At 45.7% G+C, this 60,104-nt stretch overlaps 2 protein-coding genes across 9 annotated transcripts; one reads left to right on the plus strand and one right to left on the minus strand.

The window, feature by feature from the left end:
• Positions 1 to 1,251: 1,251 nt before the first annotated feature.
• ZMYM4 (zinc finger MYM-type containing 4) lies at positions 1,252 to 46,457 on the plus strand. 8 transcript variants are annotated; one of them, XM_084300805.1, is made up of 30 exons: positions 1,252 to 1,506; positions 12,739 to 12,781; positions 13,175 to 13,708; positions 15,283 to 15,350; positions 15,948 to 16,118; positions 19,010 to 19,088; positions 19,537 to 19,789; positions 21,674 to 21,848; positions 21,964 to 22,176; positions 24,100 to 24,250; positions 24,933 to 25,048; positions 25,175 to 25,447; positions 25,939 to 26,089; positions 26,345 to 26,517; positions 26,905 to 27,055; positions 27,851 to 27,991; positions 28,290 to 28,327; positions 29,470 to 29,614; positions 31,058 to 31,179; positions 31,524 to 31,695; positions 32,705 to 32,758; positions 32,875 to 33,054; positions 33,563 to 33,657; positions 34,228 to 34,399; positions 35,663 to 35,758; positions 36,079 to 36,230; positions 37,561 to 37,672; positions 39,068 to 39,316; positions 40,086 to 40,215; positions 41,336 to 46,457. In XM_084300805.1, exons 1-30 carry the CDS (start codon positions 1,465 to 1,467, stop codon positions 41,541 to 41,543), a joined length of 4,659 nt encoding a protein of 1,552 aa, XP_084156931.1. In that variant the 5' UTR covers positions 1,252 to 1,464; the 3' UTR covers positions 41,544 to 46,457. The 8 variants fall into 8 exon arrangements, with proteins under 8 accessions (XP_084156931.1, XP_084156924.1, XP_084156925.1 ...); XM_084300798.1 differs by lacking the exon at positions 35,663 to 35,758; XM_084300799.1 differs by lacking the exon at positions 35,663 to 35,758 and having other exon boundaries at positions 24,103 to 24,250.
• A 4,423-nt stretch (positions 46,458 to 50,880) lies between these two features.
• Positions 50,881 to 52,161, minus strand: LOC311218252 (interferon alpha-inducible protein 27-like protein 2A). The gene is made up of 3 exons (XM_084300877.1): positions 52,012 to 52,161; positions 51,546 to 51,707; positions 50,881 to 51,098 (listed from the first exon to the last, which is right to left on the minus strand). The coding sequence occupies exons 1-3, from the start codon at positions 52,058 to 52,060 to the stop codon at positions 51,010 to 51,012; spliced, it is 300 nt and encodes a 99-aa protein (XP_084157003.1). The 5' UTR covers positions 52,061 to 52,161; the 3' UTR covers positions 50,881 to 51,009.
• Positions 52,162 to 60,104: the final 7,943 nt, after the last annotated feature.

The following is a 60,104-nucleotide window of genomic DNA, read 5'->3' on the forward strand; positions in this document are numbered from 1 at the left end:
CACAGGAAGGAAGAGCTCTAGACTCCACAGCAGTACAAAATTAAGAGTGAGCCGACGTGGGCTCAGAGGCACGTTACATCCTCACTGCAGTTGGCTTGTGATGCGCTACCGTTGTAAAATGACACTTTGTAGTGTGTGGAGCATCCCGCCCAGCGAATAAATAGAATCAGTAAGGTTGGAAAACACTTCCAAGCTCATCTGGTCCAACCATCACCCTACTACCAGTGTCACCCACTGACCGTGTCCCCCAGCACCACGTCCAACCTCTCCCTGAACACCCCCAGGGACGGGGACTCCACCACCTCCCTGGGCAACCCGTCCCAACGCCTGAGCGCTCTTGCTGAGGAGAAATGTCTCCTCATTTCCAGCCTGAACCTCCCCTGGCACAACTCGAGGCCATTCCCTCTGGTCCTATCACTACTTATTTGCAATAATAGATAAAATATATGCTCTCTCCAACAGGTCCAAACCGCCAGCCTCTGGAGTGCTCCATAACGGGAGGTGTGGGGATCCTGCTTCACCCTGCACCACGGGACCGATCCCCACAGCCTCATAGTGCCCAGGGGTGGGTGGCGGGTGGCGGGTGGGTGCTGGGTGCTGCTCTGAGGTGGGATGGACATGGTGTGATGGGAAATATGGGGGAGCTCGACCTCTGGCGGGGTGAGAGGTGAGGCGGGTTGAGGTGAGGTGAGGCTGTGTGAGGGGAGGCCATGTGTGGTGAGGTGATTCCGGGTGACATGAGCCCAGGTGAAGTGACACCAGAGTGATTCCAAGTGACACGAGGCTGGGTGCAGTGACACTCAGTGTGGTGAGGCAAATCTCAGTGACACGAGGCCAGGCGACACCAGGCGGCCATACCACAACCTCATGGGCCACTTGGCCACCATACTACCACTCGAAGCCCTCCAACACTTGCCCAACTGCCCAGCCACCACCTCACTCCCCATCCCCATCCCCACCTCAGGTCCTCCATGCCCCCCCCCCCCTCCCCCCCCATTCCCCCCTCATCCCCCCTCATCCCTGAGGCGCCCTCACCGCGCATGCGCGGGGCTGCCCCGGGGAGGCGGGCCCGGGCGGGGGCGCGCAGGCGCGCGGCGCATGCGCGCTGTGGCCCCGCGCTGGGCTGGGCGGCGCAGCTGGCAGCGGGCTCGCGGCCTGGCGGCTCCGACCCCCCCCCCCCCTCCCCTTCCCCTCCTCCTCCTCATCTTCCTCCTCCTCCTCCTCCTCTTCCTCAGCCCTGAGGGAGCCGCCGGGACCCTCCCCCGCCTCCAGCCCACGGCAACAGCTCGGGGCTGGCCCCGGCACCTCGCGGAGCCTCCCCCCCGTAGGAGAAGGAAGGGAGGAGGAGGAGGAGGAGGAGGAGGAAGAGGAGGAAGAGGAGGAGGGGGGGGGGACGCACACACGCGAGGTTGAAAGGGAGCGAGGAGCCCCCCCGGGCCCGGACAGCTGAGGGGGGGGCGCGACATGGCGGAGGCCAAGGAGGAGGGGCCCGGCCCCTGCGCCAGGGTGAGTGGGGGGCGTCAAGGGGGGGGGCTGAGGGTGGGTGGGGGGGGGGTGAGGGGTGCACCCCCTCTGGGCACCCTGCTGCTGTCCAGAGCCATGAAGGGAGGGCTGGGCAGGTGGGGGGCGGTGGGTTTGGGGTCCTCCCGGCTTGGGGATGGGCTGCCGTGGTGGGTGCATGGAGGGGTGTCGTCCCTCCGGGCCTCCCATCCGGCTGTCCCCAAGGTTTGTGTAGTTTTCTCGCAGTTGCCCCCCCCCCCAGGAGATGCGTGTAGGCATCGTTTCGATCGGCGTCGTGGCGTCGCTGAGCTAATAAACTTAACGGCTAACGAGGATCTGGCAAAAGTTGACGGCTAACGAGGATCTGTCACCGCCGGCCGGCCGGCCAACTCGGTCAAACCACAATGTTCTTGGTGCTTTTTGTTGATGTATTTCACCCATCCACGTCAAACCGTAGCTCGCCGTCAAGGTGGCACTTCCATCCCGTGGTTAGGTGCGTGGACGGCAAGCATCGTGGACTGCAAGCATCTCAGCACCATTATTAGTGCTGGTCCTGAGCCTTGGCCCTTTGTTGCCGCGGTTTGGTCTGTAAGTATAGCGGGCATCTGACCCTGCTTGAAGAAATACTTCATCCTTTAACCAAGTAGAAGGTTCGTTATTGCCCGTGTCTTGTAGCCCGTGAAGCAACCGAGGGAAAATAACTTTCTAAGCAGTGCTCACGGTAGTCTTGCAACACGCGAAGGCCAACTTCATGCACGCATTGTAATTTTTGATTGAAAACTTTATGATAGAAATGAGGTTAGTTCACTGCTAGCGGGCATTTCAGTTTGTATGGAAGGGTCTTTAGGTTACTACAAGTCTCTGAGCCATCCAGATCCCTTTTCCCAAAGATGAGGAAGTTTTCCCATTCTCTAGCCTTGCAAAAGCAAGAACGCTATCTAACGTTTCCCATTCCTATGCTTGAGATGAGTTGCTTAGTGAATTTATTGCAGGGAACATGAAACTTGTGATCGCAGTGAAACTACTTGCTGCTAAGCAGAACGGGTGACCTTCCAGGGTACAATTGAAGGAGTTGCACAGGCGTTTGGCTACACTGCAGTCATGGAAGTGAACTTCACAGCTGAACTGTCTTAAGCCGTGTCTTTCACCAGTTGCACTCGTTCATGAGCAAACTCAAAGAATTTTGTGGATTGCTCACAAGAACCACGTATCGCTGGAGGATCAAGATTTTGGCTGTCTGCAAGAAGTTTAAAGGGAAGTAGGTGGATGTAAGACAGTAACTTAAGAAATCTTAAATAAAACTTCATTCCTAGTCGTTGAGATGTTAGTGGACTAAAGAGAAACTTCTATGCCATGACGACAGCCAAGCATTGGAACAGGTTGCTCGGAGATGTTGTGCAGTCTTCATCTTAGCATCTTATGGTCTCAGCATGCCCATTGCCTTGATACTCTCGTCTTACCTGTTGACAAGTCACCTGGCATTGCCCAATGGAAAAAAAAAAACAACCTTTATTCTTCTTAAGGTTGCCAACTGTCAGCTAAGAAATACCAAAGAAAAGCACCTTTGAGTCAGTATCGTCTTCATTGGTCTCAGGAAAAACTGGTTTTGTGTTGGTTAGATAATCATTTGCTAAATAGTAAGTCCCAAAGTCTCCATCCATTATTACTCCACGTGTCCTTTGGGGGCATTACGGAAAACCTCTTACGTGCTGTTGGCACTGCCAACATTCTGGGTTCCTGCAGAAGCAGAGACTGCGTGGTAAAATTTACAGATGATCGAGGAAAGTGGCACTTTTTGCAAGCAATAAGCAAGGAACAGTTTGCCAATCTAGCCTGAAGGAAAAGACCTTTCTGGTCCCAAGTTTGACAGCAAGGTTGGTCTGAACTATACCAGAAAGGCTTCTGTGAGATTTTAAAGTAAATAGTGGCATCAATGCACCACATCCTGTCAATGTGTAATCTTCAGAGTCTGAGAGGTGAATTTCTTCATCTCTCCCCATCTCAAAACCAGCTTATGCACTAAGATGTTCTTGAGGAACATGGGGAGAAGTGAATTCTTCCAGGCTGCTCAAATGACTGATGGAAACGGCGAAGAATTAGATGAGTGTGCTGTACACGCAGTGCGCTTACATGGCTTCCATTAAAACAGTAAGTGATGAGGGCTTGGAAAAGCTGCATATCCATTTCTCTTCCCAAGTGGTTCAGTTCCCATGCTACAGGAAATTAAGGTGGCAGACTCTTTCAAATGCTGTGCCCAAGGAATAACGAGCATTTCTTAAATAATGTTCCTTTGTAGGGGAAAAAAAGATTGATGTAATAATTTCTTCAGAGAGGAACTTAGCCAGTGCTGGTGTCCTTTTCAATATTAAAATCTTTTGCAAAGGTTATTATTCCGTAAGTGCATGCACCGAGACTGGCATTTTGCAGAATGCATCAACAAGCAGGTGCCATCCTTTAGCTCAAGCCAAAGCATGGAGCAACAAACTGAAAAATGAGGCTTTTGCCAGTGTAAGATAGCGTCCTTAAAGTTCTTGTGGCTAAGCTGTAGTTTTAGAGGTTAATTTCTACTTTAACCTAATTTCTAATCTTTAATTTCTAAATAAATTCCATATATAGATAAATACATACTTTATATAACATATTCTAAAGAAAATATATCAACATATTCAACTTTTTGAATAATACCAAGATTAATTTTATATATTTTTTTAATTAAAACATTTGTGGCACTTCAACTATAATTAGTATATAATCTCGCTGTCTTGAACAGTTTGCATTCTGAGTAGAATGATCGTTTATTTACAACAATACTTGGTCAATGCATTGAACGAGACAGGACAATTTGTGATGTACAGTACACGCTGCTGAATTTGACCCCTGGGCTCTTGGAAGTCAACTTGGTGCGAATAGGTGGGCACCTGCATGTCGACGTCTTGCAAAAGATTTTAAGTTTCGCATGGCTTTATTCAAAGATTGGAGGAGGTCATCTCATTCAGAAGGTTTTGCTACTAGACTCCTCTTAAATGGGACAAAGACGATGGAAATGGATTTGTGCAGCTCTCAAAGGATGCCTTGAATTTGCCACGTCAAAGAAGCATAAATGATCTCAGTGTTTTACGTTAGGGCTCTTCACATGGTATAAAATAAGGAAAAATAAAGTAAGCCGTTTATGCCCACTTGAAGGCCACTTGCATGGTTAGGACACTGGAAATTAATTTTGAAATCACCCCCAACATTCTTCAAGCAGTTAGCTCAACTTTTTTTTAATCTACCGTCGTTGGATCCCATCATTTCTTCCAGACATTCCCGTTCATGTCTGCTTTTCCATAAATGCCCTGCAGCAAATTTCACGTAGTGAATTCTCTTCAAGGCTTTCTGTCAGTGACTAACTCTGTTCAGGTGACTTCCATCATCCATTTTCTAACGGCGTGGTAACTGCATGAAAGCAGCACTTGCTCCTGCTTTTGCTCATAACATTTATTCTCTGTGATCAGCCAAATTCCTCAAAACAAGGTTTCTCCAGCAGAGCGTATTTCATCAAGGGCATGTCGGCAGCATTGTGTGCTCTCCGTGTCTATCATCTTAGCCTGCATTCTGCCTTGCATGCTTTAATAGAAAAAAAAGTGTTTCCACTGGGACAGAAGAGGGAGATAGCTACAGTACACCCCCAAGGTTGTTTTTTTTAATTAGTTGTCCAGTGAGAAAAGAAAAACAAGAGTGAGTAAGACTCAATCTGGGAAAATAAGTAAGGGATATAAAGAACTCTGTTACGGAAAGGTCATGAAAGAAGCTTCATGAACTCTGTAGGTGTGAGGCCGTGATAAAGTAATCCTTGCATGCTGCTGATTGCCGGAGCAGTTACATTATTTGTAGAAGCTCGTGCCAAGCTGAAGCAAAAGTCACATCACAGCTGAGTCTGAAATAAGTTGAAATCTGCTAGCATGAGCTGTGGTTTAGCCATATCAGGAAAAAGGAGACGGATTTAAGTGCTAAGCAGGCTGCAGATCGGTAACCTCTAGACCTGGAGTGGATGACCTTTGCTGCCACACTCTTTTCTCATAACTCTGGCTCTCTGGAAGTGCTACTCAGAAATTCATGGGAAGTAAAAATGTTAGGCTGTACTTTCCTAGACTAAATTTTACTTTCCCAAACTAGTATTGACCCAAGTATATTCTATATATCCAACTGTACGTTATTCTGGCCTTTCTGTAAAGACTAATTGAAGAACAATGCTATGTATCTCGTTTTGGTTACCATATTTGCTATTTACTTTAGATGCATGTGTATAATTTTGGAAGTAGTTTGAAGTTCTGGGAGGATTTCTCTATAAATTATCTGTAGTGTTCTTATAAAAAAGAGAAACCAAATCGTACTTGGTGGGTATTGGAATGGTTTAAATTGTTGAACAGTCCTAGACAGAAGATGAAGAGATCTACTTGTGAGTCTTTTCTGTCCTCTGACAATACTGGCATTAACTTATGCTTCGGTAGAAAAGTGTGTTTGAAATCTCTAGATTGTAGAAATAAGTATATTTTCCACTGGCAATCATTGTTTGTAAGCTGTATCCGTACAATAGTTAGCTGCGTAGCCTTGCCAAGGTTCTCTGGACTCTTTCTGCCATCAGTGAACGAGATGGGGATCTCTCAAAGTCCCAGCACAGGAGGAATTGCTTCTGGATTGCGTCTTCATTTCCACTGGAAAGAGAGAAAACCTGAAGCAGTAGCCTGATAAACTAATGTTTAGTTGTCTAAATTTAGGTGAGAAGGACCTGAGGCAGAATTAGGATAACTGGACTTAGTTATTCCTACAGGAGAAATTTTGGAGTACTTACTTTATTTCATTAATTTTTGATGGCTTCCTCCTCTTCTGTACATTGATTTAAAAAATATCAGTCTGAAAAGTAAACAGATTTCAGCTTCATTCAAAGAGATGCTATGTGCTCAAGAATTCAGACTTCTCTTCAGTAGGTTCAATGTTGCCTGCTAGGAGTTGTCGTTGAAATAAATAATGAAGTAGGGGAAAACTGCACACACTTAGAGGCTCTCCAGTTCACCACCACTTGTTGTCATTGGCACCAAGCTCTTACAAGAAGGGAAAAGACTTGTGGTACCTAATGGTAGATGAGATGATTCACCAGTGTGGGCCCATTAAGATACAAACCATCCTGGGAAGGAGGGCTGATAATCCCCGCTGTGTTTATCAACAAGCAGAAGCTGCTACATTTCTACATTGGCCTGGTTTGCATGCAAAGCCAGCTTGTGGGCTTCATATTTGAGGGCAGATAATAATGAAAAGCAGATGACTTGGGTTTTATATCACTTTATTTGATTTACGGAGGGTTTTTTTTATTACTACCATAACCAGTAGCAAATAATTCCTAACGTATTAATTGTCCTCTTGGGGGAGACATTGAGTAGAGGGAATTTTACTGGGTTGTAGTGCTGGTCCTCATGCCCCAGGTGTTATCCTTGTTGTTTCTTCCTTGTAGAACAAGGACTGGCTTTCCCTTAAAAGATGTGGTGATGGCTCGCGATCAATGAGATATTGGCTTCTAGGCTAAGTGGAATAAAGGGGGCTGTGTGCTTTGCAGAACTTCATCTTCCAAATAGCTATGTGCTTTTGAAAGATGTGGCCAAACTATGTAAGTAAACACTTGTCGTCTGGGAAGTGCTGTCTTGTGGGATGCTAAAATACACGGCTGAAGTGAAATATTTGGTTTGGAGTAATTGCTCGCCTAGCACCACAGCGCAGAAACGGGTGTTGTTATAATGGATACCCAGGTCTGGTTTTGGAGATTTTTACATCCATGTAACGTTTTGAATATTTCAGTTTTTCTGGCGTATGCTGTGAGAAGTAGGAGTTGTCCTAATTTAGTGTCACGGAGAGATTGAGGTTAACCCAAATGGCAGCGCCACCGGTTGGTCGTAGAGCGTCTTCACCTGCGGTAGGAAAGCTCAGCACGTAGCTGGGGCGAGGGTTTGAGGAGAGAAATTCTCTGTTTTTAAAAGAAAGCCTTTCTTGTGGATGCCTCGGTTTGATTGCTTGATTTGTGGTGTGTGTGTTTCTTAATTTTCAAAGCCCGAGCATCCAGCGGGCTGTAGATCAGCACGTCGTGTCTGGTGCCTCTGCAAAAACAGTTGCAAGGTGAAGGCTTCCTGCAGGGAGCTGTGGGGTTTTCGAGGAAGGGAGTGGGACAAAGACTCAAATCTCCCTCTGTTCTGTACAGGTGTAGATAAAAACTTTGATCATTGGGAAAAGATAAGGCATTATCAGGTAACCTTCTGTTACTTGGCAGGCTCATCTGCTTGGCCCCGGATAGGCTGGGAACAGTTTGCAGCTCGTTTGTGTGTGTTTGGGGGAGATGCAGACCATAAGGTCGACAGAGGCTTTGTGTAGAGTCGGCCCATGAATATTCAGGACTCTCAGGAATCTCAGCAAAGTCTGGGGATAGAAAGGGCTGATGCACTTTTGTGCCCAGCGGCTCCCCATGAGTCCTGGTGATTCATTCCCAATTCTGAAAAACTTGAGCCAGAAACGCCTGCAGCACACGCCTGAGTGCTGTGTGCTGAAACTTTCTTGTTTAGATGCATAAAACTTCAGTCGCAAAAATTTCAGATGCATCAGGAGGTGGGATGCAAAGCAAAACTGCAGCTCTTGACCAGGAAGGTAAGGAGCCAGAAGACACAGAAACATGTCTGCCTTTGTCTTTTTGCGTGTACAGATGCTGCTTTGAATTTTGCCTTTAAAATACCTCTCGTAGCATCCATCTCCTGACTCTTAGATCGTTTTTAGTCACTGATTTAAGTCTTTTGAAGTCTCGAGCTTGGCTCAAATGCCTGCTCAAGCCTGAGCACAAACCTTGCAGAATCTGCAAAGTTCACATCCTCCTGGCTCCGCTCCCGAACTGCGGGCTCTGAGCTGCGCTCTCGCAGCAAAACCCGCGCCGAGCCTCCCGGCACCCCAATGCGGGGCTGCTTTTGGGGTGCTGGAGCCCCGATACCTTGGGTGGTGGCCGGCGAGTGTCCAGCGTGGAGCCGGGGCGGCTAGGGGGCTCTGCAGGCCCGCGCCGAGCGCCCAGCTCTATGGCTCGCCTGACCCCGCCGGGTTCTCTTCCTGCCGCAGCCGTTCTTTTCCTGTAGCAGGTATCTGCAGCAGCCTGGCTCTTTGTTACCCTCTGCTCTTCCCTCCCTAGGTGCCGTGAAGGTATGGCTCGCTTGGTCTGTCTGCGTTTCGGCAAAAAGCAGCTCCGGGAAAGACCTGCTGCTGAATTCTGCTCTCGTGCCGCAGGGTTTTTTTTTTTTCCCTCCCGCAGGAGAGGTGCAGCGCGGCTGGCTGCCTGCCTGCTCGGCATCCCTTCCTAGGGGTGTCATGTGGAAAAGGTCAGGGGATGCTTCCTGGGTTCCCCGCAGCCGGTTCAAGAAGAGCAATTCAATTTTTAAATCATCTTCTTTGAAAAACCTGCACCTTCCTTATCAGTTTGTTGAATTGTGAAGCTGGGGGGGGGGCGTTGCTGCAGTGTGTAGTGCAGGGCAGCTGGAAGGGCAAGGAATTGAAAGACCTCTGACTATTTTTAATTGCACTTTCCTTAACGTCTGCTTCCTTTCCACAGTGTGCTTATGGATGCAGTGAAACCTAAGCTCAAACTTCAGCAGGCTTGTTAGAAAGATGTGTGCTAGGTCTGTAAAGTTGCCGTGGGGGTTGGGTTGTTGTTTATATACATTATTTTGCATACAAAACAAGGTTGGAGCCATAGGCAGCTTCTCTCTTTACATTGCACACAAAAAACATCTATTAATTGTCTGATTTATGGATGCTATGGCAACTTCGAATGCTGTTAAAGAATTGAGCAGGTTTTTAGTTATTTCAGACGAGCACTTTGTATGAAACTGTAAGCAGTGCCCTTCTGCCACCCGCTCAAAGCAAGGAGGGGTTAATGCTGAGCCTGGTGTACAATTAAAAAGGATTAGAAAGACATACCTAGTGGAACATCTCTTTGTAAAAGCAGTGCGTTTTCTGGCCGTGAAGAATAGTTAATTTAACAAAAACACACAGCTTCCAGGAATACCTAATTGTTTTGTCATCCTTTTGTGTATTATTTATTTATTCCAGCCTGCCTAGGCAGAGCATGGCTTTGTGTACAATGGTAGCTAGTGAGGCAGAGTCACTAAGAAGAATATATCTTAAAACATTTAATTTTCCTTCTAGCATGCTTGAGCTGTTCAGTTTTACACTCTTAGGGAACGCTGACTACCTTAAAAGCACTAAGTATCACTGAGCTATTCCCTGGCAAAATCTTATCCGCGGTGATTAAATGAAGGTGTTCTGAAGTACGACAGTCTTGAGTTTAGTTTTAAAGCTGGAAACGCGTCGTGAGGGCTGTGTTGGGAACCTGAAGCCTGGCGTGTAGGAACCGAAACCTTTCCTTTCTGGATACTTTCCCTTCTGCAGCTATCGAAGACTTAATGCAGGAAATCGAGGTGCCTCTTCCTAGGCCTGCCTCAGATGACCCGTAGGAAATGCCATCGGATGAATCAGTTTTGTGTTTACCTCGGGAGTCCTTTTGTTCCGTTTCAAGCAGTGAATCTTAAAAAAATCTGAGCAGAAGAAATGAAGGGAACTGGGAGTGAATGGCAGCCATCGAAGGAGGTGTGAGGAGTGGAGAGGGGAGTTGTCTGGCAGAGATGTAGTGGAATAACGTGGTAGTGGTAAGTTGGGCATTATTACGTGGATTTCTGTGTAATGCAAGAGCATAATCCAATGAAAGGCAACTCATTTAAAGCTGATACAAGGTGCTATATGTATTTTAGGTACCTCTTTGTTGATACACAAAATTTCCTTCTGATAGGGCATTAAACAAGATTGTAAGAGGATTCAGGATTGGAAATGGAGTCAATATAATTGGGAGAATTGAGAGAATACCCAACAGTAATTCAGAAAAACACATGAGCCCATTGCAGGGCATAGTCCAGTTATGGAATAAGTCATTTATTGTGGATATAAATATATTTATGTGTGTGTAGATACATAAGTGTCCACACACAGGTGTACAAAAGCTTGCCCTGCTTGCTGGTCTTGGGATTTACACCTTGTGAGAGTGACGGTGCTGTTACCATCAGATGGTGGCTTAGATAAGACTGCTGAAATTCAGTTTTATAAATATTTCTAATGTAAGCTTCTGACACAAACCTTCCTCTGCATCCCAAAGCATCTTAAAGAAGATGATCTTCGAGGTGACCTCTTCCTTTGAGAGCCCCACTACAGGAAGAGGAAGGACATCCAACGCAGCGCGGGTTTTTTGTAGGATGACCTCATGGTTGGGAAATGTCTCGGACTCTTTCCAAATAGATTGCGAATGTTGTCAAACTTGTTCAAAATATTTATGGTAGCACCTTGCGCTTGCAGGTGGCCCACATGTGCCAAGTTGTACCTCGTCGTTTCTTGGAATGAAATCGTTAATTAGGGAGGCCTGGACTGTTGCTCGTAAAGCGAATGAGATGGTGGTAGAGCTTGGAATGCTTCCCCACAGGTACATGGGATCTCAAAAGAGGCAAGGAGCTGCTTTGATATAAATCTGCTTCAAGAACAGAACGATTTAGTGCTTCATCTCAACTGAGAACTTTTCTCATCCTACCAGCAAATTGGCTGAGACTTTTCTGAAGAAATAACGGCGTTGCTGCTGGGAAGCAAGAAGGGGATCGAGGAGGATCAGCGAGGAGAAAAGGACCTGCGCTAAACGGTTTTGTGTCCCAAGGCTTCATGCTCTGATGTTATTACCGAATGGCAACAAGTTCCCTTCTCTGTTCTGTAAACACAATGCACCGCTGCTCTCTTTGTCCTCAGCATCTGGTATTAGAACTGAGTATATCCAGTATTTATGGGGATTAATTTTCCACTGGTGTAAACTTAGGTGACTACAAGTGGACTCACGGATCAGTGCTAAACCTCCACCTCCTTGTGGGATCATTTTAGCAGTAACTCAGGCCTTGCAAACCTTCCTGGAAGGTGTTTGCTCCCTTTTTTATTCTTCTAGGTAATTGCAATGAACAGACTTGAATCAGTCTCAAGGAATATAACATTAATTTCTCTTTTGTTTCCATATTTCACTTTTCCAGCCTCAACTCTCACTGCTCAGAGAAGCTGAAAAGTTTTGGCGCAGTCTCAAATGCTCTTGGTATTCCAAGACAATTTGGACACATCCTTGCTATTCCCTGTGTGTCAACTGAGCTGGAAGAGCTAACTCCTCTTTGTAGACCTGCAGGCGATATCAGGAGGCTGATGGACCCCTTGCCACCCGTGACAATGTGTTGTCATCCTTTCCTGGAGCTGATTTTTGCCAAGCTGGTAGTTTCCCATCAGAGCCCTGTGGAATCTCCAGTTTATCGACTCGAGTTCAGTGAAATTAGAGCTCATCCCTCTGTTATCAAATCCCATTACTCTCCTTAAGGTGGCTTAAGGATTGAAGTGTGAGTGGGATCTACCAGGAAAGAAAGCGCAGAGCCGGAGATGCAGGGAAAGGAGAGCTGACTAAATCGCTGTTATCTCATAGGCAGAAATGAGGAACGCTAGTAAGAGTTGGACATCCAAAAGAGAACTTTAATTATTCTCAGTGCTCACGCTTCCCCAGACATGCTGTCAACTTTAACATCTGTCAGAGAATGTTTAATGAAAGCAGATATTGTGTGCAGTGCTCAGTCATCATCTGGGTATTCGTCAGTCGCTCCTACTGATACTCGTTGTCTCATTACTGTTAGGAAATAAGAGTTCTGCTTCCCAGTTCCTGGAAAGGAGACAGTCCCTGTTAAAAGGACTGAGCCTCTGGATCTGTGTACTCCCATTAGTGAAAGCTGTAAATGCTGCTATTGATTTGTTAACAACATTTATTTGAAATGAAGGCTTGTAGAGCGTCAGTACATCATCCATAGTCTTGTCCTGATACAAATATCTCATGTAGGAGTGAAAATTCTGACCTTCCCTTCCCTCCTGTCTCTCCTGCATCTCCTCAGTTGAGCAAAGCTCATTCTCAGTTTTTCCTCTGTCATTTTTTGTGTGTGCTTCTGAACTTCTGGTAACCGTGACTTCTTGGTAATGCAACAGTTTTAAATCGAACTTTGCTTGGGGCAGGAAAGGAAGGGGAAGGAGTTGTGATTCTTTGTGTCGCTTTGGTTTTTGGTTGGGTACGTTTTAGCAAAGTGCATCCGGGTTGACCGAGATAATGATATAGTGCTTTCCTTTTTACAGTTTGAAGATAAATCTGATGCGGTATTTGATATTACAGAAAAATGTAAGTATTTTTATTTATTTACATAAGGCCGTAGTTCAACAAAATGCTTCTTAGAAGTGTTGCTGCTGCCAAAAAAAAAACTCTCTTGCCCTTCTCTTAGCCCTTGCTACTTGTTCCCTCCCTGCACTGCCTTCTGCACAAATGCTACAAATTATATGAATTAATGTTTTTTCTTTCTTTGATGAGTTTTACTCAGTTCAGCTAGTATTTCACTATCTAGTGAGTGGGACAGAACTGTTCCTTTGTCAGCAGTGTTTTATCAGTAATGTTGGTCCAAGAATACTTAATGGCTTCAAGAAATTGCAACATTAGATTAGCAAAGGGCACTTAGAGTTGTCCTTCGTTACATGTAAAGTTGGTGAATTTTCTGACTGTTTATTTTCTTCTCCCTAGGTGGTGAAATCCTGGATGCAGAAATGTCTGAGGACACTGACCACAACTTAACAACCGCCCTCGACAGCGTATCGTATGGAATACAGAATCGAACAGGATCTGAAAACTCACTGCTGGATGATGATGATGATGATGATTATTTTCTGAACTCGGGGGATCTGGCAGGCATACCTGTTGTTGGGAGTGACAACGAAGATGATCAAAGCTTCACTCCAAAAGACACTCTCCCTTCCACAATTCATGCTGAAGACCATCTAGAAGAGGGCAAGAGGGTTACAGAGCATGAGCTGGACAGTGAAAAAGATATTCAGATTCAAAATGCAATCCAAAAGGATCTCACTTCACCCTTCGAGCAGGGCCCTGTATTTAAATCAATGCGAAAAGATTTTAGCATAACGAGAGATAATGGCAAAGAGACTTTTTCAACAAAGGACAAGAATAGAGAAGGACATTTTCAAGAACGTGAAAAACGGTTGGAAAAAATCCCTAAAGATATGGATTCTAGATTGAAAAGCAGTTTTCTTGACAAAGCAGGTAACTGTTGGCATCGTAGACCTGGCTACCCAGCAAGGAGGAAGAAAGAACTAGACAGAGATTAGCACTAGGGCTAGTTACTAAAAACATCATCTTGGTGAAGATAACATACCTAGCTATATGGAGGGAAGCATATTATAAAGAACCCTGAAATACAATAAACTCTGTGGTAGGACTAGGGGCCTGGCAGCATTAGGGGGCATCTCATCATCCACAGCTTGTTTTGGAGCCTCATCATATCCTTTGTTGTTACGGTTTACTAAACCAAGCTGGGTGACACCTTAAGCTTCCTCTTGTTTTACTGTCATCTCTAGCCCTTGGAACTCCTTTACAGAATAGATGATGAAATTTAGGTTAAGCTGGAAAGATATTTTTGTGCAAAGTGCCAATTCTTCATTAGTGCATATGCTTAAAGCAGCATGCTTTTCATAGTAACATCACAGAAAGGCTTGCTAGAAATACATTAGTGCCTGCAGGAAGTCAGCCAGGGAGTAACTTGAGATCTGCTTTTCCTGGGAGACTGCTCTCCTTTTCCTTCAGATACTTATGTCTTGGACTTGGTCCAGCCAACATGGAGAGAACCAAAGATGTCTGTAATGTCTGTAATCCATTTCTCATTTGAGGGAGCCTGAAAGTCACCAGTAGTCTTGCTGCCCGCACACCTGGCTTTGATTTCCCAAGCTCTGAAAGTTACGTTAGAACAGTGAATGAAGGAGTTAAGAATAACCAGGCTGGAACACGGGGTTTAATTTCATTCAGAAGACTGTGTGGAGAGAGGGTTGGCCAACAAGTGAGAGCCTCCTGACTACTCGTTGAGATTTACAGCTTACAATTCTGATATTTAAGCTTTGTACACATAATAACAGCGTCTTAAAATCAGTGCTTCCAGGTTCCACAAATGATAGAGAAACAATACATTTTTTTTTAAATAAAGAAGAGTTAAAGTTGTCTTTTTACTCTTGCCTTCAGGTAGAAATCAAGTAAAGAATATTTCTGTGCAAAAGACGTATTTCAGAAAATTGTAAATACCTACCGTTACAAGATTGTGGCTGAAAGCCGTGCAGCCTCAGGTAGAGTAGCCAGTAATTGGAACAGCTTTAGTAAATGCTCAAAGGCAGCACCCAGTATCCAGGCAAATTCAGTATCTTTAAAAAGATACGTGCTAAAAATGTATACGCTGCTGTTTCCTGAGAAAAGGGGAAGAGGCAAAAGACCTGCAAAGAAAAAGATGGAAGTTGTTGCTCTGAAAAAAGTATTTTTCTGATTTAAAAGTAGAAATGTGACAGAATTCAGAAGTCACTGGGGTGTAGAAGATCTGAATGAACAACTCTGCCTCAGAATTTTCCAACTATTCTGCTGGAATGGGAAAATAATGACCCAGTAGAATAATAAAAAATGTCAATTCTCTTTAAGGATCACCGTCTTATTTGCAGGGAAGAACGAGGGAGTAGTTTAATACTTCTGAGGTGCTGTCAGACTACGGGGTTGGGGATCAGTATGAGACTCTAGATAGTTTTAAAGGAAATGCATTGGAATCTGTATTCATTTATATTTAATGTATATGTTTTCCTCAGTTCATAATCAAGTAGAAGAAACATTACGGACGCAGTTAGCGCCACAAACTCCAGAAACTAACTTCAGGGTAAGCTATAGATCTTTCAAACACTTTTGCAAGTGCAGCAATATACTGGAATAATTCGAAGTACTTATTTTATATTTGAGTGTAAATTTGAGTGTCAAGAAAACTGACCTTCTGACTCGTAGACATCTTTGCTACTTAAAAAAGTCTGCGTATAATTTTGTAAAATTTTGCTGACCCTCTCTTTGAAGTGAGGCTTCTTTTGATAGCCATTTTGATGATCAGCATGGTCTGACTGTGACTGGTGAGCCGATTCTAGACCTGGATGCATCCATCTGACCTGCTGCCTTTTTTCCAGATGAGACAGGGAACAGCTCTATCAACACGAGACACTGCCCAAACAACGAAATGCCCTTACTGACAACCAACTTAGAGAGCTGGGTGGCTTCTGCTTTGTCCAGAGGAGTGAAAAGAATTGGGGGTGGGATGACAGAGGGTGCTGCAGGGAGGTAGAGGCAGCAGCTGCTGCCTTTCATTTCTCCCACCTTCCAGTGGCAGGACCCATTTCTCTTGGTCTGCAACAGAAACTCCCCTTGGCAGCAGCCCAACTCCTCATGGCAGATGCAGGAGGGTGAATTCTTTTTCATATTATTGTTTCAGGAGTCTAGCTACCTATTTTCTAGTAAGGAATCTATTGGACAAGAGCTGGGGAATTCCTTTGCACCAAATATTAGAATTAAGGAGGAGCCTTTGGATGACGAATATGATAAAGCTATGGCCCCACAGCAGGGACTATTAGACAAAATTAAAGATGAACCTGATAATTCTGAGGTAAGTTTCCCATTGCATTTCTCATTTTGGTCTGACAACTGACCGCATAAGCTGGACATAAGTTCAGCAGTTTATTTGGTTTGTTGACCGAAATTTAACTTGAAGAACATAGTTTAGTAGAAGGATTTTTCCCTCTTATAGCACCATGAAACCCAACCCCCCCCCAACTCTTTGATGTCATGTTACCATGTCGCTGAAAATGTGATGCTTGTCGGTTAGAGACGAAGCAAAGTGCTGTAAAACTTGCGTGATGAAATCTGTGGCAATATAGACGCTTCAGCTCAACTTGATCTCCCTAGAAAATAAATGACAGATCGTGCTTTTATTGAATATTTTGTGAATTGTCAGAGTTAGAGCTGTGTAGTTTAAATAGTGCTATTCCTGCTACTTCCCTCTTAACAGTTGTCTTTGCGAGCACAATGGTTCTGTGTTTGTTGTTGTTCAATTAATACTTAGAGGTCTTACCTTACAAAAATATTTGAATACATACAGGTCAGTGAAGTCAAGTGATTTTCTCGTTTGAGACTGACATCTTTTATGATGATATAGGTAAGAGTTCAATAATTGCAAAATGGAGAAAAGGCTGACCTATGGATTGTACGGTGCTGGGGCAAGGATTGCTGAGCTCTCACCTGTCTCTTTGCCACTGGTTTGCAATGCGACACCAAGGAAATGATCCATGTTGCAATTCTTGTCTCCTCACTGCTGATATTTGGGTTACATGCCAAACATTACATGCATTAAAGGTGCGCAGAACTTCCCAGGGTAATTCATCCCCCTTGCATTGACGGTAGCTCTGGTGTTCTTGTTCAGGCATTAGTTTTTCTAGTATCATTCTGTGTACTCCTGCTATACCTCATCTTTTTTCTGGGCCTGTCTTCCCAATGTTTTTTCTTCTCTTCCCATGCTACTCTTGGCTAAATAAAGTAAAGAAGTAAACTGTACTCGAACCTCTTCAGATTTCCCTGCCCTTCTGATTTGTTCAGTGTCTATGAGATTGTTCATTTTTATTTTCCCTTAAGCATAACCAACGTCAAGCCATGTGTAGATTAGTTAAATCTGTCTGTTCCTTTGTCCTCCCAAGATGGCAGCTGCTGTGTGGATTTGTGTGGAATGTAGTGCAAGATGTCCGTGGTTATCAAAGGTCAAATTAACGAGTAAAAGTGAAGATGTGAAGAATTTGAACTATCTTATTGATCAAAATACTAATTCATGGAGTAAAATCCTTTGCCTCATACTGGAAAAATATGAGAACTGATGACAGTTTTTTGTTTTCCTTTAGATAAAAAGTAATATGTTTTAATTTTTTTTTTCCCATGCATCCTGAAAGAGAAGAGTGTTTCTTGCTGTAACCGATAGTTGGAGCTGAAGGTTTTTGGCTTCCAACAGTTAAACTGCTGTGAAACTATTCTTGATCATGCACAGTTGATGCTAGTTGGTGCTTCTGTTTCTCTTACTAGTATTGACTCAGGATAAAACTGCAGTTAAAATGCTTTAAAAAATTGCATTCCTATAAATAACTACTTTTAAAATTGTAATATTGAAAAAAAAAACAAAACACTCATGGTGTGGATTTGAATGTTTCAGTCTGATAGATAAACTGATCTGATAAACTAATGCTGCTGAATATTCTCCTGGGAAACTGGTGAGAAATAGTTTGGTCGTCTTAGTCTAGAAACAATTTTCCCACGAGTAAGAGAAGTGTTAAGTTTTAACGTACATCATGTGGATGCCAGGGTGTGATTTTTAGGAGGTGGATGAAGCTGAGGGAGCGGTTCAGTGCCACTGAAAATTGAGAGCTTATTTTTGCCCAGTGATTTCGGATTGGCTTACCTTGCAGTCAGACAGCAACTGTTAATTTAGCTCAGTCATAATATGACATCACGGCCTCGCTATTCTCAAATGACTGTAAGTAGGCTAAATCTTATCATCTCTGTAGTTCCAAGAGATTATTCTTTTCAGCCTATTAAGATTTACATGCAGAGCGTTACAAGCTGCTTTACGGTTCAAATTTCTAGTTAGAGCACGGGCAGGAGACGTGGTGACAAAGTATGAATAGCTGCTGTGAGGTAAGCTAGGCATTTACACTATGTCAGCTACTCCACGAGCAACTGTCTGCAGGGATTTTCTCATCCTGGAGAAAATGGGAGGTTATTCCCTTTTCGCCAAAAAGCCAGTCTAAGTAGGGATTGTGATGGTCTGCCTGTAGTGCTGCCAGCTTCACACAGCTGGTTTGTGGAGCTAAGCTGACAAAAAAAAAGAAAAAAAATAAGTTTTTACTATAATTAGTAGTTAATTTTTGACTCAGCATCTCTCAGTCCTGGTCCAGGATGGGAGGTGGGGCCGAACGAGGTTGTCCCAGTTTAAAATTTCATTAATGTGCTGTGAAGCTTCACCTTGGGCTCCTCCTAGGTCCTCGACCTCCCAGTGAAATGCAGAATGCTTCTCGCCATCTAGGTCTCAGTCTGTGCTCTGTTATTGTTATCTGTGAATTTGAAAATCGAGCTTGTTTCCAAGAGCGAGGACTGCAGAACGCTTCTAGATGGAAAGTCTGTGTAACTGGAAAGTGGAGACTTCTCTTAAGCTTTGTCAATGCTAAATTCTAAGGTGTCTGAGAATACAGCTGGAAAAGGGAAGGCACCAAGCAGTCACTTTCCCATTTCTACGTGATGCTTTTGTTGTACACTTTACTGTGAACCTCTGAGCAGGTTTCTGCGTGTGCTGCTTGTACAGCACTGTCTGTGAGCCTAGCCTTTGGAACAGGCTTAGGAGATTCTCTCTTTCCTTCCTGGGCCTTATGATTCAATACAGCGTTATGAAAGAATGGAAGTCTTGTAACCTGTTATCACATGTGTGTATTTGTTCTCCTTTTCCTTTCCCTTTTGTTTTAGGAGTACGGCCAACAGCCAAAAACTCAGGAAGGGGAGCTGAAAATCAGTGCTGTATTTTCAGTCAGTGGCAGTCCTCTTGGTAAGGAATAGGCAAGACTAACTTTATGTAAATCTATACAATACATCCCCTTCCCAAATGGTGTTGCAGTTTATGCTGCATTTCAATTGCTAGGTCTTACCCCAGTAAGATAAAAAAAAAAAAAAGCTGGTTTTGTTTTAAAGACGATCAAAATCAGAGATTTTGGAAAATAATTGTATTTTTGAGGCAAAGGACAATTGAATGTGAAAGGGATGTTAAAAGTGCACTCTCGATCTTAAGAGCAGTTGAAACAATCTGCTCTGCAGAAAACCAGTGCAGGGCATGTATTTTTAGAGTTCATCTGCGATTTAATTCTCCCTTAGACCTTGACAATCCCAGTGAAGTCATAAGCTTTGCTCTTGCCCCCTGCACAAAAGTGAATTACGTGTAATACATCTAGAACAGTTACTCTATGTTTTCTCTGTCGTGTTTTTTTTTTTTTTTTTAGCTCCACAGCTGTCATCAGGTTTCCAGCCTGCTGTGGCATCCTCTGGCATGAGTAAAATGCTTCCTTCAGTTCCAACCACAGCTGTTCGGGTTTCCTGTTCTGGCTGTAAAAAAATCCTGCAGAAGGGGCAAACCGCATACCAGAGGAAAGGCTCTACCCAGCTCTTCTGCTCCACACTGTGCCTCACTGGATACACTGTTCCAGCTTCTCGCCCACCAGCTTCTACCAAGAAAACCTGCTCAAGCTGCTCAAAGTAGGACAGCGTTTTAATTTGTTTGAGTAATAATTGATATTCAAGCAGATAATGAAAAGGCTTCAGTTCACTTCTTACACGACATGCTGTTTCTCTAATGCCCACTTCTGTTATGTTTCCCTTCAATAAATCGTGGCTGATCCTGTTATTTGTTAATTGGTCTGTCTGCTTTCAATTCCATTTAGTTAGTTGTGTTTTGCATACAGATAGATTTAAAAGCCTCTGCTGTGAAGTGTACGCTTTGTCTTTTTTTTAATTTAAAAGAGCCAAATATTACGTCTGTTTCAAAAGGTACTCCACTTCCCTCCTGATTTAAAATGTCATTGCACTCGCTAAACAAGTACATTTTCAAAAAATATGTCATGTATTATTTCTTCTAGATGAAAATAGATTTACTGAATCCATAAAATGCAATATGGGTAAATTAATACATTCCATGCAAGATATTTCCTTAGGTTCTACACAAAAAATAGCTTTCCGATCTGGCTCCCTTCTGTGAGCTCAGACTTCTGTAGGTTTTAGCTCTTCAAGATATGTTACTGCTGCTATTATTTAGTCATGGTTAAACCTTCATAATACGTACAGAGGTTAAATATGGTAAGAATTGAGTGTTTCAAGTAGTTGGGATTTCAGTACCCAAGTCAGTTATTTTCTACCTAGGCCTAGAGTAGAAGGGCAAGGTTTGCTTTTCTGAGCCTACTTTGAAAAAAATCTTAAGAACACCTACATTTTTCACAGTCCTGTTGGAAACACCAGTGTGAATCTTGAGCTCTAAAAAAAACAACAACCAACATTATAAGTATTAAAATGTTGTTTTCATTTATATTATCTCCAGCAAAAGGAGTTTATTAGGAAAAGGAGACTTCTGTGGCCAGCTCTTTAAGCTGTCATATTACTATAACAGAACTTGAGGCTAATAAATAACCTCACAGAGTGTTTGTGCTAGGGTCTGTTTAGAGAGGACAGTTATTCTTATGCATTATTTTTAGTAATGGAAGTTATTTTGCAAAGTGAATGCTGCTTTGTTCATGCATCGCTTCTTCAACAGTAGATTTATTACTTTCAGTTTTACAAGGTCAACAGAACTTAAACTTGAGACTTCAATTAATTATTCTTTTTACTTGCAGTCTCAGCGTGAAAAGACCTTGTAATAAAGTTTAGCAGTCTTGGCTGTCATTTGTTTTTATTAAGTTGAAAAGTGATCTATTTGTGACAAGACAAGAAAAAAGGAGGCATCCTTCCGTCCAAGGAAGTGATACAAAGATTTGTTCCTACCTTTTTTGACATAAGGTCTTTGAAAATTTTCTGTGAATGACTGTTTCAAAAGAGAGAAGTAAGGGAAAAGTTCACTTTATTGAATCCAGTGGCAGACACAATGGTAGATTAGAGGTAAAAGGAAGAAAGGTGCAATACAAGTCAGACCATTTAGGGCTGAACTACGTAGTAATTAGAAATTCTGACCTTTCATTTTTTCCCTTTTTTTCCCTATTCCATTATTACTGATGGTTTCATTGTTAAAAGGAATTAATCTACATATCCTGCTTTCTATTTTTTTAGTAAGTACTGTACAAAATGGTTACCTTTTACCAGTGTCTTTTAAAAGGATTAAATGATACAACCAGATGTGCTTGTAGTCCACTCCTAATTCCAGGTAGAAAATATTTCACAATATATCCACTTGAGAATTGTACTTCTTAACTACTTTTCTAACAGGAAAAGAAAGGACAAGTACTTAGATCGGCAAAAATAAAAGCTTTAAATTAAATAAATAAATAAATCCACCCTCTTCCAGAGAATGTTTAGTTTGCAGAAATAGAAAGGAGAACAAGTTGACATGAAACCAATGTTTATCTCTTTGCATGCTTGTTTTTCTTTTTTCTGTAGAGACATTCTAAATCCAAAGGATGTGATCACTGCCCAGTTTGACAGTACAAATTCCAGTAAGGATTTCTGCAGCCAGTCGTGTCTTTCTACATATGAACTCAAAAGGAAACCTGTTGTTACTATTCACACTAACAGCATTTCAACCAAGTGCAGCATGTGCCAGAAGAATGCAGTGGTAATTACAAGCTTATTTTTCATTTAAATTCCCTTTAAATCAGGGAACTCGCTATCTTAGGGATGAACTTAGATAATGTTTCTACTCTTGTTATATTTTCTTTCTTTTCTTCCAGATTAGACATGAAGTGAATTACCAGAATGTCGTGCACAAGCTCTGCAGTGATGCCTGCTTCTCCAAGTTCCGCTCAGCTAATAACTTGACCATGAACTGTTGTGAGAATTGTGGAGGCTACTGCTACAGTGGGTCTGGCCAATGTCACATGCTTCAAATAGAGGGACAGTCAAAAAAGTTTTGCAGTTCAACGTGTGTGACAGCGTACAAGCAGGTATATTTTGACACAATATCAAAAGTACATCTTAGGTTAGATTTTGGGTGTTTTAAGAAATAGGTTTTGGTTTATGAGGTGATTATTTCAGTTGCAAACTTGGTCTGAGATACTCGTTTTGTTGCTTGCTGCTTAATTTTTGCCCGGATACATTGCTCTGTTTCCCTTACCACTGAAAAGGCTACCAGAGTACTCCAGTATGAGAGAAGATACAGTGGGACCACTCAGCAACAACTGACTGTGACACATTTAGGCCAGCCTCTCAGGAGATGACCATCATCTGACAAAGCACACAAACCTCATGAGCAAAGCTCTTTTGGGATGTTCGTTGTGATGCTCTCTGAATATTCTCTGTGCTGTACTACAGTAGTGTAGTTTCTCATGAGCTGCCCGAGGATCCTTAAAAACTAAGAGTAATTTAACTGTAGGGTATCTCGCACTATGACAGATCCTTCTTGACGCTGAAGAAGAGATTATTTCCAAAAATTCCAGCTTTCTAAATATGTTGTCTCAGACATGCTCCACAACCTTATGTGGGTACGTTAAATAATAGTAAGACAAGAGAGGACACTTCATTTTTGACTCATTTCAGCTATTGAAATTGTGGCATTTGAACGAAGTGGATAGGAAAAGTAATAATTAGTTGATCATTTTGATGTTCGTTTTTAAATTTTTAATATTATAATTTTGATTTTAATGGTGCCTCTTAAAGAACTGAGCAGTTGAAAGAACCTTTATTGTGATAGCTCGTTTATTTTTGACTGACTTGTTTTAATGCAATTACATTAGGAAAAAATTGCCTTTTGATAAGATGCTGTAACTGTACATTCTGTGACTTGACTCTGCTGCCCCATTATTCAGGGCACTTAGGCCAAGAAGGGCGTAGTGAATTAAAAAAAAAAAAAAATCTGATAAAAATTTTTCATCCAGAAAACTACCTACAACATTAGTTATCATCTGAAGCAAATATAGAAATTAAATTAAGCTGGAAAGGAGAGGGATTTCTTGCTGCTTTTGCGTGTCACATCAAAACCCCATATATGTTAGTCTTCTTGGGAATCCAGTGCGTTCAGAACCTATTAGAATAAGTGTAATCTATTTTTTATTGATTTTTTTTTAACCAGCATTCAACTCGGTTGTCAGATACATTCCGATCATTTATGGGGTTTTGTGTTTTTTAAAATCCTTTAGAAATTTATACCCTGTTCTATCCTTCTGTGAAGGACTGAAATAGCTGTTTATAGAACAAAGTGCATTTCTAAGGCTGTAATAGAGAAACAATCTAGGGCAATAGATCTCAAAGCTTTTTCCACACTTAAAGATCTTAAAAACCTTTCAGTGGTGTAAACACAGAAAAAATGTTTGTGAAAGGTAAGCTGCTTTTTGTCTCTTCTTAAAAGTACTCTGTAGACCACAGATTGAAAACTGTGATTATTATGAGATATAGCTGTTCCCCATTCTGCCACCAAATGTGTCTTCAAGGAACCTGCTTATCTGTGTTTTTTGTTTTCTCATCTGCTCAGCAGTAATATCACTTACATACATAGCTGATATGTTAAGTCACAAGCAAAATGTTGCTTTTCAGTGAAAATGTTAAAGGTTGATACTTGCTCTTACAACACGCATTGTATTTTGTACTTGGAGGCCTTTGTCTTAACAGCCTTGGTACTGCTCAAACTGGCCTGCATAAGTAGCACTTAACCCTGAGTGACGGTGTCCACATCTCAGATGATCAAAGTGTAAATATAACAAGCAGAACTCAAATAAGTGTATATGCATCAAAAATAATACAGCTGTAACATAAGTGCTGTTGCAAGTATGCTAGCTCTCATTTTTATAGACGTTTTATGTGTTCATGATTATTTTCCTGGTTAATAAAAATAATAAACTTCAAATGAATGACCAACTTTCCTGTTTCCACAGAAGTCGGCTAAAATTACACCTTGCACACTGTGTAAATCTTTGAGATCTTCGGCCGAGATGATAGAGAGCACAAATAACTTAGGAAAAACTGAACTGTTTTGCTCTATTAACTGCTTGTCAGCATACAGAGTGAAAATGGTTACTTCTGCAGGTAACTTTATTCTTTTACTCTGTTAGAAGCATAATGTCACATAGCTTGTATCCAAACTTAATTTGTCTTGAAAGTAAGGCTTATATTATATTTTTGGGGGTATGGAAAGTGGTTTTGTTGTTTTTGTTTGTTTGTTTGTTTAAGGAAAGGTGCTGAGATGGAAACATAAGGACTTGCTAACATAGATAAACCTAACAGTGACAGTGTAGCCATTTTAGCTTTGTTTTTATAGCACTTAAACATGACAATAAACCTTAATCTATTTTCTGCTCTTGTAAGTGAAGCTGGGGGGTTTACCAGCTAGATAAATCCACTTGTGTGGGCATAAGCCATACCATCACTGTGACTCTTCTGCCCCCGTTCTCCAGGGTGATTAGCTTAGCTATCTCTGCCTAATTTTGCTTTGAGCTAGGCAAACGTATTCTCAGCTGTTTTTCTTGTAAAATAGAAAAATGCATACTGACATTCTAGGGATACTGAGAGATTAATTAAAGGATCTGGTAAGCAACAGGCACTGCAGCTGCAGTGTCTGCTTCTGAATCTGAAGAAACGTTGTCTTGTGCTTCTGTGTGTACCTCAACTTGTCATTCAGAATCTCTGTTTTTGTATGCACAGTGCAAAATTATCTGCAATATGACTCAGTGTTGCATAAACCACTTTTTCTTCTCTGTTTCACTCTCAGGTGTTCAAGTTCAGTGCAACAGCTGTAAAACTTCAGCAAACCCTCAGTATCACTTGGCTATGTCAGATGGGAGCATACGCAATTTTTGCAGCTACAGTTGTGTAGTAGCTTTTCAGGTGTGACATTTAGGATTTCTTCTTAGCTTAATAGAATCATAAATCGGTGGTATAAGTATCTGGGATGCTGGGTAAAATATGTAATACTGTAAAATAAGGTTTCTTTCTCCCTTTGCTTTCCTGCAGAATTTGTTCAACAAGCCTGCAGGGATGAACTCCTCAGTTGTACCCCTATCGCAAGGTCAAGTCATTGTAAGCATTCCGTCGGGGGCAACAGTATCAGCAGGTGGCACCACCTCCACTGTGTCTCCCAGCTCCGTGAGCAGTTCAGCTGCAGCTGGTCTACAGAGGCTGGCTGCCCAGTCCCAGCAAGTCACTTTTGCCCGCACTGTTGTAAAACTCAGGTGTCAGCACTGTAACAGGTTGTTTGCAACCAAACCAGAACTGCTTGACTACAAGGTAATAAAGACCAGGGCTTTTCAAGCTCATCTTTCTCAATCAGAAACACAAGAAATTGTAATTTTTGTGCTGTGGTCTGTCAGTACTGCTCTGCTGCTTGCTGTAACCCGCTACAGAGGAATTTGGTACTGATTTTGGTATCATTTAACCATTATCAAAATGAATATTGATATTTACGCTTTGATCTTAAAAAACAGAAACAAAACAAACAAAGAACCACCACACCATTGCTTGGCTAGATAAGCACATTACTGATTCTGGTCCAAGAGGTGATTCTTAAAATTCCTGGAGAAAGCACACCAGTGAGGGCCTTCTACAGAAAATGGTGCTGCCCTTGCTGAAAAGCTAAATAAACTTACTTGCTAGTGCTGTCAGTTGTTAATTTCCAAGGGCATAAATACGCTTCTGGGTTTTTATTAACTATTTAAATGTAATATCCAGGTTTTGAAACACTGAAACATTGAAACCAAAACATTCTGGCTGTGTTGCAGGGTAAAATGTTTCAGTTTTGTGGGAAGACCTGCTGTGATGAATATAAGAAGAGGAGCAGTGTAATAGCATTGTGTGAATACTGCAGAATTGAGAAGATTATCAAGGAGACAGTGCGATTCTCAGGCATAGATAAGACATTCTGTAGTGAAGGTAAGAAAGGGTAAGACTGTCTCTCAGATAAACCAAGTCAAAAATGTCTGGTGATACTAAAAAAAAAAAAAAAATCATTTAGGTTTAAGAATGGATTTTAAGTCTGGAAACATGTAACTTCATTCAGACTTCGTTTTAATGGTATGTTTCAACCAATGATTACATACATAACTGAATTTCAGAACTAGAAATGACCAACAAATATCATTTTGATACTGAAGGCTGCTTTTGTTGTTTTGCTGGTTTTTCTTCTAGGTTGTAAACTGCTCTATAAACATGACTTGGGGAAACGCTGGGGAACCCACTGTAAAATGTGCAGTTACTGTTTACAGACTTCCCCCAAACTGGTCCAGAATCACTTTGGGGGGAAAATGGAAGATTTCTGCTCAGAGGAGTGCATGTCTAAATTCACAGTTTTGTTTTACCAGGTAAGTAATATTCTCACATAGCATCCTCTGGAATATAAAACTGTTGGCAAAAGAATCTTTGAACGTTAGGAGCTGTGTGAACTGCCTGTAGTTGACCTGTAAGTCCATGAACCATGCATATGTTACATACATGTGAGAGATGAGTAAATCCTTCTTAACTTCTGAGTACCAGTTTCCTATATAAAGAAAACCTAATATTGGTTGTGGAAAAAAACAAAAACAAAAACACAACACTCAGTGTTCTGCTGCTTTGTGTTACGCTATGAAAATGATGCACTCTTACAGATTTCTTTATTTTTGCTGAGCAGGATATGAAGAGGTCTGTATGCAGATACTCTTTGTTGCTCTTTACATGTGTTTGATTTCTCCCTCCCTCTGTTTTCCTAGATGGCAAAGTGTGATGGTTGTAAGAGGCAAGGTAAACTCAGTGAGTCCATGAAATGGCAAGGGGAGATCAAGCATTTTTGCAATCTGCTTTGTATTCTGATGTTCTGTAATCAGCAAAATGCTTCTGACCCTCCACCCCCAAACAACACAGGTAAAACAGGATGTGAATGGTATTACATCTTGGTGTGTGTGACAGTGATAGGAGTATTTATTTAGAAACTCAATTCACTGAAATTTTTAAGAGACATCCTCTACTGGGGTACATACCTGTTGTTGTTGAACAGGCTCAGTTTTAGGTATCTCGCTTTCTTCAAGTAGTTTCAAACTTCCACAGATATTAAATGAGATTGCCCATAAAGAAAACCTATGCTTTGATTTTCAAGATTAAGTATAAGGACTAACTTTTCAATCACTTTCCACACCTTTGTAAAACTGGGCTCCAGGCATCTCTCTGAACGGGAGGCTGCCAGGATAATAAAGTGCCTCAGAACACTATTTTTGATGAAATGTGATTATGGTGCTTTCACATGGAAAGAACCTGAGAATTCTTCTACCTGAGAGTCTCATAAAAATCACCTCATTCATTACGTGTTAGGATCTTGGCTGTGTCCTATACTACAGATGTATGGTGCTGAGCACAGTGAGGCATCCACTTCTGTTGTCTCATGAGTGCTGCTGTAATACAGATACTATTAGAGATAGAAAACCACTTTCATGCTGTGATGAACTTCTGAAATGTTTCAGTGACTGGGAAACAGCTTAAGTTTGCTTATGGAGCCAAGTCCTATCTAAACTGAAAACCTGCAGTTTGGCAGCTATGTACACTTCTCATAAAGCAGGCTTTTTCATCTGGAGATAAAGTTGGAGGGTGGGTATTGTTTCTAAAATGCTGCTTGGTAAATTATGTGGTTGCTTATTTTAGTTTTCTTCTGTTCATTCTACCCAGCAAACCTTTCTATGGCACCAGCTTCCTCGTCAGGCCCACCTTCTTTGAGGAAAGACTCAACCCCTGTCATAGCAAATGTGGTGTCCCTTGCAAGTACCCCTGCTGCCCAGCCTACGGTTAACTCCAACAATGTTTTACAGGGTAGGACTACTGAATGTGATTTCTCTCTTTTTAAATCTCTATTCGTGGACGTTTGTAGTTGTTCAGGGATCTTTTCCACTGAGGACAACAGCCACTTCTTCATCATGCTTCACATTGATACAGAAGGTTGTGGTTTTGTCCTTCCTTTCCCTATGTATAATTAAGGACTTAAATTTATTTACATAGACTGGGGAATAAGGCTTAAGGGGAATTCTTTTTCTGGACCTTGGCAGAGTATACATTGTGGTCCTTGATGATAAGTACACAAGCTAATCCTTCATGGTTTTCTTCTTCACAGGTGCAGTCCCTACTGTGACAGCAAAAATAATAGGAGATGTAAGTTTTACAAGAGACTCTTTTTCTCACTTTCGTCCAGATTGTATCAATAACAAGTAAAGTATCCAATAATTTAGCACCTTAATTTTGTAACTGCTTTTCCTGGTTGTGATTGAGATTTAAAATTTATCCAATTTGCAGATGTATTTTTTTTTTAAATGGACTTGTATGGTATAAAAGTCTTCTTGTGTCCATTGACAGAATGATTTGATGTTTTAAGACACAGGTTGTCAAACTGTGGCTCTTCAGATGACTAGCTCTCGAGCAATGTGCTTGAGGCTACCTTTTGTGGCCAGAAGTGGGATGTGATGCCACAGGAAGGGCTGCCACAAGCAGAAGGGAACCAGCACGGGCTGCTGGGGCTGACATTACCAAGCTCTTGCAGCTTAGCTGTTCTTCCCCACTCCCTGTCAGCCTGGTAGCGGAGCTATGGGGAATCACTGTCACTTCTTATCTGTGAATGACTCCTAGAGTTCCAATTCTTGAGAGATTTTGTAACTCTTTTGGAATATATAATAATTTTTTTATTATATAGCTCTTTGTTTCTGGGAGATGGACACCCTTACTTTAGCTGAAAAGTCATTTATGGATTAGAGTATGCATTTCCCTAATGAAACTGATCCTGTTACATGAATGCACAACTGAAAATTACAGTTTGCAGGACATGAAATTAGTACAAGCATGAGTAGTCAGTCTGTGTATAATCAGGAGGTGACACTGGTATTGCCAGCATTTGTATTCATCTTTTATTTGTATTCTTTTTCAGTGGATTTGTATAGATTTACTAAGAGGTTTTTTTTGCATATTTCTATCACCCAATATTTTAGTCATCAAAAGTATCTTAAGGCTTTTTTTAGGTCTTTACCATCAGTAAAATTCTAAGATGAAAAGTTTATAGAGGTTATTTGACCACAGAAACCAAACATTCTTGTAGATCTCTTCTCTGCACTGTTAGCAACAACAACAACAAAAAAGCTCTTTTTACAATAGTTTTAAATGATCTTTTTTATCAACAAAGACAGTTTTAAATCGTTTGACCTTTCATAGTAGAGAACAAATATTGATCTTATGAAAATGCTAATCTTATGATATCCTACTACAACCAGTGCTGACTCTGCTCTCATTTATATTTTTCCAAACAGGCTAGTACTCAAACAGATGCCCTAAAACTACCATCATCACAACCACCTAGGCTTCTAAAAAACAAAGCATTGTTGTGCAAGCCAATCACACAGACTAAGGCCACCTCGTGCAAACCTCATACACAAAACAAAGAATGCCAGACAGGTATGTATTTAATCTCCAACCCATTTTATATAAGTCTGTATTGCAGTTGTGAAAGTAAATGATTTATATAACAAAAATATTTTTAAACATGCTTTAAAACTTTACATAGTTTTCAGGTTATTGTATCGTCTTTGCAAGTTGCAGTTTGCCTTACAGATGTAAAATATTTGGTCTTTGAAATTCTGAAAGCTTCATTTGTGATCAAAGAATCACAGAATCATAGAATGGTTTGGGTTGGAAGGGACTTTGCTCAAAGCTCTATCCAACCTGGCCTTGAACACTTCTGGGGATGAGGCATCCACAACTTCTCTGAGCAAACTTGTTCCAGTGCCTCATCACCCTCATATTGAAGAATTTCCTCCTTAAATCTAATCTAAACCTACCCGCTTTTAATTTGAAGCCATTCCCCTTTGTCCTATCACTACACCCCCTGACAAGCAGTCCCTCCCCAGTTTTCCTGTAGGTCCCCTTTAGGTACAGGAAAGCCACTGTAAGGTCTCCCCGGAGCCTTCTCTTCTCCAGGCTGAACAACCCCAACTCCCTCAGCCTCTCTTCCCAGGAGAGGTGCTCCAGCCCCTTGGTCATCTTTGTAGCCCTCCTCTGGACTTGCTCTAGTGATGAATCTTGAGATTGGCTTTAACTCATCTTTAGTATTCTGCAGTCATCTTAACTGTGGAGAATGAAGGGTGATGGTTAAGTGATGTGCAAAAGGCTATGGAGGGAACTTGTTTTTCTAAGGACAGAATTTGTGAGTTCTTAGCTCCTCCAGCTCAAGCCACAAGAGCAGACTCATTTTCATGAAGTGTGTGATGTCTCAAAGATTGTTGTAATTCTCACTTTCTTTTAATTATTAGATACAGATAATAAGAACTTCTGAAATTAATTCACTAGTTCTAAGAGCATTTGATTAGATTTATATTTACCCTAAGATCTCTCTGTGGCCAGGAGAAAACTGAAGCACTTTCAAAGGCTATTATGTAGTCAAGACTGCAATTGAGGAGTGCTTTTGTCATCATTGCCAGTGTAGAAGGAGCTCGGAGTATCGAGTCTTGATATAAACATCTCAGTGGGAGAGATGAAGCTAAGTGGGAAGATTGTTGTTGTTTTTTAATGGTACCTTTGTGTGGTCTTCTAGTTAGTTGCGAGATAATTGCAATAGCACACCATTTACTTGGATGCAGACCTTAGTATTTATTTCCTCTCTCTTCCCTTCCAGCATTCATGTATATGGTCAGAGTGCTGTTTATTTCCAAACTCTAGTATTAATACTTGTTACAACAGTGCTAAAGTGAAAGATGACTGAACAAAGATGTGGTACTGTGCCCACTGAGTTACAAGCAGAAGTCACCCGTAGTGGAACTCCAAACACTTAAAATGGACACTCTGAAGTGTACGGGATGGTCATATGGTCAAACCATTTTTGTTTTGTTTTTAACATAACAGAAGAAGAAGAAGAAGTTCAACCCCAAATCATTGTGGTACCTGTTCCTGTACCAGTGTTTGTGCCAGTACCCCTTCACCTCTACACTCAGTACACACCAGTTCCGCTTGGGATGCCAGTACCTGTAAGTTACACTCACGTTCACTGGAGAACTGGTTTTACAGTCTTGGTTCTGAACAGGGCATAGAGCAGTGCCGTTGGATTTTGTGATTAGTCATTCAAGTGGCATTTGGAGTCCTTGAAGCCATTTCTTTCCTTATCACATCATGCTTAATTAAGCATTATCAAACAAAACCGCCAATTTGTAGGGTTATTGTGGAAAGGAAGAAGGTTGTCCAGTTTGGATTTATTTAAAATTACATATAGTCCTAAAATATAAGTAAGATTAAATGAGAAGAACTTCCCTTGGTGTTTGTTGTTTCCCTTCATCCCCAAACAAGGTCTAATAATTTCTGCATGTCTGTGTAGGTACCAGTTCCAATGCTTTTCCCAACTACCCTGGATAATGCTGATAAGATCATTGAAACTATTCAGGATATCAAGGATAAGATTCCCACAAATCCATTTGAAGCTGATCTCCTTCAGATGGCAGAAATGATTGCAGAAGATGAGGAGAAAGAAAAAACACACTCTCATGGTGGTATGTGGTGTTTTTAAAAGGAAACTAAATGTGATGGATGTCCTTTCATCACGAAAAACAGAGAAATAGATGTAGAGACTATACTGGCTGCTTCCCAAGTGTTCATGCCATGTTACATGGTCCTGTTGTCCTACCAACATTTATTTTCACAATGACTGTTTCATGCAGGTAAAGTTCCAAGCTAGAAAAGGCTGCAATTCTTATGTCATGACTTGGTGATTTTTATTATTTATTATTTTAAAAGCTAAACTGCCTATTTGGAGGTAATTTGGAGATAATCTATATAAATATTCCATTATTTTTTTCTTTTAAGAATAATTTACTCTTCTTTGGTAGTTCCACCACAAGTGCTGGTTATGCTTCCACATTTCTGAAGCTTTTGTAATTCCACAGAGGTTTCTCATTCAATTTTCAATAGAGCTATGCTTAGCATAGAACCCAAATCAGATACTGAGCAGTACTTTAAATGTCTTTGCATTCCCTTTCCCTGATCCTAGGTGCTGATTTGACTTACGTTGACAGTAGCAGGTTGCTAGCAGTAGTAATCTCCAGATAAGTACATCATGCTCTAGCAGAAGAAGGAGTCAAAAGCAAGAAGGCAGAGCAGCTGCTTTACAAGAGTATTTTCCTATCAAGCTTTTTATAGTGGATTCTTGGAGGGTGATGCAGGTTAGAATGTGTTGGATAGTGATCATCCCATGTAATAAAAGTGGAGCAAGATAAAAAAGAAATGAACAAAATACCCTGTTTGCCTACAGATGACTCCAATAACAAACGTGGAGGGATGGAAGCATTTAGAAAAGCAAATATGGGTTAATTCTGTATTTCTGTTTTTCTAGAACACCATGACCTAGGTAGGGAATTGGTAGAAGAATGGTATTAAAGGAGAAGTTGTACCATTTTTGGAAGTACTATGACTTAATATGTTATTTTTTGGCATTCAAAATTTTGTATTAGTTATGTAAGCTGTCAGTCATTTGTAGATACATATTTCCTTCTTTTTCTAAAGGATCTCAAACGTCTGAGCATGAGCTCTTCTTGGACCCCAAGATATTTGAGAAAGGTCAGTTGGATTTTTTTGCAAAAGGACTTTGATTCTGCTGTAGCTTCTCTTTAAACTCTTCTTTTTGCCTATCCTTTCTTACAGCATGTGGTTTATCTGATCACTCTCATTTACAGACCAAGGTAGCACTTACAGTGGAGATCTAGAATCAGAAGCAGTGTCCACTCCACACAGCTGGGAGGATGAGTTAAATCACTATGCCTTACGATCAAATGCCCTGCCGGAACCAGATCCAGAAGTGAAGCAGTTCTCGAAAGGTGATGTGGAACAGGACCTGGAGGCAGATTTTCCATCAGGTCTGTATAATGTAAAGAAAAATGCATCAGTGTATAAAAGTACACACAACTTTCTGAGTAAGCATTGTGGCAGTAGTCTGTTTCTGTCATTTAGTAAAACTGGGTATTTGAAGCAGCAGTAATATATCAGCTCTCCTAAAGGTTACTGTGATTTTTAAATATTGCTGGTATTTTTAAAGACAGCATTCTACAGAACCACCGACAGGATTAGCAGGTAGTCTTGCTTGACTTCTTTGAATTATCACTTCTGTGTCCCTGGGTATAATCCATATTAGTGGTGCAGAAGAATGTAAGTTTGCCTGAATAAGTACATCCACTACTTGGGGGAGGACTTCTTTCCTCTTCTGAAAATTTCTTTATACAGAAAGTAGGTTTGTTGCCTAAAAAAACCATTATTTTGAATACGTAATTGGCATCTTTAGGATATTCAGTAGTATTTAAGTGACACTTCTACTTGGGCATGTTAAATCATACAATTAAATTCTTAATGGTGTTGATTTGACTTCAGACTCATTTGACCCTCTCAGTAAAGGACTGGGTTTGCAGTCACGTTCACGAGCAAGACGGAGACACAGAGATGGCTTCCCACAGCCAAAAAGACGGGTAAGAAAGTACTTGTGGAACATTAGTTCCTTGCATTTAAAGTAATAACATTATGTGCATGTTTATTCTCAGGAGTAAAAAATATGCTCTAGGGTGAAAATGAGAATTCAATTTAACTGCTGTATATTTTTTGTCCTGTTTTGCTACATTATACAACGTTTTCTTTTCTTCTCTACAATTAGGTAGAATAAATGTTTTTTTGTTTTTCTTTTTGGTGCAGAACATTTAAAAGAACATTTAAAGAATGTTTATCGTTTCAGCAACTGCAAAATACTTGTTTTTAAGGAGTGTAATAATCTACAGCAAAGAAGTAATTTTTCTTGTGTAGCGGAATGTATTTCTGTGCATATTTATCACAGTGAGAATTACTATAATTTGTTGCACCTTTTCTGTACAGTGTTGCTAATGCTTGTCCAGCTATTAAAAAATACATATATATACCTTCTGCTTCTGTCAGCAGGATTTTGTTATGTCAGTGCACTGCTTTTTTTATGTGATACCAAATTAAGCGTCCATAGATGAAATACTTAATGAGCTTTTATTTGCTTTGCTTTGTTTGTTTTCCTGTAGGGACGGAAGAAGTCTGTAGTTTCTGTAGAGCCCCGCAATCTGATGCAGGGCTCCTACCCAGGTTGCTCTGTTTCTGGGATGACCCTAAAGTATATGTATGGGGTAAATGCCTGGAAGAACTGGGTCCAATGGAAAAACGCACAGGAGGAACAAGGGGACCTGAAGTTTTCAGGTAAACTTTTTCTCCATCTGTGGAAACAGAAGTAATTAGTTGAGCAGCTCTTGGTATTACATGTTTCTCAAGAAAAAAATTAGGATTAGTTAGCGAGTTTTGAAATGACCACGAGTGGAGAAAAGATTTTACAGCATATCATGTTATGTCTGCCTTTTCACGTGTTTAAAAATCTCAGCTATTAAATTCTAAATTGCTCTGTTTCCTCTTAAAAAAGGCTTTAAAGTATCAGATTTATTTTCAACATTATAAATGCTAGCCTTTCAACCTGCCCTTTCTGTTCATTTGCATGCAGATATTCCTCATTTCTAGAACAGATGTTTTATGCAGCTGCTAAGCCTTTACTGATCTATTACCAGGCCATAGTTCTAAGCTGACTACACAAACCTGGCCCCATCTTTTTCATCTGTACCTAACACATTCACAAAGTATTTGTTTGTCAGCGTAACTGTTCGCTTTAAAAAACTGTATGCCACTCTTAAATTCTAATACTTTATTTCCAGGCTCGCAGATGGAAACAAACCTTCCAGAGGTGTACCCATTCTTTGTTGCACGCTGCCTACAAATAACTTTAGAAGGGATTAATTGTTTCTAGTGTCTCAAAGGGATTATAGCTAATACTGACAATATAAATGTCACTTTTGTTTGTTCTTCTAATTATGGATTTTTTATTTATTTATTTATTTTTACAAAAGTGCAGCAGTCCTGGGGTTTGGCATTGTCTAACTCCCCTTTTCCCTGGTCTCAGGTGTGTCTTACATGTTTGCACTGAGAGGTTTGTGGGCAAGTTTTCAGAGTACAGCAGAGAATTTGAGTTAGGATTATAACTGAGCTTTCTGGGGACAGTTTGGAAGAGAGCAAATAATATTCAATACCCCTGCAATGTAAAGAACTAAGCGTGGCAAAGCTTATATAAGAAAGATCCCAAAGGGGAAACGAGCTCTGCATTTTCCTCTCTTACTTGGAATTTTTGTTGTCATTACATGAGAACAGCTGGTTTTTGTTTCCCAGAAGAAGAGCAATCATATGAATTACTATCTTTTTCTCCTGGCTAAGGAAAGAGAGATTACAGACAGTTCCAGGAATCTATACCAACCCCCACAGAGAGGTTTCCTGTTCAGTCCCAAGCAGTCACTTGTGTGAGGTGTGGAGCAGCCAAGCCGAGTAATTTCACTGCGGATTCTTTGATCAATTCTCTGCTTGCTCTGCTTCCCTTTCTGAATCCCATGGCCCTTTAAACTCTTCATTCCTTCTCCCTTTAAGGAGTCGAATATGCTGCTCTCAACTCATATCCAGAACTACTAGGAAATACTCAAGATCTTTTTCTGACTCAGGATTCCCCTGAGTCCAGCTATAAAGGTGATGCTGAGTTTATCAACCCCACATCTCCAGCCTGAGTACATGTTACCATTGCCATGCCATGTCTTTGGGTTCAATGAACTTAACTGAAAATTTAAATGTCTTAACTTTAAATACCTGCAGTCTTACTACTCAGTTACGGCTTTTGTAGTAGACTTACTACTCAGTTACTGGCTATAATAGACATTCAGTTATTAGCCAACAGATAGGAAATAGTTCACATGTTTAGTCAGACAGGGAACATCGTGTTTGAGATAGGTTATGTAAAGATTTAATCCGTTGAATTAAGTTAATTTTCATAATAATTTTCTTCACCGCAGTTCGTCCTGTGAAAGTCAAGGAGGACATTCTCTCATGCACTTTTGCTGAACTGAGTTTTGGCTTGTGCCAGTTTATTCAAGAGGTGCGGAGACCAAATGGAGAAAAATATGATCCTGATAGTATCTTATACCTGTGCCTTGGAATTCAGCAGGTAACTCAGAGAACTGGGATATTGCTGAGAACATCAAAACTTTTGGTGTTTGTTTTTTTTTTTTTTTATGCTTTGTATCCACAGTCCCAAGTAGCTGCTTGTTTTTTGTAGAGGCAAATACGTATCTGTTTTGTGCTTCATTCTTAGTTTGTCTTAATCTCTTATTTGGCTAATTAGTCTGGACCTTGTTTTGATCGGAGTAAATAGGCCTCTTGTGTACTTGGGAGGAATATGGTTTGGAGGGCAAGGTGTTTCTATTTAGATACAAATCTTTTGGTTTGGTACCTTGTTTATCCTTTTCATATATAGGACAGATTTGTAGAAACCTGAGGTTCCACAGAAGAATTAGCTATGTAATTAATTGGTTTAGATCTAAAATAGCTGCACAATGCTCTTCCAATACACAAGTTTACTTGGAAGAGATACCCAGCAAAGGCTGTGCTCTTTCAGTGGCTCCTTCAGTGGGAATAATAGCATTGTACTTAATGAATACTGAGAGCAATGTAAAGAGTCCTTGCTACCTGCCTGCAGAGGTCAGTTTGAAACAGCTGCAGAACAAATCCAGGATAATATTATCTTCTCTTGAAAACTCCCAGTTCATTAAACTACTGTTAGGGTCATTTTGTTGTTGTTAGAATAGCCTGTTTGTTCCTTTCCTTAAACAATCATTTGGAGATAAAGAATCAAATGCTACTTCTAATGTAAAACCTACCACTTGATTAGGCAAGGAATTACTTTTTTTTTTTTTTTGTTTCCTGGCTACACATGAAAAAATGTAGGAGTTAGAATTCAAAGTACCATTGATAAGGTCTATCAGCATTTTTTGTGTTCCAGTTCTGACTTATTTATTGATACATACTTGTGGTCTCTAGAAAACTTTTTAGTTTGTTTGCTGCTTGACAAAAGTTTAAGGGACTTTTATGTTGATGCTGTAAGTTGAGCTGTTTCAGCAGCCTAGCACTGGGCCTGTATCTATTGTCAGAAAGTATTAGCATGTGAAGTTCTTTTCAATAGAAGGGTATTCAGTACCTCTTCTGCTGTATATGCAGACTTTTCAAGAATAGTTAATACCTAGATGATGATTTTTTTCAGAAAAGAACTCTAAAGCTTGAAATAGTAACAACAATTTTTGCTTAGACCTCTTGTTTCATACCAGGGAGGTCCCAGTCCCTGTAGAAAATCTTATTTAATATCTTAATAAAGGTTTCAACAAAGCATTTTGGACCATAAGACACTTGGACATGAGAAAGGAAGAGAATCTGATGTCCTGTATCTTCTCTGAAATGTTATGTAATCATAAATTGTATGTCTTCCTTTTTTTCTCTCGTAGTACCTGTTTGAGAATGGTAGAATAGATAACATTTTTACCGAGCCCTATTCCAGGTTTATGATTGAACTTACAAAACTTTTGAAAATCTGGGAACCTACAATTCTTCCAAATGGTAGGACAATTATTTTATTTTGTGTAGCTGCATGACAAAACCTTATTTGAAATTAATATTTCTCAATGCCATGAAGAAGCATGTGGTCTGAGACATTCACATTAGTCTCCTCTTTCTCCACCATGCAGTTGTTTATAGTAGACTAGAATCATGGCTTTTGTGTCTGTCTCCAGTTATGGGTTACACTTAAATATGTCTTTGCCTCCGATCAGTCTCTCAGCTCCTTTGAAAGAAAGGCTTCCTATTCCTGTGGTCAAAACACGAGTTATTTTCCCTCAAGTTTTAGCTAATCTTTTTGAATACAGGTAGCCAGAACTGTGTGTGCTTTTTGAGATGAGTTACTCACCTCAAGTTCCATGTAGAGTTGCACTAGTTGTATATATCATATCAGTATAGGAAAAACTTCTGATAAATCAGAGGACCACATTAAAAAATCATTGGAGACTTGTCTAAACTCCTCAATTCCAAGTTCTTCTCAACTTGCTCACTTCCAACGATAAGAGTTCCCAAATTCTGCAGGTATTTTTAATCAGTCTTCAAATATGATCATGCTGTTTATAAAGCCGGACACTGGTAATATAAGTATGCAAGATCTTTTTCAGAGTACCACCAAAACTTAAGTGATGTTGGCAACTCCAAACAACTGACTTTTTGTTTAGAAATTGAACTTTCTATCAGTAGAGAAATAACCCAGTTACTTATAGATAGTATAATATATAGTATAATATTAGACAGTATATAATATATAGTGTAATATAGACAATGTAATATGATATATAGTGGAGTTTTCTTTCACAATAAATCTCTTGTAAGGCTCCATTTCTCCTTTCCTAACTAACTTACAACAATCAAAATGGTCTATTTGTATATGGATGGTACATTTTAAACTCGTGCTCCATGCCTTAGGAATTAGACATTTTTGCAGTTGGCTGACTGGTTTAATACAGTGAAATTAAAACTTAGTGAGATTCTGTTGATGTGTGCAATCTTCCTTTATATCCTTCTCTCCATTCTTCAGGTATTGGAAGATCATGCTGTTCCACAGCTTGGTTCTCCACGCTCCCTCTTAGGTTCATGCATGCAGTGCTCTTGATTTTATGTTACAATTGCTTATGATAGGTCTGAATTTGATCTGATATGCAGGTCGTTCACATACAAGGTGAGCTGAAAGGGGACTTATATGCATCTTTGACAGAATCTGCCTATATAATTTACCTCATTTCTGCCTTCCTACCCTGCTCGTGTATGATGCTTTCACTTCCTTTGGGAAGATTCTCAAAATCTGCTAGATTGCCAGTGGTCCTTAAAAACTGCTTATTTGTAACTGAATATGAGAAACTGCCCTAAACTTGCATAAATATCCCTCTTCTTTTTTTTTTTGCCCATTGTCTCTAGGTTATATGTTCTCGCGAATTGAAGAGGAACACCTATGGGAATGTAAACAGCTGGGTGCATATTCCCCTATAGTTTTACTGAACACACTTCTATTCTTCAACACCAAATACTTCCAACTAAAGAATGTCAGTGAGCACCTGAAACTATCCTTTGCCCATGTTATGAGACGCACCCGGACTCTGAAGTATAATACTAAGATGACATATTTACGTTTTTTCCCACCCTTTCAAAAACAAGAGGTAGAATCAGGTAAATGAATGCTTTTTGATCATTTGAATTTCTGCAATTATATTTGTGTTGTCTATTCTTTACTTTAAAAAGGGCTGGGGAGAAAAACATGTTATGGAGCAGGCAGAGCTATGGGTAGTTTGATTTCTGCTATCACCCTGCACATTTTTTAATTTTTTCACTCTAGGATGGTTTAAAGATAAATTCTGATGGACCAAATGCATCTAGTAAAAACTTACAAAATAGGTACCAATGTTTGCCAAGAAATACTGTTCTTCATTTGCAGTTATTTTTTGCTGTTTTGAAAAGGGAAGTGTTCAATCCTGAGAGGGGTAGCAGAGAGTATTTTGGTAGGATCTATTAGAAAGATGGTTGTGTTCAACTTCTAACTGAAAACCTGTAAGTTATGCTGTCTGCCATTGTGAAATGACTTTGTAAGGGTATCAAGTGGGATCACGAAACTATTAGCTTCTTCAGTTAATAGTTCCAATATGTTACATTAATTGTCCTTTATTAAGAAAAAATATATATTCCCCATATTGTTCTGCTAGATCCTAGTTCTAGAAGAGGAATAGGCTATGGACACCCTATAGCTTGTGATCTTTTACCCATCCAGCAGATCAAAGCAGTTGACTTGTATTTGGTTTTGAACGACAGATAATCCCTACAAGTAGCGTGCATCTGTGTGTTGCACAGTTGCATCAGGCTGGTGCTAGGCTAAGTGACTAGATTTTATTCTTACAGTGCTGTTCTTCACTGAACGTCAGTGATGCCATTTTTGTGTGTCCAGATAAATTATCTGTAGGCAAAAGGAAACGCAATGAAGATGAGGAGGTTTCAACAGCAGTGGAAATGGCTGAAAATACAGATAATCCCCTGCGGTGTCCGGTCCGACTTTATGAATTTTACTTGTCAAAATGGTAAGTGATGGAACTTGATTTTTGATCTGTATGTAGACTAGAACAGGTATTTGGGCAAGTATCCCCCCTCAGACACCATGTTCCTTGTGAAAGCTGATGGCTTTTGCCTGCTGAAATGGGAGATTTACTTTATTTAGGAGTTAGAAATGATGCTATATAGCAAGGACATAGATATCAATCATTTTGTCTTTCCCATTTTGTATAAATTTTAGGTAGATCACTGAGCAGGTATGGTGTTCTCTTTTCAAAGAAAATACACCCAAGAAAAGTAAACAGGATCTCATTAGTGTCAGCTGCAACTCAAATAAATCACCCTCAAAAATGCACCTACTGAGCATACTACAAATAGTCCCATTACTTAGGCAAAGGCACGCCTAGCAGCTGTCCTGACTCTTTGTCTCCCTCTTCTTATCTTTATTGTACTCACTTGCATATCATTAGAAGCTGGTAGTTGTCCTTGGGCTGTGAAAACGTTTCCATGCTCCTCATCGTATATCATAGCTCCTGCAGAGCCCCTGCAGTGGTGCAAGCAGCAGTAAAAATTCACTTTGCTGTTTTAATGTGAATAGTCCAAAGCCAAGCAGGAGGAATTCCTGCTCTGGAGGACTTGGTCTCTTCCTACCAGCACCCGAAAGCTGCCTCAGAGTCTGATGGTCAGTCTTGGAAGCAGATGGGCTCACAATTCTGCAGCATGAGCAGGCAAGCTAGGATTTAGTTTTGCTAGTACTTGAATATTCATTGCCCCACAGTACACAGCAATTCTAGAATATTAGAACCTGTTTTATTCAGAGATTAAATGTCAGATGCATCTGTCAATCATACCAGGACTCTAGTATTGTTAATTGGATGATAATATGATTGAAGAACCATGTCTATAAAGAAGTCACGCAGATTTTCTTTGTAAACAACTTAGAGAACCTGGAAACAACTTAAATGCTCACTAGATGAAGGGGGGAAACCAAATCACAAAGAAAAAGATTTAAATTATACTGCTTCAACCATGGTGTTGTAGTCTCAATGTAACTTTCATTTTCTTTGCTGTTTCTCCATCACAGTTTTTGTGACTAGGACTTTTAAAGCCGCCTTCTGTAATGTTTTCTTCCTTTCTTTACGTTGACAGTTCTGAAAGTGTGAAGCAGAGAAGTGATGTATTTTACCTTCAACCTGAGCGCTCCTGTGTACCCAATAGCCCCATGTGGTATTCCACATTGCCAATAGACCCAGGAACTTTGGACATCATGTTAACACGTATTCTTATGGTGAGGGAGGTACACGAAGAACTTGCCAAAGTCAAATCAGAGGACTCTGATATTGAGTTATCAGACTAACTGAAGTGGGGTATTTTCCTTTGTATACACATCAGAAGCACCAAACTGTGAATACGTCCAGCCTTTGGAAAAATGTGTATTAAATAAGCCAAGATAATGTCACCTACAGGCATATTTTGAACCACAGCGGATGTACAAACTGGAACTGGAAGGAGGCAAGCTATGTAGGCTGCAAGAAACAACGTCCTGTGGCAGGCAGCGATAAATCCTCTGAACAAATTCAAGATGAACTAACCTATTTGAGTGGTGCATAAATCCTTCATCTGTTTAGGGTTTTAAAAAATTGTGAGATATTTTTAAGGAAAATGGTTGTGTAAAATCTACCATGACGATATCGGGCATGGAGAGCTAGACCGTGGCTCTCGTGACCTCGCAGCCTGCTGGCTGGCAGTCCTTGCTGCCAAAGAACACGTGGAGATCTGGGAGCTCTTCACGAGGACAGGAAAGCGGTGGTATTTAGACAGGCAGACACCTTCCGTTATAAATACACGTACACATACGCTTTTATAATATTTTTTAAAACTGGGATCAAATGTTAGCAAGGCAGAAGCCGCTGGCATATCTGCCGGGGAAGCTGTCTAAACGGACAACTGTCTGGCTGCTGTTCAATGGTCACACGATGCCAGAGTCTAGCTCTCGGTCCAGGCTAATAGCTAACTCTACCTGTTTGGTCTTCGATGTGGAAGAGGTGCTGTAGGTCAAACTTCAGAGTGATCATGTTACGGGACGAACATTTTTGGGTTATGTACAGGAGAGTGACTGTCCTGGGGTATGTGCAGAAAATCCCTTTACTAGCCCAGTAGCTCTGCAGTCTGTTGATTATAATCTAGCAAATACTGTGGTGCGCGGAAATTTTTTTTTCCCTTAAGGCAGCTTTCCTTTCTCCTCTTTCCCCTACTCCTATGTTTTTGGTTATTTTGTAAGGCAAATCTGGAGGGCCTTGTCATTTCAAACGAAAGTTACACGCACTCTTTCTCTTTCCACCTTTGCGACACGCGCCGTGTTGTACAAAGGATGCAGTATTACTTCTGACAACAGAACTGTGGTAGAAAATTACCATGTGTGTCTTTTTCCCACCCCACCCAAAGAGATTTAGTCATAGTGTTGGAAAGCAAAAGAGACTTTTTTGAGGCTCGGCTGTTACTGCATCTTTCTGAAGAGAAAAGCTCCCACGTTGTGTTTAGAGGACAGGACATTATCAGATACTGTCTGTACCTCCATTTTCTCAAGCTATAGATGTGTGTTTCTGATGACGAGTTACCACAAATTTGTTGGAAACCCAAACTATTTTTAAAGAAGAGAATTGTATGGGTTTTACCTAGCTCTGGTCAGTTATCCATCTTCTGTAACAGGGGTCTGATATTTGATCTTGTCACTAAAATTTCAAGAGATGAAAATCAGCAGCCTTGAATTATATTTCCTTTCTTTTTTTTTTTTTTTTAATTATTTTTTTAGCAGTAACAAAAGTAATTTAACAAAAATAAAATCAGAAAGTAGTCTATTGACGTTGTGTACTCGGTAGTCCTGTCCCTGCCTGTAACAGATTTCACTGATGTATTTTTTAATACAGAAAACTATGTGAAAAGTAAACCTGCCCCTGATTCTGTCTGATCAAAGCCCATCTGTGTCTGTCTTTTCTGATCAAAGATGCTGCTTTCTCCATGTCCTGGCTTGGCACTCCCGGGGGGAAGATATTTTGGCTGTAATATGTACCCTTCAGTAACCTACCGTGGCAGCACTCGGAGGTTCAGTGGTGATCCTGTAGGTTAATTTCATGTTCTGTGAACACTAACCTGTCCCTCCCCATAGCTACATTAAAATAGTTGAATAGCAGGCACAGTATTTTGTATTGGAATGGTTCAGAGAATGTTTCAGGAAAAAAAAAATAATAATTCTGGAGAGATTAGTGTATAAGGGATAAAAACAAAAAGCCTGAGCTGTGTTAGTTGCACACAGGTGTGCCCAGAACCTCACTGTTAGTAGGAGGCAGGAAGGATCCAGGAATTACCAAATTTTCTGGGCATCCCACATACGAGTGCAGCAGTTTATGTCCTTATCAGGTTACCTTTGCCCTTTCCTTTCCTTCCCCTGACATCTCTACCTGGGAAACGAGCAAGGGCAGGAGGCAGGACAGGCGCTGGGAGGGCAGCTTTCAGCTGGGTGGAGCAGAGGCTGTCAGCAGAGTGATATCACAGCTGAGTTTCCCCTTAACAGAGAGGAAGTATTCCCATAGAATAAAGTAGTGTATTTGTATATTACGAGTAATGTATTCATTTTGCTTCTCTGAAGACCCTCACTTTCTGCTGTTTGTGAACACTTTCACATATGTCGATTTTTTCCAGGTACATGGAACGAAAGATTTTCGCCCCTCGCGTTCTCTCAGCAAGGAGAGTTAAATCCCTTTAAGCTTGACTGGCTGTAAGCAATGCTGTTAAACATGGTACTAACTCCTTTTACTTCATAGCTCTGAGATGAGAAGGGGTTCAATGCAGCATCTTTTGGTGATGTAATTTAACAGAACAAATAGTTTCAGTTTCCATTTCTGGAGCGAGACACTTCCTGAGCCATTCCTAGTCAGTCTGGCTAGAGTTCATGCTGACTTGCAAGGTCAACTCATTATCTCCAAGGATTGAAGTATATTTGTGGGTTATATACACAGTATTGAAGTTCTGACACAGTTGTTTATAATAAAAAGTAGCTGAATCACTCGCTAGCCACGCAATGCTGTTTGTTACTTGAAAGATTCTTTTAAGGAGAAAAATCATGTGGTAGTCTCAGTGTGGACAGAGAAACGACAAAGATGAGAGCGAGACAGACAAGTAGAAGGTAATGCTTCCTGTTGACAGGGTTTCTTACCTAACTGTGTGCCTTTCCACTGCTAGAAACACGTTGTTTAGCCGTCTCTAATTCTCAGTGTGCAGAGATGACAGCACAGCTGTACAGGCCGTGTAGCTGGAGAGTTTGGAAGTGAGAGTGTCCTCGTTACCGAGGATACTCCTGTAGAGAATTGCAGTTCTGGGCGGTAATGCAAGTCTTGGGGTTTTGCAGAGATTTTTATTTAAAATGCTTCCTGGAGTGCAGCTGCTGCCTATGCAGCGCTGGCGTTTTCCTGGCCGCTTTCATTCTGCGAGGTGCTCGGTGCAGTGCGCACCTTCCTGGCTTCAGCTGACTACAGAAGGAACCTGGAGGCACTTTGAATGTCACAGTTAGGTGCAAAAAGAAGCTAAATTATCATAGGAATTATTCTGTCAACCTGATTAATGACTGATCTGAAAGAAAACCCTGGACTTCTCTGGCAGTAGTCTCCAGCCAAGTGCTATCCCCTCTGAGACTTGAAATGAAAGGGCAGCAAAGTCATTTGTTTCATGCTTCCTAAGGGTATGCTCACACAATGGCGAGGCACCACTGACGAAGTTTTAGTGCTGGGGTTCCAGAAGTGCTGCTGAATGTGCAGTAAAGTCTTTGGGTTTTGGTAATAATCTCAATAACTGCTTTCAGTCCCTCGAGCAATAGTTTTGCTGCTGCCTTCGAAAAGAAAGCAACAAATGCTATCGGATAAAGTCTTAACGTGCTTTTTTCAACCTCCAGTCACCACGCTCTCTGTGCAAATTGGAATTTTGAGTTTTGCTAATATCGGCAAACAGGCGTTCCCCCTGCTTTTCTTTGTCTTTCAGCAGCCATCCATTTGAAACAGTCCTAACAGACAGAGCAGAGGCAAAAGATTTGCTCTCTTGTATTAAGTTGCTGCTAACCTACACTATCTCCCAAGTAGAAGGGACAAGATTGCAAGATTTGCCTTACAAGATTTGAAGAAATAACAAGTTTTTGCAATCAACTTAGATTCCCTGTTTCTGCAAGGATGTTTACCACCAGTCGCTGCAGAGGCTGCAGTGTTCTGCAGGGCAGTGAACTGTAATGCACAATTACAATGACTGAAATCTATTGAATATTTCTCTGCTTTTCTTTTTTCTTTTTTTTTTTTTTTTTCCCCCCTTTCTTTTGCATAAGCTGTAAAGGCTTTAAGGAACCCAGACATCTTGGATTCTTCTAGTCCCAGTACTTAAATTTCCTTTGGACAATAACAGTCACTAAGCTAATGGTTTTTCAGCAAAGATTTGTTCTTTAATAAAGACACAAAAACTGGAGTATCTTAGATTATCACTTGCTTGGAGGGAAAAATGGAATTTATTACAAGAAACTGTCAAGCCAAACAAAGCATCAAACACCGAATCTCAAAATGCCTCCCAAGTGCACGATTTTAATTAACAAAATTCCAGTCCCGCTTCCTCGTGTTCAGCCTTAATTGATGCAGGCTGCGATGCCCACAGTAAGTACAGCTTGGTAAACTTTGTGGCTTATGTTTGATGCTTTGATACACCGATGAGCAGCATCCCTAGGGCCTTCGGTCTACAAGTCTTTGACCTTTTTACTCTCTCTACGTTTGTAACTTAAAAAGAATGCTTGGAAAAGGTCTTTTAGGGCTGGAGCCAGGATTCTCCGTCTAGGAAAAGGGTGTGAGTGACTGCTCTTGACTTGATCCCCAGGTGAGCCACGGACTCGTCCTATAGCCCAGGACCTGGTGAAGGTGTAACTACTGTTGTATAGCTGAAGCCTCATGTTTGGTCCCTTGCCAATCCGTACCTCGGTTGTACCCATCTGTAAATTGGCCAGACTTTCCTACCTCGTTTGGGCATTATGAGGCTAAATTCTGTAGGATGCTTTGCAGCCCCGTGATGAAAGGTGCTATATAGCTGCAAAGTGTTACTTCAAAAGATTTAAATAGGTCACCAGTGCATCATAACCTATATTAAAAAGACTTTTTTCTTATATGAGAATTTATAGAGTTCAATGTATGGTATTAATAAGTGAATTACTGAGACCCCAGAAATAGTTTTTGTTTGAATCGTATCTGTATTCTGGAAAAGTGATTAAAAACCTTTAACCTTAATAAAAGAGTACATCCTCGTTTCCTGTATTATGTTGGAATCTAAGTTTAAAAGCAGAATCTTGCATGTTTTAAGGGGGGAGGGTTTAGTTGTTTCTAAGCCAGCATTGAAATAGCAGCTTAATATCTTCACAGCAAGGCTTGGTCTTTCCCGCATGGCTGCACAGCAGCTCACACTGAGTTTTGCTCCTTTTTGAAGCCTTTGGGATTGGCTGTAATTAGATCAACCACCCCATTTGTCACACGCACCCCTTCCCCGAATCCAAAAGGAGGGGCAGTGGTGGCGTGTCCTCCAACTTGGCAGCCGCTCAGCGCTCAAATGTCAAGCTTTCCCCGCTTTTCAGTCGATTTCCATGCTATTGCTTATTCTTCTGCAACGTATCTTTTCTTTATCAATGCATTTTTATACAAGCAGAGAGAGAAATAAAGCAGCCACCTGCTCCTGCCCAGCGAGGAAACCAAGTGCCAGCACGTGCCGGCAGGGAGCCGGGCAGGGCTGGTGCTGCCCAATGCATCCGCGAGCAGGAGGACTCCTCAGCACTGGGTATCCCATCTTCTCGGCTGTCCTAAAATCCCAGAACTGGCCCGAGAGCACGCGTTAACAGGGAAACAGCAACCTGGAAAACCTCCTTGAACAGAGCTCGATGTGGCTTCCAGCAAGGGCAGCGAGAGATAAATCCAGAAATGCTGGATCCAGAAATCCTGGATTTCTGAATGAATGGGCACAGCAGGTCAGTCACACAACCCTCTGATTAAGGAACGGGGAAACTAAGATTCTCCCTGGTGTGTCAGCACAGCAATAGCATGGCTGGAGGAGCCCCCAGTGGAGCAGGGGGATGTGGCCTGGAGGAGGCTGCGGCCCATGGAGAGCCCCCGCAGGAGCAGGGGGCTGGGGGGAGCTGCCTCCCATGGGGGACCCGTGCTGGAGCCGTTTGCTCCTGGAGGATGGACCTCATGGGACGGAGCCGTGTGGGAGCAGTTCTGGAGGAGCTGCTGCCTGTGGGCAGGCCCCACAGGCTCAGTTCGGGAAGGACGGCATCCCGTGGGACAGACCCCACAGCACAGGGCCAGGGAGTGGCCGTGAGGGAGCAGCAGGGGAGTCATGCCGTAGATTGACAGCAGCCCCCATTCCCCTGTGCCGCTCAGGGGGAGGAGGCGGAAGAGGGTGGATGGGGGAAATATGTTTTAATATATTTTGTTTCTTGCTTCTCTGCATTGTTAGTAATAAGCAATAAATTTCTCTAATTTCCCTAGGCTAAGTCTGTTTTGCCTGTCACGGTAAGTGTTGAGTGGTTTCCCTGTCATTATCTCAACCTTTGAGCCCTTTCTGCCATAGTTTCTGTTCCCTTTCCCTTTGAGGAAGGGGAGTGGCTGTGGTGGAGCTTGGCTGCCCACCTGTAAAACCACCACATCCCCTGACACAGACAGACACGAGCCAACACGACACATCACCTGCAAAGCCATTTTTATTATTTTCCATGTGCTCAGTGCTCAAGCGTGTTGGCAGCTCCCTACGCGGCTGCTGAGGAGCTGCTGGGCTGGCGGGGCTCTTCCTTGCGCCATCCGCTGCCTCCTGGCATTCCTTGGGTTTGCCACCTGGAGCTGTGCTCCCCTAGGGTTTCGTGGCTCCAACTGCTGCACCGAGTGACCCCAGGGCTGATGACAGCCCAATTTTGGCACTACTTCTTGGCACTTGCGGCTCCTGCAAGGATAGAAAGAGGCATGATGCTTGGGCCCATGGGTGTTCGCTGCTGAGGGACAGAGCACGGGACAGAGAGAACTGAGGACTTCTCCTGACCCATGCCAGTTCACCACCATGCAGGGGCTCTGCTCCCTCAGCATGACCAAGCCCTTCCAGCTCTCCCTTCTGGCAATGGCCAGAGCTACCAAGTGCATAAGCACTCCCGGCAGAAGAGGAAAAAAATATCTGCACAGGCCCACAGGTCTTGAGCATGGGGTCCCATATCGCAGCAAGCCCTGACTCTTCCTAGCACACGAAGGATCTATCCCCTCTCCATGGGTTTGGGTGCATAAAGCCAAGGATGCACTGAAGGGCCCAGGCTCTGCAGCAAGCCAAGCTCACAACCCTGTCGCTCCTGCATGTGCAACCCTCTGGGCATGGTCCCAGCGCAGCTCAGCACCCCACCACTCACCGATCGACTGCAGCACGGCCACAATGCTGCCAGCAGCCACTCCTCCGTTGTTGGCTATGGCAGCCGCCGACATCATCGTGGCAGCGATGCCGCCTGCCTTAAACCCCAGCACAGAGACGACTGCTGGGACACCGAAGAGCACCAGTCCTGCAGGAGGGACACCGACACATCTGCTACCCGCATGCCAGGTCCCATCCCAAGGGGACGGGGTGTCAGAGCAAAGAGCGGGGGCTGTGGGGCACAGGGTCGGGGACGCACCATCCCCAGGGAGAAAGGGAAAGGCGTGCAGGGCTTCAGCAGTGGGTGGTGACGGGTTCCCCAGCACACCAGAGCCCAGCTGAAGCCTCGCTGGGTGCCCAGCCCAGGCACAGGGCAGCCCTTGCCCGTGAGCTCTGCTCACCCACCCCATGACACGGGTGCGCCGTGACCAAGCCGGGGACCAGAAACTTACCTACTCCAGCGGTGGCCCCAATAACCACTTTTGTCATTTCAGTTGGCATTGCTAGGACAAAAGGTGAGAAAACATCACTCAGAGTGGGCAGAGCTCAACCTCAGGCAGAGAAGATGCTGCAGGACCGATGGCTGCCCCATTCCACCACCTCCTGCAGGCTTCCCTCCACCCCTAGGACCCACTGTACCTGCTGCTGTGCTTGCAGGACTGCTGCTGTGCTTGCAGTGCCCGTCTGCCCTCAGCACACCGATAACGTGGATAAAAGATGGAGCAGGGAGCGCCCCATCTCACCCAGCACCGCCCCGGGGCTGCCCCACACTCGTCAAATCTCAGCCCAGGAGGAGGAGGCCGGTTTGTTTTCCTCTCGGTTAATGTTCACTGGAACTCCCATGGTTTGGGTTTGTGTAGGAAGAAACACATGGGCGACGCATGTGCCTTCCTGATTCTCTGCCTCACCCCCCGCAGGCAGTCAGCAAGCAGCTGTGCGGGGCTCAGGTTAAACCACACCAGGATCCAACGCCTTTATCCGGAGGCTCAGATACAGGGGGGTCACAGGAGAGACCCAGGGGCCTGTGGGGGGATCCAGGGCAGTGGACGCAGGCACCAGCGGGGTCCTGGTGGGGAATCCATGGGGTCACAGCAGGGACCTGATGACAGCCCCGGCAGCTGACACACAACCTTCAGAGCCGTGGGGGTTCCTGATCCCCCTGAGGAAGAGAAGTCAGCCCCAGCCCAGACCCTCCATGTGCCCTCCCTGGATAGAGCTGGGCCAATAACTGGTGTTGTTTGCACCTCTGTGAGAGCAGATTTAAGAAAGGAAAACAAAACAAAACAAAACAAAACAAAAACATTGATGGGGAACAGCAGCTGCGGGAGAGAGAGGGGTGAGGGCCAGCCCTGCAGCCCCCAAGGGCAGTGCAGGAGGGCAGGAGGTGCTCCAGGCAGGCAGCAGCAGTTCCCCTGCGGCCTGTGCAGGGAGAGGCCCCTGGTGGAGCAGGCTGTCCCCCTGCACCCATGGGTCCCACATGGAGCAGATCTCCACGCTGCAGCCCCCCCATGGCTGGAGGAGCCCCCGGTGGAGCAGGGGGATGTGGCCTGAAGGAGGCCGCAGCCTGTGGAGAGCCCCCACAGGAGCAGGCCCCGGGTCGGAGCTGCAGGCACAGAGAGGAGCCCACGCAGGAGCAGGGGGCTGGGGGGAGCTGCCTCCCATGGGGGACCCGTGCTGGAGCAGTTTGCTCCTGGGGGATGGACCCCATGGGACGGAGCCATGTGGGAGCAGTTCTGGAGGAGCTGCTGCCTGTGGGCAGGCCCCGCAGGCTCAGTTCGGGAAGGACGGCATCCCGTGGGACAGACCCCACAGCACAGGGCCAGGAAGTGGCCGTGAGGGAGCAGCAGGGGAGTCATGCCATGGATTGACCGCAGCCCCCGTTCCTCTGTGCTGCTCAGGGGGAGGAGGAGGCGGAAGAGGGTGGATGGGGGAAGTATGTTTTAATATGTTTTATTTCTTGCTACTCTGCATTGTTAGTAATAGGCAATAAATTTCTCTAATTTCCCTAGGCTAAGTCTGTTTTGCCTGTCACGGTAAGTGTTGAGTGGTTTCCCTGTCATTATCTCAACCTTTGAGCCCTTTCTGCCATAGTTTCTCTCCCCTTTCCCTTTGAGGAGGGGGAGTGGCCATGGTGGAGCTCAGCTGCCTATCCATGTAAAACCACCACATCCTCTGACACAGACACACACGAGCCAACACGACACATCACCTGCAAAGCCATTTTTATTATTTTCCATATGCTCAGTGCTCAAGCGTGTTGGCAGCTCCCTGCGCAGCTGCAGAGGAGCTGCTGGGCTGGCGGGGCTCTTCCCAGTGCCATCCGCTGCCTCCTGGCATTCCTTGGGTTTGCCACCTGGAGCTGTGCTCCCCTAAAAACACTTGGCACCAATTATTCCACCGAGTGTCCCCAGGGCTGATGACAGCCAAATTTTGGCAGTAGCAGCGAGTCCTGCAGCTCCTGCAAGGATAGAAAGAGGCATGATGCCTGGGCCCGTGGGTGCTCACTGCTGAGGGACAGAGCACAGGACAGTGAGAACTGAGGGCTTCTCCTGACCCATGCCAGTTCACCACCATGCAGGGGCTTTGTTTTCTCAGCATGACCAAGCCCTTCCAGCTCTCCCTTCTGGTAATGGCCAGAGCTACCAAGTGCATAAGCACTCCCGGCAGAAGAGGAAACAAATATCTGCACAGGCCCACGTCTTGGGCATGGGGTCCCATATCGCAGCAAGCCCTGAGTCTTCCTAGCACACCAAGGATTTATCCCCTCCCCATGGGTTTGGGTGAATAAAACCAAGGACGCACTGAAGGACACAGGCTCTGCAGCAAGCCAAGCTCACAACCCTGTTGCTCCTGCATGTGCAACCCTGGGCACGGTCCCAGCGCAGCTCAGCACCCCACCACTCACCGATCGACTGCAGCACGGCCACAATGCTGCCAGCAGCCACTCCTCCGTTGTTGGCTATGGCAGCCGCCGACATCATCTTGGCAGCTATGGACCCCGCAGCGATGCCACCCGCCTTAAATCCCAGCGCAGAGACGATTGCCGGGGCACCAAAGAGCGCCAGTCCTGCAGGAGGGACACCGACACATCTGCTACCCGCATGCCAGGTCCCATCCCAAGAGGACGGGGTGTCAGAGCAAAGAGCGGGGGCCATGGGGCACAGGGTCGGGGACGCACCATCCCCAGGGAGAAGGGGAAAGGCGTGCAGGGCTTCAGCAGTGGCTGGTGACGGGTTCCCCAGCACACCAGAGCCCGGCTGAAGCCTCGCTGGGTGCCCAGCCCAGGCACGGGGCAGCCCTTGCCTCCGACCTCTGCGCACCCACCCCATGACACGGGTGCTCTGTGGCCAAGCCGGGGGCCAGAAACTTACCTACTCCAGCGGTGGCTCCAAAAATCACTCTTCGAATTATACTTATCATGGCTAAGAAGGAAGAAAGAAAAGAAAAAGTCACTCAGAGTGGGCAGAGCTCACCCCCAGGCAGAGAAGATGCTGCAGGACCGATGGCTGCCCCGTTCCACCACCTCCTGCAGGCTTCCCTCCACCCCTAGGACCCACTGTACCTGCTGCTGTGCTGGCAGTGCCCGTCTGTCCTTGGCACACAGATAACACAGAGATAAAAGATGGCGCAGGGAGCGCCCCATCTCACCCAGCACCGCCCCGGGGCCGCCCCACACTCGTCACATCTCAGCCCAGGTGGAGGAGGCCGGTTTGTTTTCCTCTCGGTTAATGTTCACTGGAACTCCCATGGTTTGGGTTTGTGTAGGAAGAAACACATGGGCGACGCATGTACCTTCCTGATTCTCTGCCTCACCCCCCGCAGGCAGTCAGCAAGCAGCTGTGCGGGGCTCAGGTTAAACCACACCAGGATCCAACGCCTTTATCCAGAGGCTCAGATACAGGGGGGTCACAGGAGAGACCCAGGGGCCTGTGGGGGAATCCAGGGCAGTGGACGCAGGCACCAGCGGGGTCCTGGTGGGGAATCCACGGGGTCACAGCAGGGACCTGATGACAGCCCCGGCAGCTGACACACAACCTTCAGAGCCGTGGGAGTTCCTGATCCCCCTGAGGAAGAGGAGAAGTCAGCCCCAGCCCAGACCCTCCATGTGTCCTCCCTGGCCAGAGCTGGGCCAAGAAGTGGTGTTGTTTGCACCTCTGTGAGAGCAGATTTAAGAAAGGAAAACAAAACAAAACAAAACAAAACAAAAACATTGATGGGGAACAGCAGCTGGGGGAGAGAGAGGGGTGAGGGCCAGCCCTGCAGCCCCCAAGGGCAGTGCAGGAGGGCAGGAGGTGCTCCAGGCAGGCAGCAGCAGTTCCCCTGCGGCCTGTGCAGGGAGAGGCCCCTGGTGGAGCAGGCTGTCCCCCTGCACCCATGGGTCCCCCATGGAGCAGATCTCCACGCTGCAGCCCCCCCATGGCTGGAGGAGCCCCCGGTGGAGCAGGGGGATGTGGCCTGGATGAGGCTGCGGCCCATGGAGACCCCCTGCAGGTGCAGGCCCTGGGCCGGAGCTGCAGCCATGGAGAGGAGCCCACGCAGGAGCAGGGGGCTGGGAGGAGCTGCTGCCCACCCGTGGGGGATCTGTGCTGGAGCTGTTTGCTCCTGGGGGATGGACCCTGTGGGACAGAGCCGTGTGGGAGCAGTTCTGGAGGAGCTGCTGCCTGTGGGCAGGCGCCGCAGGCTCAGTTCGGGAAGGACGGCATCCCGTGGGACAGACCCCACAGCACAGGGCCAGGGAGTGACCGTGAGGGAGCAGCAGGGGAGTCATGCCATATATTGACCCCAGCCCCCATTCCTCTGTGCCGCACAGGGGGAGGAGGTGGAAAAGGATGGATGGGGGAAGTATGTTTTAATATATTTTGTTTCTTGCTTCTTCTCTGCATTGTTAGTAATAAGCAATAAATTTCTCTAATTTCCCTAGACTAAGTCTGTTTTGCCTGTCACGGTAAGTGTTGAGTGGTTTCCCTGTCATTATCTCAACCTTTGAACCCTTTCTGCCATAGTTTCTCTCCCCTTTCCCTTTGAGGAGGGGGAGTGGCTGTGGTGGAGCTCAGCTGCCTACCCATATAAAAGCACCACATCCCCTGACACAGACAGACACGAGCCAACGCGACACATCACCTGCAAAGCCATTTTTATTATTTTCCATATGCTCAATGTTCAAGCGTGTCAGCAGCTCCCTGCGGAGCTGCTGGGCTGGCGGGGCTCTTCCCAGTGCCGTCCACTGCCTCCTGGCATTCCTTGGGTTTGCCACCTGGAGCTATGCTCCCCTAGGGTTTCGTGGCTCCAACTGCTGCACCGAGTGTCCCCAGGGCTGATGACAGCCCAATTTTGGCACCAGCAGAGAGTCCTGCAGCTCCTGCAAGGATAGAAAGAGGCATGATGCTTGGGCCCGTGGGTGCTCACTGCTGAAGGACAGAGCACGGGACAGAGAGAATTGAGGACTTCTCCTGACCCATGCCAGTTCACCACCATGCAGGGGCTCTGCTCCCTCAGTATGACCAAGCCCTTCCAGCTCTCCCTTCTGGCAATGGCCAGAGCTACCAAGTGCATAAGCACTCCCGGCAGAAGAGCAGACAAATATCTGCACAGGCCCACAGGTCTTGGGCATGGGGTCCCATATCGCAGCAAGCCCTGAGTCTTCCTAGCACACCAAGGATTTATCCCCTCCCCTTGGGTTTGGGTGAATAAAACCAAGGATGCACTGAAGGGCACAAGCTCTGCAGCAAGCCGAGCTCACAACCCTGTCGCTCCTGCATGTGCAACCCTCTGGCCACAGTCCCAGCACAGCTCAGCACCCCACCACTCACCGACCGACTGCAGCACGGCCACGGTGCTGCCGGCAGCCACTCCTCCGTTGTTGGCTATGGCAGCCGCCGACATCATCTTGGCAGCTATGGACCCCGCAGCGATGCCGCCCGCCTTAAACCCCAGCGCAGAGACGACTGCTGGGACACCGAAGAGTGCCACTCCTGCAGCAGGGACACCGACACATCTGCTACCCGCATGCCAGGTCCCATCCCAAGAGGACGGGGTGTCAGAGCAAAGAGCAGGGGCCATGGGGCACAGGGTCGGGGACGCACCATCCCCAGGGAGAAGGGGAAAGGCGTGCAGGGCTTCAGCAGTGGCTGGTGACGGGTTCCCCAGCACACCAGAGCCCAGCTGAAGCCTCGCTGGGTGCCCAGCCCAGGCACAGGGCAGCCCTTGCCCCCGACCTCTGCTCACCCACCCCATGACACGGGTGCGCCTTGACCAAGCTGGGGACCAGAAACTTACCTACTCCAGCGGTGGCCCCAATAACCACTTTTGTCATTTCAATTGGCATCGCTAGGACAAAAGGTGAGAAAACATCACTGAGAGTGGGCAGAGCTCACCCCCAGGCAGAGAAGATGCTGCAGGACCGATGGCTGCCCCATTCCACCACCTCCTGCAGGCTTCCCTCTACCCCTAGGACCCACTGTACCTGCTGCTGTGCTTGCAGGACTGCTGCTGTGCTTGCAGTGCCTGTCTGCCCTCAGCACGCCGATAACGTGGATAAAAGTTGGAGCAGGGAGCGTCCCGTCCTACCCAGCACTGCCCCGGGGCCGCCCCACAGTCATCACATCTCGGCCCAGGAGGAGGAGGCCGGTTTGTTTTCCTTTTGGTTAATTTTCAGCTTTGTCTGAGGAGCTGACATGGTTTCGGTTTCAGTAGGAAAGCCACACGGGTGACGCAACAGGGTGAGGGCAGCTGCTGAGATGCTCGGGCAGGCCAGGAAGTCCTCAGTTCTCACTCTGCGAGGAGCCGGGGGAGCTCACCCAGTATGGAGGGGACCCGGGCAGCAGAGCTGACCCCGGCTGCCAAAGGGAGATCCCCTTTTCCTATGTCGCTGTGCTCAGCAACAAAACTGGGCAGGGGAAGGTGAAGGAGGGACCCGATGGCAGCCCCGGCAGCTGAGACACAACCCTGAGAGCCGTGAGGGTTCCCGATGCTCCTGAGGAAGAGGAGGAGAAGTCAGCCCCAGCCCAGCCCCCCCGTGTGCCCCATTGCCTGGGCAAGCATCACCCTTAGGGCACCCTGAGGGCGAGCAGCCCCCCCAGATCTTGCCTCCCCTTGGACATCCCCTACAGTGCTGGGAGGTTGCGCATGGGGACCCTGCATTTTCTCCCAGCCCAGCAGGGACAGCAGCCCTTGCTTTCTGCCCTGATTTTCCTCCCCATCTAAAAGGGGTTCAGCCCCCAAAAACCCATGATGGGGTTCCCCTCCCTGCTCCCCCGATCTGCTCTGAGGGTGCTCGGCACTGGGCTGCGCCTCGCTGCCTGGCCGGGGAGGCAGCGGTGACGTAGGGGAAGTGGATTTCTAGGAAATCGGTCCCTTTGGTTTATTTTCCCCGAGTTTCCCTGGGTTAGTCCCGCTGCTTAACCCTTGCTGTACCCAGCTCTCGCGGCACCCGCGTGCTCAAAAAAGGCCCCAAAACCACCTTTTTTCACCACCACCACCCCCCCACGCTCCCCTTCCCCACTCCTTACCCCAGCACTGCGGGTCCGGCTGCCCCCCAGGACGCTGCTCGTGCCACCGGTCCGCGGGGACGAAGCGAGTTACGCAGCCCGTGCGCCACCGCAGCTGGTTGAAGGGGACCAAATCCAGTTGCAAGTTGATCTGGTTCCTTTTTACCAGCCCCGGGGACGCACTTTTCTCTCCGGAGGTGCCACCGGGGTCGGCGCCAACACCGGGATCCCGGCGTGGGGGTCCCAGCCCAAAAATACATACTTCTTAACATTCCATAACGCCGGCCGACTCCATATGGGCATATGAAGAAGTATGTAGGGTTGGGAGGGAGAGGCAGCAGGGAGAAGCCCCCAGCCCCGGCATCCCCCCTGCTCTGCAGAGCTTGGGGCCAGCTCCAACCCTCTGGGGAAGCCGGGGACGTGGGGTGAGGGTGCCCAGGGTGCCCAGGGTGCTTCAGGGGATCCCCCCATCAGCTTTGGGACTTGGCAGCCCCCCGTCCTCCTTGCTGCTGCTGTGCTGGGTCAGGATGGACCAGCTGCACCTCCCCAGCACCCTGCACCCCCCTGCAGCACCCCAGCACCTCCTCCCCGGCCTCCTCCCCGCTGCCCACCCTGCTGCAGCCCTGGGTGCCAAAGCAGTATTTTTGGCCCCCTCCCTCTGCAATTTATGGCCAGGTCGGGGGGGACTGCACCCCCCTGTACCCCCCCTTTCCTTGCCCAGCTCCTTGCAAGGCCAGGAGAAGGTTGCAGGGTCCTGGTGCTCTGCGCCCCCAAACCACAGCCCGGCACAGCAGGCAGGGGAGGGCCAAGAGGAAATAACTGGTGGGGGGGTTTGGTGGAGGTCCCTGGGGTTGGAGACCATCGAAGGGGTCCTGGGGGGGCTCAGTGGCCCCCACACAGCGTGGCCAGGGCAGGGCGATGGAGGGGATGAGTGTCAGAGCAGCCCGTCCGCGCCTTGACCCCGGCGACCTTCCTACCCCTAAACTGGGAGCTGGAGTGGTGCAAACGCTGGGACCAGTCCCAGGAGGGGGGTGGCTCAACTGGGGAGGGCAAACGAGGGGTGCAGGGGCTGGGGGGGGGCCAGCAGGGCCGTGACTCAGCGCCGTGACCGCCGCAGCTCTGCAAGGAGCCGGTGGGTGCCAAGCAGGCGCCGGCCCCGCTCGCGACACCCGCAGGCAGAGACGAGGCTGCTCGGTGGCCCCCGGAGCCTCCAGCCCTCGCTGCGAGGTGGGGGGCAGCTGCCAGCACGGCCGTGGTGCCCCCCCCGATGCTCTGCTGCTGTCCTGGGGCTGCCCCGTGGCTGTCCCCTGGTCTTGGGGAACCTCAGGGACACGGCTTTTGGGATCCCCGTCCCCAGCCTCACGGCAATGCTGGGGCAGAGCGTGTCCGGCTGCAGCAGCACCCCTTTTCCCTCAAAAATTAGACAGAGCGGGCGTCCCGCGGCTGGACACTGCAGAGATGTCCCCGCTTAACCCCTCGGGCTCCACCTGCCCTGCAGCTTTGGGATGTTGGGGCTCCCGCAGGGCTCTTGGGGTGCAGTGGGAGCTCTCAGCCCGTGGCTTTGCCCGGCGCTGAGCCCCCTGCACCCAGGCTGCAGGCTCAGGGCTCTCGCATCCCGTCCCATCTCGGCTCCAGCTGCCTGGGCTGCCCTTGGGCATTTCTCCCAGCACTGCGGCGTTGAGGTGCCCCAGCCCCGGGGGAACCTTCCCGGCTCCAGCCCACGGCACAGCCCCGCAGCCCTCACCGGGGCTCTGCCGGTCACCTTGGAGGGCCGCACGCAGCCCCTCGGGCACCTCAAAAACCATCCTGCCCGGAGCCCCCAGGCCCTGCACCCCTCTGGGAGCAGCTCCCAGCCCCAGGCACGGGGACGAACGGCCCCGCAGGGGTTGGCAACGGAGCCGGGGGGGTGCCGGGGTGGCCGTGGTGGCTCAGGCGCTCGCACGGCACCGAACAGCCCCAGCCTGGCTATAAAAGGAAGCGACTTTATTCCACGCTCTGCCCCAGCCGCGTGCCCGGCCGCGCTCTGCAGCCGCTCGCTGGCGGCGGCCTGGCCAAGTTTCAGCGCTCAGCATCTGCCCCGGCTCAGCCAGCACGGGGCAAGCCCCCCCCTCGGCTTCTGCAGCCGAGCAGGAGGTGGGCGAGCTGCCAGAGGGGGGCTTTGGGGAGCTCCCCCGGTCCCCAGCTTCACTCGTGGGCACCGCACGCTTCGGGGCTGCGGCCGCATGGCTCGTGGTGCCCCGGTGTGCCCAGCACCCCTCACACAGGGCTGCGAGGTGGGGATCCCTTCCTTCACATCCCATCCCATCCCATCCCAACACATGGCCAGAGGGTGCCCCACCGCCCCCCTCAACCCCACCACGAGCTCGCTGCCATCCCCGCGCCTCCACCTCCACCTGCTCCAAGGCATGGGGGGCCGTGGGGGACCCCCAACCCCGCAGTGCTCAGCCTCTGCCCTCCCTCAGCCTCTGCCCTCCCTCCCTGCCCGAGCTGCTGCGAGCAGCCGAGCGCAGGGGCCGCGAGCAGCGGCGGCATCCCCAGCCCGAGCGGGGCTCAGCTCCAGCCGAGCTCGCTGAAGGTTAAACGCTGGCGGCGGGGAGACCCCCGCTGCCTCCCGCAGCCCCCGCGCCCGCCAGCTCCCTGCGGCCACTTACAGTCCTGGAGGTGACACCGGCCGGGGCTGGGCTCCGGTGGCAGCGGGGTGCCGTGTCCCCCGGCAGGAGCACGCCGCTTCCCAGCTCGCCTTGACTTTGCCACAGGACTCCTCCAGCTCGTCCGCAGGAGCTTGCAGCATCCTCCAGTTCAGCAGGAGAAGTTCCTCGCCGGGGAGGGAGGGAGGAAGGGAGGGATTTAAGGCAGCCCCTGCCCGGGCTGCGGATGCCTCCGGGTGCAGGTGAAGCCCCTCGGCCCCGCAGCCCCCTCCTCGCGTGCCCTATCCTGGGCTCGGTGCCCCCAGCACGTGGCTGATGGATGCGGGGAGGCACCGGGGGTGCTCCCTGCTGCCAAACCTCTCCCTCCTGGTCCGGGCACCATCGGCGTGCGGGGCACCGACCACCTCCACCTCCTGCCCCGCATCCCCTGGGCACACAGCGGGGGTCCCGGAGCACCCGCAACGCCTCTCCTGGGCCCACCAGCAGCTGGGGGGGCTCGGAGGGTGAAACCTGTCACTGCTGCAGCCACACAGCTCCCCGGGGACCCCACGGGCACGGGGACACCCAGCTACCCTGTGCCACCCACCCACACCCTACGCAGGAGGTTTATAGGGTCCGGAGCAGTGCAGAGGTGCTGCCCACCCCGGGACCCCGCGCCCCTGCGTCCCCCCACCCTACCTCTGCGTGCAGCCGGTCCCTGGAGCAGGGGGGGGACGCGGGGACACACACCTCGTCCTGGCCACCAAAGGGCGAAGGCAGCCAGGCAGACCCACGGCATCCCTCCCGCGGCGCTCCCCGGCGGCTCCCCGCCTGCCCCAGCGCCCTCCCCGGCCCGGGTGCGCTCTGTTTGCCTGCTATTTTTGGCAGCCTCCTAAGAGCTCCTCTCAGGCTATTAATAATGAGAGTGCGAAATTCGTTTGGCCTCTCCTATATAAGGAAAGGTAGAGGCTTAGAGGCAGCTAAATATACTGGCGCGTGCGGGAGCGAGCGGGGAGGCTTTGGCAGCGAGTGTGGAAAAGGGATTGTTTGAACAATGGAAAGACGGACTCACTCGGAGCACAGGGCCCCGTGCGGACGGATGGAGGGGACGGATGGACAGATGGATGCAGGGATGGTGCCCGTGGGGCTGGCCAGGCCTGGGGCTGCAGCCCCCGGTGCCCCCGGGGACCCTGCTTCTGCAGGACGGCAGCGGGAGCAGGGGGATGTGCCTGCAGCGGGGATGCTGCGGGAGGTCCTGTGCTGAGCCAGCCGAATTTTCCCCAAAACACGCAATGAAAGGTCCCATAATGAACTCACGGGGCCAGCAGCACCCCAGGCTCGGTGCCTGGC

Source organism: Netta rufina, assembly GCF_964035555.1.
Source record: "Netta rufina genome assembly, chromosome: 23".
NCBI lineage: Eukaryota > Metazoa > Chordata > Aves > Anseriformes > Anatidae > Netta > Netta rufina.

Excerpts from the sequence above, each read along its gene's own strand:
- ZMYM4 (XM_084300805.1), top strand. The coding sequence starts at position 1,465 with ATGGCGGAGGCCAAGGAGGAGGGGCCCGGCCCCTGCGCCAGG. Across the intron at positions 26,090-26,344 it reads TAAGACATTCTGTAGTGAAG|GTTGTAAACTGCTCTATAAA; the intron begins GTAAGAAAGGGT and ends TTTTTCTTCTAG. Across the intron at positions 39,317-40,085 it reads AAAACAAGAGGTAGAATCAG|ATAAATTATCTGTAGGCAAA; the intron begins GTAAATGAATGC and ends TTGTGTGTCCAG.
- LOC311218252 (XM_084300877.1), bottom strand. The coding sequence starts at position 52,060 with ATGATAAGTATAATTCGAAGAGTGATTTTTGGAGCCACCGCTGGAGTA. Across the intron at positions 51,708-52,011 it reads TGGAGCCACCGCTGGAGTAG|GACTGGCGCTCTTTGGTGCC; the intron begins GTAAGTTTCTGG and ends TCCCTCCTGCAG. Across the intron at positions 51,099-51,545 it reads GGCCGTGCTGCAGTCGATCG|GAGCTGCAGGACTCGCTGCT; the intron begins GTGAGTGGTGGG and ends CTATCCTTGCAG.